The sequence below is a fragment of the Oreochromis niloticus genome, linkage group LG17 (assembly GCF_001858045.2).
Source record: "Oreochromis niloticus isolate F11D_XX linkage group LG17, O_niloticus_UMD_NMBU, whole genome shotgun sequence".
Taxonomy (NCBI): Eukaryota; Metazoa; Chordata; class Actinopteri; order Cichliformes; family Cichlidae; genus Oreochromis; species Oreochromis niloticus.
The window spans coordinates 29,038,760-29,110,848 of record NC_031981.2 but is presented as its reverse complement, the minus strand read 5'-3'; positions in this window follow the sequence as shown (position 1 = coordinate 29,110,848).

The following is a 72,089-nucleotide window of genomic DNA, read 5'->3' as shown; positions in this document are numbered from 1 at the left end:
TAATGATTTTATAATAAATTAAATTAGCTAAAATTTTGATGCCTGTTATAAATTGTTATGTTCATGTTGGTACATTCTAGATTTTTATGCAATACTACCACTACTACTAATAATGGTAATAATGGTGGTTTGCCCCAAGGTGACACTGGTACCATTAGGTACACCATCTCCAAATGTTTCACATTAACAAAGTTGAAAGCTAGCAGGTGAATACAGAACTGCATGTAGCTGCTTGAGAGCAAGATATAGTCCCGAAGACCAAAACATAGAAAAAAGAGACAGAGGGCTGAGTAAATGCTACCGTTGGTCTCTGCCTGCTGCATGTGTAAATATGCAACTTCCTGCTATCATGCGCCTCTTTTAAAGATAGTAATACATCAGTCTTGTACGTACAAATTCTTTTGTTATACCAAAGCAATCAGATAATCACTGATTCCACTCAAAGTCCAGTCCAGTGTATTAATGCAAATTATGTCTTCTGACTAAAATTAAGAACAACTAACATGACGTACTCTGGGATTTAGTGAAATAAAAGCCTTCGCCCTAAGTAGATAACCTTGGTGTAATTAAGTGAACCAGGACGCTTCTGTGAAATGTATTTCAGTTACATTAAACTCCAGTTTTTATTTAAACCTTTCACTTACTGGTGACGTCTTTCTTGCCCAAAGAACACAAACAACTGTTTTGACTATGTATGAGCTGCTGAAGGACAGGTCTCTCATGCTTGCTCACAGGGCACATATTGAACAATGGGAATATAACAGTTGTGCATGGAGAGAACATCTGCTTAGAATTTATTCATCAAGGTCTGTCCTAAATAACCCACCTTTGCTTATGAGAAGCAGGTAATTGAACTGTACATACCCATATTCATTTGCATAAACCATTAACGTAAGACGCCAGTAATTTGGTAGATGAAGGCCACGGGAGGCCCACATCCAGCCTAATAACACCCTTGGATCACAACAAGCTATTTAAAACTACATACACAGGTAATTTAACTTTGGTATCCAGTGTGAAAAAGTCTTGAGCCACACCTCATGTCTTTTTATTTTGTTGGGAAATGGGTGCAAAGATTTATTGAAGCATGTACAAGAAAATGTAGTTTATACAACAAAAAACTGAGTTTCTGGATCAAAATCTGACGGCACTTTTCTGCATTAATAATTCTTTGAATTTTCAAAGAGTCCCAACCCCACTGGCTAAAATGTAGCCCCAAATCAAGACAGAGCCTCAAGTGTGTTTACAGGATGGACACACTCAGTGTTATACCTCTCCCCTGACCCTTTCTGTACATACTGACTGAGTTTAACCAAAAATTTCAAATTAGCATTCATCACCGACTTGTTGCTGCTGATTTTCTATTCAGTTCTTGTGTAATTTGGTATGCCCCAGCCTTTCCTCCCTGTTTCACTTCCTGAAGATGGATTCTTGACAGCCACAAATCCATTGAGACTATTTCCAAGGAGGCTTCAGTGAACAGTAGATGGATTAACTGAAAGGCCAGATGCATCCCTCAAATGTCCTGTGTCAGGTGTTTGCTGGATTTTTACTGTTTTGTAAGGACATGACTTTCAGATACTGTTCACCTGCTGTAGATACTTTTGTAAGCCTGCCACTTTTTCTTTTGTCATCCACTTTTCCAGTTTCCTGAAATTTTTAGAGATACAATTTAAAATCGGTTCTTTTGTCTGCTGCTATGTGTAGACATAACCCTGTCAGGTGCCTTTTTTACGCTTGAATGATTCATAGGTCAAGAACTATTGCTCAAGATCATAGAAACAACAGGAACGTCTGGCTCCATGGAAGCAAAATATAAAGGAACCTTTTTGCACAGTCCTGTTGTTGGCATCATTTACACCCAAATCCCCAACACAATCGGGGGGACCAGAAAAACTCATTTTCAGATAGATTTACAAATAAATACACATACAAAACACTGTGTTTATTTTAAGAATGCCAATAAGTACAATAGGAATAGACATGAAGATGTAGGAAATGCTGCTGTATTATAACTAAGAGAAATGTCTTCAGAATGAGGAGGCTATAACTCTACCAATATTTTAAACAAAACTGTTGCATGAAGCTGTCGCAGCTTATGCTGCAGTATAAATAACACAGACAAATGATGTTTCTGGGAACAGCTAATGGCATCATGCTCATCAGTAGTGCACAGTATAACCACGTGTAATAATTGCCTGATGTGACTGTAAATAACTGTGAAAGGCCAGAATACATCACTGGCTGGAGGTTGTATTTCCTGGAGTGTTATTATGTTAGGGCATGAAGTTCTGTTTTAGTAAGTTAACAGTGAGTTTCCAAGTTTGTGGCAGCAGTTTGGAAAAGTGGATTTTGTGTTTTAACAAGACATCACTCCCGAGCTCCAGTCTGTCTTCATGAAGAAGCTGCCAATCCGGCGTAGTGTCGAAGAACTTGACTACACTGCTAAGAGTCTCGACCTCACTCTATTCAACACCTTTGGGATAAACAGGGATGCTGGCTGCGAGCCAGGCCTTAACATGACTGTCTGGCCTCGCTAATGCTCTTTTGACTGAATAGCAGAAAATCCTTGGAGTCGACGAAGACGTTTTCATCAACGCTGGGCGAAAAGTCCTCTCAGGAATGCTGTTATGGCAGAATAATGTTGTAACGCGAGCTGTTTAACAATGAAACGTAGGACGAATGCTCAGGTGTGTGCATAGCTTTGCACGGTATCTGCCTTTTGTCAAAGTTTGCGCTCAGATGAAGTCAGGGAGATGGAAAAATGGAGGCAGAGGCTGGGGAAATGAATTCAAAATCTGCATAAGTGAACAATTTAATTGTAATTAACTTCTCTTAGAACATAAATGGTCTGGGATTTTAATTTCTAATCAATTTAATCTCCCTCTGCATCTGTCTCGCACTTGTTGTCCCTCTGATTACAGATGGAGAGCAACACAGAGAGTTGATTAGCCTTCCTCACCCCTGTTTGGCTGTGTCACCCCTATTCTCTAATTACATTACGTTTGACAGAATGCTCACAGGGCACGGCCTATCCAGAGCACGGTTGGAAATCCACGTGGCTTTGGGTGTGATGTAAAAAAGTCAAGACAGTGACAAAAACAGGAAGCAACACACAGATAGGAAAAAATATAATTTCTCTGTTTCTGTGTCTGGAGGGGGGAATCTTGTTGCCGCAGGCCGTGAAAGTGCATCTCAGGAGCCCTCACAGCCTACAAAGGTTTATTTATTTTTTTTGCCTATTTTAATGCAATTCTGCTGTCAAGCGATAAATAATACCCATGCGGAGCATTAAAAGATGGTATAACAGAACTATAGCAGCTGCTGTGAGGATCAGGAGTGAAATCCTGAGTTGCAGGTAGGGTAAATAAAGCTCTCTGCTGGTGTTGACGCTTTTATATCTTTTTTTTTTATGCTTCCTATGGCGTTTTGTAGATGGTACAATACAGCTCCACTGTGGGGAGCTGTGTCTCTGCGTCTGCTCTGTCTCGCTCTGGCTTCCTTTCTGTCTTTCCCTCTGCCTGTCTGTCTCTCTGCCTGTCTGTCTCTCTGCCTGTCTGTCTCTCTGCCTGTCTGTCTCTCTGGCACATGGCGTCATATGCAGTGGCTGTGGGCCGTTGTTCCTCATGTTAAAAGCTCAGCTGGGAAGTCTGAATCCCTCAGACTAATGCTCTGTGGCCTCAGCGTTTCACAGCTCTGTAGCTTGGAGTGACCATTTAGGCGAGGGAAGCGTGCACGTGTGTGTGGCACATGTGTCTGTTTGGGTGTTTTGCTTATTGCATGTGCTAATTCTTTAATTTACATTCATCATGCAGAGAGATGAGACAGCTGTCAAAGTGAGTCTAAAATGCACATGTGTGTGTGCATGGCGGTAGTTAGGCTGTGTGTGGTGGGAGTAATCTCTCTGTTGGTCTTCATGCATATGCAATTATCCTCTTCTCTGTAGGCAGAGCTTGCATTAGTATGAAAAAGGTGCTTAACTCCAAATTAGTGACTGCATGGCAGGTAGCTTTTATGGGCAAGGAGTGTTTTTGTCTTGTTTACGAAGATGAATGGCCAAATACAAATACATACCAACTATTAATGGAATCTCATTTGCAGGCACACCTCTCTGCGGGACAGCTGAAATGAGTTATTCTTTTTCTTAACATTTTTGCAGTTGCCTGTGATTTATTATCCTTCTCCTCACATTGTCAAACAAACTCACCTGACTTCTTTAACAACATGTTTCCTTATAACAGCTATCTTTATAACACTTCGGCATCATTATTCAATCTGATAATAGGAAGACATGCCCAGGAGGTGAACGAATTAAACGATCACGGCACAGGATTTCATCTAACAAGGTTTCAGTATTCTAGCGATTTAGCAGACAGGGAGAGGCGAATATAACCTGAGTGAGTCTGAAGGTCTTGGCATGTTAGTCCTTAGGGGTGAGACAAACCTTTGGGGTCCCACACCTAACTCTAGCTGTACTGCCACATGGGGGGGCAGTGTCAAAAATATGTGCAACAAACTTCTTCTAATATGGGCTCCATTTGTTGGTGTTTGTGTTGATGTAGGTCCCTGAGCTAATCACCTGCCTTGGAGAACACCAAGGGGAAATATGATGGGGAAATAATGCCTTTGTAGACGAGTAAAACCAAGTGTTAAAAAAATCATCTCAGCTTTTTTATCTTTGATTTTTTGTGGAGGGTTTTTTTTTTTTTTAACCAATCAGCACTTCACCTACACTGAGCATAAACGCCACTGAGCGAAACGCTATTGTCTTTTTGGAGAACTGCATGCAGGTTTCCCTAGCTGCTGCACTGGTTTCTTCCTTTAGTCCTTCTCTTTGTGGCAAATGAGCTTTGTAACTTGGGGCAGGGGGGGAAGCTCCACAAAAACATGCTGCTAAAGTCCCCATATGTGCAACAGATCTGACTGCCTCTGATGCAATGGCATAGATCAAGGGTGCTGAGCATGCAGCCAGCTAGCTAAAGGGTCAAATCTGTCCCACTGGATGGATTTGTAAAGTGTGACAATCAAAACAAAGTTATTATTAATTACCATAAACTCCAATATATATTTCATTTTCCAATGAATGGAAAATGGAAGACATGCTGATAACAGTATTACAACACAGACTGAAAATGTATTTAAAAAAATGAAAATGTATTTTTAGACCTCACTAAGATGTATAAATAAAAAAATAAAATAATATTTTTGCTTAGTTCAGCTGGATTCAAACGGCAATGAATAATCACCTCGGTAAGTAAGAGACACATTCTACAGCTGGCAGTTCAATATTCAGGCCACAGAAATGTTCTTTCACAGTAACGTGTGCAGGATGTCACCACTTGTCAATCATTTCTTTGCAGTTGCTCCAAGTTTCTTACCGCTTAGTTTAACATGCCAGTCCTAAAGCCAGGTATGTTCATGCTGTGTCACTATGGCAACTTCTCTTTGCAGCACTCAGTGAAGCGCATCAAACAACATTGACTTTGATGGTCTTAATCAACACACCAAGTTTGTCCATATTATTTTCCAAACACCTCATTGTTTGAGCACCTCTAGCACTGAAATCCAGTTCCTCTGTAGTTTCTCCGGGATTACGCGACTCACTCGGGGTAGTAGATCTGGAGTCTTGCAAAGCAGTCCGGCCCATTCCAGATCAAATTCGCCTCAGTTTATGGTCTCGATTGCCTGATTTAACTCTTATTTATTACAACATTACGCCAATTTTTAAATGATGGTCCTGTTTAGAACAAAACACAAGTTAAATCAAGTTGTACTTCAGAGCTTACCTACTTTTGCATTTAAGAGCTGCTACTGTATGAATGTGCGGTGTCCTCATTTTCCAACATAACCCTTGCTCTGGTTTCATTCACACCATTTTAGGTGTGCAGAGAATTGAAACAGGGTTCCTGTTACATAAAAATGTACCGTCTTGAACCTGCCTCTGAAAACAATAGTAGCAAAGAAACACCACAATAATTTGAATCTTTGAAGCAGCTCCATCAGATGCAGATGCAGATGCATATTTTGGGGGGGGCGTGTCGGCAGATAGCTCACTTCCTGGTCCATCCATCCATTCTTCACAAAAACTGATCAATGTGTATCCATCTTTGAAAAAAAGCTATATCACTGTCAGAGTGTCAGACTGTTTCGAGATTGCTTTTTTTGGCAATGCAGTGCTCATTTTACTCTCTACAATCCTGCTCAAACGTGGTTGACTAATAAAATCCTGAATATAACAGACAGACAAGTGCAACCTAGAAAGCTTCCAGCACCAAACACTGCATTACTTTGCCTACATACTCTGCATGTTCAAGCAGATATCTATCTACAGAGATCCAAAGCAAATGATTACTTACTTCTCAAATATAATCAAGTGTCTAAGTACTGAATTAATCCCACTGAACATATTACTTTGAAGTTAATATTTTTTAATTCACAAGGTTCAATTTAAGATTTGACATGTGAAATCGATGGCTGGACAATGTTTCAGAACATGTTGGGAAGAAAATCCAAATAGAAAGAAAATTCGATCTTGTCTGTTTTCTTGATGTGTTTCTGAGGTTACTCATCTTGAATGTCGACTGAACCTAGCACAACAAAGACATAATTTGGTCCATTTAAGTCCCTTATACGCTGGATACACTTTGAAGAATAGGAAAAGAAATTTCTGGAATTACAAACTTGTATTAGTGGGCAATTTCAAAGAGAATTCAAAACACACATGTTCAGGTAAATGATTTTCAGAAATGCAATACGTTCAACATTATTTATGATTACATTTTAAAATTCAGTTTCCAATAAAATCTTTACAGCTTTTCTTTACTTTTGAAAACCTCAAAATCATCTGAGTAATACTCATACCAGTACCCTGGCATTCAAAAAGAGTCATTAGTGTGGCGCTGTTTGCAGGCAGAACAGCACAGAGTTTAACTCAAACGTGATGGAAACAAATAGCCACTCTACTGCACACTGGTTTTGTCCAAAATACAGCAGCAGCAGGTACAGTCATACTTTAAGCTTTCACTCACCAAATGTTCACACACACATCACACATTCACACAGTACAATATTTCTCTCCAGCGCACCCCTCATTACGTCTTCTCGGTAACTAATGATCCTCACTTTCTATACCCAACAAAGAGAAATGCCATTCTCCAGTCTTACAGGCTACAAGACAAGACAAAAGCAGCAACTTTGTTGTACACTTTCCTCCACCAAGAAGAAAAAAAAAGAACAGAAAGAAAAACTGGGCCAACAGCAATTAAATAGCCAAATTTCAGGGTTTGTTAAAGCTGAAAAAGTATGTTCATGGGGGAACGAAAAGAGGCAGGCCCCTTGTTCTTCAGTCAACAAAGACTCCCCACCCTCCTTTGCATTTTTTTTGCATCTCTCCAGCCTGAAGATGCAGATCAAGACTAGGTAATTATCCTCTGATTGAGTATTCATAAACGCTTATGCTATTGTTTTGTCTTTAATGATGCAAATTACGACTAATTACCTCACGTTAATGGATACCGAGAGTCTTAACAAGCTGTGGAATAGTGCAATTAAGCAACTGTTTATCTAACAGTACCATGTGTAAATATTAGTTGTAGGTGTGTATGTATAGTTAAAGTGAATGAGGCCATCTTTTTTCTTGCTCATCATCTTCATGAGTTTGATGGATGTGTAAGGAGGGGGGGGCTGACTCTGCATTAAGAAAACTAATTCCATTAGTAGGAACATGAATAATAGCACAGCCTAAAGAGAAACCCCCACAAATCCTTTAAAAGGTTTTATATAGTTGATAAGTAAAGATTTTTTTTTTATTCTTTTATAAAAGCCATACTGAAAGTATATTAAGTGTGTTGTCAAAACAATTATTTCCTAATTTTTTCTTAGTAGAGGTCAGTTGCCTGAATTAGTCTGTTCCCTTCTTTTTCTTGCTTTTTTCCCCTGTCAAAAAGCCTCTCATGGACTCCAGGGAATCATGTCGCAATTTGCTGCTGGCACTTTCATCATTAAAACTTTTGTACCAGCCTACAAGCCTACAACTCTCCTCTGATAAGATTTTCTTGAGCGTGTGAATAGAAAATGAGTTCAGTTACAGATGAGCAAGGAGAAAAGACAAGGCAGGGCTATTATTCTGAAGGCTGCAGCCTTACACCAAGTTTTAAAAAAACATGTTAAAAAATCTCCCTGAACGGTAAGAAATGAGATGAAGAGCTGTTTTAGCCTTTAGTGCTGCTAAATGAATTAATTGCAACTGCAATTAGCCATTAATGCTGCGTTCGGATTGTGGAGTCTCTGCCACAAGTTGATTTAAAGTGGTCGCATCTCTCATTTCCTGCTACAGTATATTTCAAAATGGAGTCGAAAGCAGCCAATCACAAGGCTAAAGCGGTGTAGCAAAATAGCAGAGCAGCAGAAATCAATGGCAATAAACTTCCCGCCTACTCTTTTTTATATGAAATAAAGAGCAATTAATTTTCTTAATTTTTTCCTTTTTATTTCTTATTATCTTTAGTCAAACATCCATTAGACAAACTGTGTCAGCGCATGTTTAAAGAATGTGTGGGCATTAATACAATCATCATTGTTTTCTGATGCTAGTTGTAGGCTTTATCTGTTTATTCTCCCCACACAGCTGTTCAAATACTCTAGCCTCAAATAGCTAAGTAGGTGTAAGCAATTGTTTTAACCAACTGGCCCGTTTACAAATAAATACACAGAAAGTAAAATCACTCGCTAAATCCTTTTTCCCTGGGTGAACTGATTTTTTTTCCCTTCTTACATCATTTGTACAACCAATATAGAAATGGGGAAAAAATGTCCTCAAAACAATGTGATAAAGTCTTCTTGTGTAATTGAGGTCATTTGGGATGCTGAATAAAGCCCTCAGATTGAAATTCTGTGCAATTAAAAACAGATAAATGTGTGGCCACATATTATGAACAGTTTTGCACATGCTAGGGTTAAATTTGTTGACCTGTTTCTGTTAACAAGGTCAGGCTTGTGTGACATCTATTGCTATTCAAGTTACTGCCTTTTTTATTCATTCCGTTGCTAGCTCAGGACGTTTCAGGTAGAATGCAACAAACTGATGTTCTTGTTGCAATCGTCAACCGCGTACATGCATTTATATCGTCTCACTTTTTTTTTGGCTTCCTGTCTTCAGAAGCATGTGGTGAACAGGATGTTACAGGCATGGCCCTTTAAGAGTGAAGTCTATTGGTAAATGTATTGCGGACTGTGGAAAAAGGATGTATGGGACTGCACCTGGGTGTTTGTGTATGTGAGTGAGGGAGCGAGTCGGAAAAGGGGAATTACGAGCGGATACCAAAAAAAACCAGACTGGAAAGGCATAAAAAAGAAATATAATAACTCCCACGGCAGCCAGGGGTGTGTCAGCGAAGCCCGTGTGAGTAAAGTGTCAGAAGCCCACAGTACACGATGTTTGTGCGTCTGAAGAAAATAAAGTTCCGGTGAAGAAGTTTCCACTGCCTCCTTCTGGCTCTTCAATTGCAAAGTTGGCCCACACAGTAAGGTAGTTACCGGCTACGAGCCAGTCACGGGATCTATAGAGATTAGCCAATAGCCAGAGGTCTCCTTACTACGATTCGGGGCCGTATAGTAAGGAGACCTAGTTTGCTGTGTCTTTTCGCTGGATACTGTTCGGTGCATATTGGGCACATAAAAATGTAGGTGAAATCTATTTTTTAACTGAATTTAGATAATCTTGTTTTTTTTTTGTATAATAGGAAACAAATTGACCTAAAAATATACGTTTTTCTATATTTGGTTCTGGCTCTAAACTGTGACTTCATGTGTAATGGGGGAAATTAATTTGATAAATAAAATAAAAGTGTACTTAAAGTGACTTTGAATATTATTGTTGACCTGAAACAATATCAATGTACTTTCAAAGGGGACCGAAATATTCAGAACTCACAAATACGATGAATGCATATCACATGATAATCTACAAACTTTACTATTATGTAACATCCAATATCACATCGCCATGCCATAGCAGCCAAGAACACAAACTGCGGTTCATATCTTTAAAAGATATTTGTCTGCCCTCAGAGATTTGCTGTTCCACTTATACCACAGTAGCTAACACTTTAATATCCCTATAAGGTCATTGAGGGAACTTTTGCATTATTTTGCAGCATCACCAAATTTATAGGACTTTTGCATTAGCGTGATGAGGTGCCTTCATTTATCAGGCATTTCATTCACTGTATTAGCCAAAAACAGACACTTTACACTTTCGTGGAGTCATTTTATCTTTAACAGTAACTCATTTTAAAGAAAAAATTGTACATCAACTGTGACAGCATGAAATGAAAAATAACATGATAGTGAAGTTTAATGTCCACACACACACACACACACACAAAATTCATAATCATAAGGCACATCTACTTGCCTCTTCATTTTCATTAGACCCAATAAATATGATATTTTTTAAAAAAAATCACCATATTTTTAAATTCCTAAATGGTAAAGGGTTATTATAAAGAAGACAAACAGGAGAGACACTTTCTCTGGATGAAGAAGTGGATCAATGAACTCACCGCACACTAGGACAGCTGACTGTGAGTGCAGAATATCCTCACATTTCCATTTGTTTTGCAATTTCCGAGTAGAACTTGCTGCACAAGCTGATGTATGACCTCTTTTTAGTTCCAAAGAGAGATGAAGGGGTACTTCCCAAAGTCTGATCTGCATAGGCCCATTCGCTTAGTGTCCTCCTCAATCATGCTGGTTACCACGATTGCTGCAGAAGCATTAAACCACTGTGAACCGAATAATTAAATTAAGCTTGCACTGCAATAACTTATCGGTGATATGGGTGTTATATAGTATACGTTTTCATTACTAAATTGAATGAATTAGTCTAACTTATAGTTGATAGATATAGAACTATATCAGTAGATTTCTGAGGGGGCACAGCGACTTCATTGGGTGGGTCTGGACCCCTGAGGCCCATCCATAACGCCGACGCTGTAAAGATGCATTCTCCAAAGTGCCTCTCTTCTTTTCCCCGGAATCACCACTGAACAATTCACATCAACAAATGACCAGCAAGGAAGCAATCTAACTGAAGTAGCTGTTATGTTGGGCTTCAAAGAGTATGGAAAATACAGCAAGCTAGCTGAAAATATCTAACACCAACCATAACAAATACATGTTTTTCTAAAACATAAAAGGCCATCTGGCTAAAGGGATATTTACCTTATCAATTGAAAAGATGGTTAACTACAGCAGGGTGTTAGATTAATGAAGGGATTGTTTGGACTCTAATCCGGCCTTGAGCAGTCTTTCTTCCGGCTAATGCTAGCAGGGCTGCTATTATAAATGAATTACTAATTCAGGTTGTAAATTCACCCTAAACTATCAGGGATGATATAATTCAGCTGGTCTTTTCTATGCTACTTTATCAGTTAGCATTACAAATTACCTCTAATTGGGCAGAGTAGCTAGTTTACAGCTAACTGGCTGACCTTTGCTTGATTGCACACACAGTATATAAGATACAGTGGACGTAGCTACCATGATGTTACCCAGTTAGTTAGTTTATTATCAAAAACTACTGATATTTTTTGCAGACCTGCGACTTACTGACATTAACTTGTCAGCCATTTTGGATGTGTAACTATCCTGAAAGATTATTAAAAACCTACTGTAACAGCAGTCTGGCGAGGAAGTAGCGGCTATCAGGTCCAGTGGGCATGTGGTGTGGAGGTTAACCGGATAACACAAAGCCAGTCAGTTAAATCAAACAACAGACCTTTATTTGATGTTAGCAACATGAGACCATACAAGCCAGGTCTCCACGGCTCTACTCTGTCCGTACATACATGTGTGGGGATCGGTAGATGCTGGCGCCAGCCCGTTGCAATGATATGGTTTCTCTTTGAACAGATTGCTTGGCTGCAATGGGTGATAGGAGACTCCCCCAACTGCTACAATAATAGGGCAACCCCCCCCCCAGTGGTGCTATAACACAATAAGGGTTGTTACACTACTTATTAGTATTTTGTGTCAAGATGGGTAACAAAGCCTAGCCACTGGACTCTGCCTGGAACTATAGTCACTGGATCAAGTGGGCCTGCTCAGGTATTTGCCTGTTTTTCTATTACATTTCGATATTGACATGTCTCTGTGCATTATCCCTTACACTGTCAACCAGTCAGCGTAGTTCATTGTGAATAATGTTGGTGATACTGTGACAATGTTGAGATTAAGTATGTTCATGTAGGATTTCTTACGTTAGAATCCTCACTTCAGTTCACGAGTGATGCTTAAGGTTAGGAGGATGAGGATGAGATGGAGATGAGAATAGAAACAAACCTTTCAGCCTTTCATGTATTTTGAAACTGGATTTTTTTGGAGGCCTGGAATTTAAACGTGTCTGTCTCTAAAGCACTTAAGGTCAACTTCTGTTGCTAAAATGTGTTATAGGCTATAAATAAAATAGACATGACAGTTAACAAAAAAAAGATTCAGACATTTGTCATAGTGCATGTTTGAGGTTTTTTCATGTCCAAAAACATTTTTTGAAGACAATACAGTGAGCTACATGCTGAAGTTAGAGGATAGAAACAAGGTATAGATCCTGTCAGGCTAGTATCTATCCAACATCAATACCAGAATTAGTATCGATATTTGAATCGATCTGCCCGCCTCTACTAGACTGCATGAATGTAGCATTGACTGCTTCACCACAAGTGAATGTTCTTGTCATTATACATACATTGGTCTCCCAGTTGTAAAGCACACAATACAGAGATACTATAATCATTTCAAACATGCAAGTGTCCTAACAGTATAAAGCACCTTCAGGCGACTGTTGTTGTGAATTGGCACCATATAAATAAAATAGGATGGACTTATTAATGCAACATAATACCATGCAGAACAGTCTGTACCTCCCACCGCTGTTTTTTTATGGAAATCCCAAGCAACTCTGCAGCTCACCAATAACAGTCGTTGTTACTTTAAAATGAAAACTGTGTGGCCAAAAAATGTAGTACAACCATCTGTGTTCCCTGTAACTGTTTTTCCCTTTTCTAACTGTTATTTCAGTATTAAATGCTCATGGATTCTCTGTCTTATACTGCTGCATATCCTTTCAAAGTATCCTGTTTCTGTAACAATATGAATATTCATTACGTGGTTGCGCTGTGCCTTTGTGGGCATGTTTATTAGCTGTCTTTTAAACTTTTTGCATTCCCTTTGGAAGCCAGCATTTGTGAGTGCACAGCAGTGTGCTCACAACTGCTCGCACCCTGAATCCTGACAATTTGTTTTCCTTGAGGGACTGTAATAACTTCAAAAAGAGAACATTTGCCCCTTGCACGTGTAAGCAGATGCGAAATAGCATGTACAACTTAAAAAAAAGAGAAACACACGTAAGTTTTTGTGAAAAAAAAACAAAAAAGCAACAAAAAAAAGCACAGAAAAGCAAAATGATGACTCTGTTTTTAATGTATCTACAATGGGAAGTCCTGTATTTTTGTATCTGCTGGTTGATTCATGGAGCAACAGAGGGATGCCTGCCTGTGAATAAGTCAGGAGCTCTTCCCTCTTACGTTTGTGCAGCTATTCCTTTTTCTTTGTACCCACAGAGAAAGCTCTTTAGTGGCAGCAGTTGTCTCAGAGGATAAAAACATGATGGTGAGCAGTCCCTTCCATGTCTCTCGGTGCTCCACTCAGGCTAAATTACATGTCATTGCAGCCCAGTTTCATCACAGCCACTTGTTTTGTCTTCTTTTTTTGATTTGTTTATTTGCCAGGGTCTCAAAGTCTTGTAGAAAACAACATGAATTTTTGCACAGGGGCTGTATTGCCTCTAATGCTTGATCAATATTTCAAGGCTGCAGCTTTTTTGATTTTATTTTATTTCCTTTTTGCCCTTTGTGCTTCTGAAGACCCTCCTTTTCAAGGGTATAGTATCCTTCTGGTACTATTTATAGCCAATCCGCACTCATACACACACAGTCAGAAGGAGAAGCAAACGTGTGTGTATGTTGTGCACGAGTGTGTGGTTCGGGGGCCAATTTGATATTGGTAGGTCATTTAATAGCAAAAAAAAAGGTAGTGAGAAATGAATACTTTAGTTCTCCATGAATCTTTACCCTCTGCGAATTGTAGATACAGCTCTCTCATGTTGAGCGCCTGGCTGTCCTTATTATCTCCCCAGAATGCCATCCTGCAGGTTGTCCCTTATTTGCACTGCATTGTTTGGTGCCTTTTCTAAAAAAGCCGCCTGCTCTAGCTGAAGAATGTGACACATGGCGCCTAATGGCATGCATCAATGACACGCCAGCAGGAGAGCGAGAGGCTTCCTTCCTTCCTGCCAAGCTCTGCGATCAACTTGGAGTCTCACCCCAAACGACAGAGCAGAATAAGTCCTCAGATAGGGATTAGTATGAGAGCAAACCGCAACGGGACAAATCACAAATAAACAAATGCTTTCTGTTGGATTTGGTTTGGACTGCATTGGACACGCAAGCTAATAACACATGCAAATACCAATGCGAGCATGAATGATCCTTTTTTTTTACACTTAGGTGAGCACACGCCCACCCACACCCACAGAGACACAGTCGCACACCCTGCTCTCCACACGTATCTTAGTAGTGGAGTCACTGAAGCGGAAACTCATGTTTATGAATGTGCGAGGTTTTTGGATTGCAGTTGTTTTGTTTGTGAAATTGCTAAATTGGCCAACCTTTAGTTTCAGGTTTTAGTAGACCTGCGGGCTGTATAATAACACAGGAACGGCTCAACATTTTTCTCTACATAATCATTACGAAAAACAGTGCGAGCTTGATTGACAGAGCTTGTTAGAGGGCTCTTATTTTTCCAATCAGCAAAGTAATTATAAAGAGAGCCTCTTGGGTTCCCCCCATGTAATCTGGTCACAGTGGCTAGATCACCCCCTGATAGGAGAATGATTGCTGAATCCCCCTCAGATGTGTTGCCTATGAGCCTGCTAACGCTCGTCCCGCTGTCTCCATTAATGAAAATATCCCTAATATTACCAAAACGTGTTCCTCCAGTCATTTAAATGTACGCCACAAAATATTAGCTGTGCAGCAAACCAACTAACAAGCTACAGCAGGCGGGAATGATGTAAACACCTTATGGAAAATGTTAAACCCTCCGGTAATTTCTTATAATCATATTTATAAGCAGTGTTTACATGGGAAGGTCACATTAGGGCGAAAAGCAATTATTCTAAGAGCATTTGCCAGGTAGAAAAGACATGCGTGGCTGATAGCAGTTGGATATGTGTTTTCAGAGAAGCGAAATAATTGGCGTGTTACATAAAGTTGACCCCACGTTTTAGCAGCATCTGCAGAGGGGAGTCAGATAAAGATCGTTATTATTCCAGACTTTTAATGCAGCTCGGTGTTAGGCTAGTCCACACCAAAAATGGTATCTTGGGGCTATAGAGTGTTTTGTTTAATCTCCATCTAATCACATGGTATCTGAAAGCCTTCAACACCTTTTGAAATCTGCAACTAAATCTATTCGTTTCTATTTGTCAACATAAAAAGAGGCGTTAACCCTTTAAACCCTAACCCGTCGCTGGTGACAATTAGGGTTTAAAGCGGGGGTGTCCAGCTCCAGGCCTCGAGTGCTGGTGTCCTGCAGGTTTTAGACATCCCCCTGGGTCAACACACCGGGATCAAATGATTAGTTCATTACCAGGAGATCTTCAAGACATGTTGAGGAGATAATTTAGCCATTTAAATTAGCTGTGTTGGATCAAGGACACATCTAAAACCTGCAGGACACTGGCCCTTGAAGCCTGAAGTTTCCCACCCCTTGCTTAAAGGGTAAATTAGGTTAGGGTTTAAAGGGTTCAAATAATCTATTTAATCTATTTAAAAAAATCTATTTAATATCTATATATATCCAACTGATGAGCTCTATTATGTTAGCCAGTATGGTTACTACTAATATTTTTTGTTAAGTCCTGTTTTGCCGATTGCCATCTTGTTTTTTTGAAGCCATACTGCTTGGTAAAACTGTAGTGACTTGTCAGTCACAAGAAGCCCTACCTGCTTTACTCTAAATGGGGACCTTAATTTCAAAATGGACATCATGTCTAGTTAACCAAGATTTCTATTTAATTTTTCAAGATATTGAAGTTTCTCAAGTGATGTGAGAAATGTTCACATTCCTCGAAATTTGTCTGCCATATTGGTGTAACAACTGGTTGCTAGGTAAAAATGTGTATTCCTTGACTAGCTAGCAGTAGTTCCTGGAAGTTGCTGTATGTTATTGGGCAAAATCAGCTGTGAAGTAGCTGCTGGACCAAAAATCTCCTAATAATTAGTTTTTTCCTCTCTGGTCTGTAGGTTTTTAAGAGGGGCTTTAGAAGTCACTTTCCCTGTGACTGCCATCAACCTCCAGCAACTCCTCCCAACTGGTCGGTGATACTCATTTTTCTTTTGTTGCCAGATGGTTGTGAACTAGCCTTTAACCCTGTTTGACTGGGTCTTTATTGACTTGATCCTGTCAAGTCGCATGTCCAAAATGGCAGGCAAGTCAACATCATGTGGTTAGTGCTCACGTGACGTGTCTGCAAAACCTCAATGCTTATTGGCTAATGATTTGTGATTGACAAGTTGTTAGTCAATGAGCAATCGGTTTCACAGTCATATCACTCAAAACATTTGGTTTCAAAACATCAAGATGGTGATAACAAAACTGCTCTTCCAGCAGGTGACATTACGGTGACTACTTCCATCTTTTATACTTTCTGTGGAAGTAGGGTCATTTTCTCATAGATTATTACAACCAGAAGAATCCTCTGCTGGCCATTAGAAAGAATACAGACTTGGACCATTTCCACATTGGATTTATCTATCAGATCCTACGTACTTACTTTATATAAGATAAGAGATAAGATAAAATAAGAAGGTTATGTGAACGTTATGAATGCATGATAGAAAAATAGAAACAGGAGCAGAAACAGGTCCAGGTTTCTGCAAATTGCACACCATTTGCTGAATGGTCTTGATGGCTCTCAAATGGAAGTAGTAAGTGTCCTCATAACATTACCAAATGTTGTAAAATGAATTCTGGGCAGTAGAAGGTAGTGCATATAATGAATAAGGAGTCTTTCATTTACAGGAACTGCTTTAGAAATTGCACCTAATTTAGGTATTTTATGCACACAAAGAAAACTAGTCCAAGGGTTACCAAATTTGTCACAAGCACTTCTGAAGTTCACCAGTGAACATATTATATAAGTTTTAATACATAACCAAATGCAAAAATTTCAGGATGGTTTAATGAGAACATTTAATGAGAAGCCATGTGCCAACTATTTCTTTTATTTCACGTCAGAAGTGTGAAAATGATCCCAGCATTTTCTGTGGCCCAGTAGAGAATACAGTATACTCAAAACTGTTTCCACAAGCATGCACGGACGATGCATATCAACATATTGGTGGCGATATAGTGTGAAACATGGAAGATAGCTTACTAAGTGGCAGTGAGATTGGTGTGGTGGAGAAAAAGCTGAGCTGTGAGAAGGCAAATTGTCACATTTTTAATGGCAATGCTGACCAAAGCAAAGTGATAGCATGGCCAGTTATCGGGTTTGAGCTTTGCAACCTTTTAAGATGCTAAAAACGTTCCGGGTGCAGCAAATTCTTCAGCTTGAGCATAATGCATCGAGGAAACCTGCCTTATTTCTTTTAAAACCAGCTGTCAAAAGGTGCTAGAGTTGGATCTCACTGTGTTTTTGAAGATGCAGGTGTCTGACAGCACAGAAGTCAGATGTATTTTTAATTGGATGTAACAGGCGTATGGCAGTTCAGCTTCTCACTCTGGATGCGACCAAATGGATGAATATTGCTTTTTGTTCTGAAGCTGCTCAGTATTCTGAGAGAGACTTGCTCTTAAAGCATATTAAAAGGCTATAGTGTCACCTCCATGCTTGCCTTCTCATCACTGATGGGGTACTGATGATGCGTTGCGAGTGTAAGCCCCCTCTAAGCCGCAGTGATTGGACCCATCAAGAGCGCAGGAATACACGGGGTGATAGCTGTAATACTAATCTCTGTCACCACCTTTTTAATGACACCACTCACTTAGCCACAGGTGTATTGAGAAAGCCACGTCTCTGCTCTGATAATGGGGGGAAAAAAAGAGAAATAAATTCGGTTACCCCAGTCTTTCAATTTGGACATAATTCCACAAAGCACACTGACACAATTCACTCGATGTTTCGCTGTTGACCCGGAAAGGAGCCGAGGCAGACAAATGAGGCCACGGTAATCCATTCTGCCCACCGAGTTCAGAGGGGAAAAAAAGAAAAAGAAGAACAACGGCGAGGCCTTGTGATATTAATGCACGCGGCGACAGAGAGACCACAGCGATAAACATTGAAATTCTCTGAGATACATCAAAGCCGCTGCATAATGAACCCGTGTATCTTTAGGGCATGGAGACATACAGTATACGCTATGCCTGTAATGTGATATTTGCCCATTTCAGAGTGAGCCTTGAAATCATATTTCATCCACGACACCTCCAGCATTCTGTCCGAGCACAGCTGATTCCCACGGGCCCGGCTTGGCGCAGCGGCAGTTCTCGTCAAGAGCCGGGGACAGCGCAGGTCGGACTGCTCGACAACACAAACACGCCCACCCCCAGCGCATGATACCCTGCCGCTGACGCTGTACTTCATCCACTTAGGGCAATCAACTGATCCCTTCAGGTTGTATGAAAATTAAAGAGGTTCAGAGGTTGTTGTGGCAATTACTGGGGACTTACAGTTGCTTTTTCATTGCAGCTTCCAAGCCACGAAATGGATTATAAACATGCTGGCCTTTCTCCACACTCACCGGCCTGTGCTAAATTATGTCCCGAGGAAGTGTTTTAATAACAGTTTTTTACAGAGTTTACACCACACTGCATAAGAAGCAGTGAAATGAATAAGTACCCCGCCACCTGGGTTCTGGGTCATTCTGGTTAATAGGGTGTGATATAGTCACTGTATGACTGCAATAGCGGCTTCTGGTGTGAGGAGAGCCAGGTTACTGATTACCCCTCCAAACATTTCAGGCTCTTTCATTCTTCTAGTAAAAAAAAGAAAGAAAAAGACTGAGGAACATGGTGCAAATAATAAGCTACTAAGCATATTCATTTTGAAAATGTATTTGCATATCACAATTATGATAATATGAATTCATAATAATCCCACTTAACTGTCATTACATATTATTTAAGCTATTATGAAATGTTGATAATAAAATTTGAATTCTTCCACCTCAATATCATTTCTGTCATATAATCTGTTGACTTTCACCAAACAAACAATGCAACGCTATACTGCACTAATTCTGCTAAACTGAAAAATAACCCCACCCCCCAACTGGTGTTTTGTTTATATTAATTTTACTTTCTATCTGTATAGTGGGTAACACATTTGCCTTACACTTAAAAAAAAATCCCTGGTGGAGACTGGGAAGAGATACAAAGATGCCAGCCTCAGGGAGGTCACAAGCTCATCTATTCTTTTTTTTCTGCCACTCCCAAGCCCAGGGAACATTCCATCAGGAAGGGAATTTGGCATAAAAACTGTAACCCCTGGGAAATAAGGGAGCAGCCGAAAGTACCTCGCTCTCTAAATAAATTTAAAAGAAATTGAATTTTGTGTTACACAAGTGATAAAAAAAAAAGAAACCAACTGGGAAGAAAATTGCAGTTCCTCTAGTGGCCACTAGAGGCTGGTTCCAAAGATAAGTCAATCCTGCAGAACACTATACTAAAATATAAAATTTTGTAACCTTATAGTCGTGTTTACAGGCTGGTATAAAAACAGTTTTGGTTTCCGGTGGGCGGTTTTGTCTTCTGTAAAGCATTTGTTTGGCATTGATAAGGCTTAAAGTTAGGGGCTTTGATTGGCCTATGCAGGGCAGCTGCAGACGAGAATTGCTTTAATACTTCACCTCCAGGATGTTGAGTCACTGAAATGGACTTCTTGACTCCTATTTGCTCCTTTCGAAGCGTTCTAATTGAAATGAACAAACACATGTTATGACATGCTGTGTAACAGACTGTCCAAACGCTTGTGGATTAGTTTTTATGAGGGAAATTTCTAATTTTGAAAAGTAAAATTTTATTATTCTATTAGATAGAATTAGCAGGTATTTGTGTCTCTGCCATACAAAGAAACTCAGTAATGTTACCTGATAAATTAGCACTGCACACAAGGAGCTAAAGCCATCAGCAGAATGTGAAGATTTGACAGCATGTGTAAACATTTTTATAGGTTGTTTAAGTCATCAAAGTCTACCTAAGGCTGAATTGTAGCTTAAAACCAATTTGTACTGTAAGATAGAAAGTCAGGCTTTATTTAACCAGCCAACTCACTAAAGTCACTGTCAAAAACCATAGATGGTATAAAACACAAGTCAAAAACTGTTTTCCATCCAAAGGCCACCAGGGGTCATTGACTGTGTTTCCAAGATGTGTTTCCAAAAGGAATTCTGTAAGGAAACAGCTTTCTGTGTTGACATCTGTTTATGGGCTCAGTCACTTATTTTAGGTTAAAAAATGAAGCCTGTTTATTAAATCTTGTTTCAAAGTGGAGCAGTATCTTTGGTATGATCCCACACACTACCACATCCACTCTAAGCTAGTTAGCTAAAAGTGCATATGGTTTCACAGAACCACAAATCTTCTATTTCTTCTGTTTTAGTTAAATTCTACTCAAGGTAATGGAAAAAATATATATTTAAATATGATCACTTCTAACTACACAAAAAAACAAGCAAATGTTGCAGCAGCCCTAAAGCTGACGGCTTAAAATCTGGAGCAGTCTGTAGTGCTACCAACCTAAAACATGTTCATGTGGAGCTCTTTGACACCTCTGAAGCTTCACGTCTCTTCAGTTTACTTTCATTTGGTAGTTAAATGACTTTTGGAATATATTTAAAAATGTAACACCTTCAGCTTCAACACTACTGAACTACAGTTTACATTCAGCAGTGCTGTTAATGTGACAAATCCTTGCAAATATAACAGAATTATTGTCACCTTGGAGCAAGTGAGCAAGTTGAAAGGTAACACCTATTTCATGAACGTGTATGTGTTAATGGGACTGAATTAACTTTATGTTTCTGTCACATTACCCATGTTTCTTTGAGTATATTAAATGTATCTCTTTCTATTTTAAGAAACAGTCAACTGAACACTGCTGTCTTTTGTCTCGATTAGGTTATTGTACACAAAAAGCAGGAACGGCACGGTGGGAGGGCTAGCATGGACTTAACAGTAATTCATTGCATGTTTTCTTCTCAAAATGATAACCATCAAGTATCTTCCTGTGATGCATAAACTCCCCGCTGCTCCTATGGCGTTATTTTGGTTTTGAGTATTATATTATAGTGACTGCCAACAGCCAGGAATAATAAAATCAATTTGTCTCGCTCACCGGGGAGGACAGAGGAGCTGTTGGGCGTTTCTCTCTCTCTCTCTCTCTCTCTCTCTTTGTTTTTGTTCTTTTTCAAACTTAAAGTGTTGAAACTTTGGGATTTCTAATCAATTTTCAGCCATGTCAACACTCTACCGCAAATCGTCATAACATCTCAGCTGGATCCTTTGCTTTCAGGAGGGAATGTTTGGCAAGTTATCATAACGATTTCCACATCTGAAAACTGAGAATAATGAGAGAATAATTACTTTCCTCTGATAAGTCCTCCTTATGTCGGACTTGCTTGTCTGTGCTTGTTTAACAATCTCAAATAGACACGTCTCCACTTTACATCCATTAATTTTTCCACACTACTGGTGGTAAACCAGCGGTGAAAACTCTTTAATATGTGTTATCAGGATGACAGTTACAGTTTGCAAGTTTTCAAGTGACTCTACAGGAGGTACACTAGATTTCCTGACTGCCTCTATTATGAGGAGCAGAAATGTAGAAGCTTCAATAATTACTTTTGTACATTTTAAAGCATGAATAGGGATGTTTGTTTTGATCTCTTATTAATCAGCCCTGGGGAACTTTTGCTGATTGAATTTATGAATGCATTTCTGTCATTTCATATTATATCTGTCAGTGTAAACGGTGTGTGAAAAGTCATACTGGGACCATTACATGCACCTGTATGGGCAGCCCTTAGAAAATAATGTATAAGATTATTGTTGCAAGGCTTTGCAATATTATTGTTCGCGCATAGAGAGAGATAAAAACTAATTAGCCCATTTAAAACTGATACAACATGAATATCCCTATAAAACTAGTGGAGTGGACTCCAACAGATTAGGAATTTGACTCCATCCTCAACACAGGTCTGTTCTCCTGCCTCCCTCCCCTCACCCTTAACACTTAACAGATGGCTGGTCCTCCCTGAGCCTGGTGCTGTGGAGGTTTCTTCGTGTTAAAATTGAGTTTTTCCTTCCCACTGTTGCCAAGTGCTTATATACTGCCTTGAGGTGACTGCTAATAGTATCTGATGCTATAAAAAACAAAGATAAATCCAACTGAAGTGAATTCAACACCTGCTTTTTGGCTATTGCCATGTTGACTTTTATTCGAGTAGCCATTGTATACATAGGTGGAGTGCTAAATTCTCAGCTAATACTAGCTGACTTGTTTACGAAACAGCTTGCATAAAGTGTAAGGGTGCAATGCAAAGACACACATGTCGGTTAATTAGTAGTGACTTATGGACTAATAAGATTAGAATTTCAATCATCAAAACTGAATCACAAACGTCTTGGATTTGTCTTGTCACAACAATATTAGTCAGATAATGAAATAAACTCCATAGCATTTTCAAGCATGTGCTGAAAAGTTTCTATTTAATGTTGTAAGGTTGAACATTTTTACTTGAGAGCCACTTAAAACCAGCCTCAACAGACACCTAGAAGAACTGCAGTTTTTGGAATTTGCCTACATTTCAGGTCTTAAGGTTGCACAACTCCAAATAGCACTCATGGGACACAAAAAGTTGATGGACATGAGTAATTATAGAAATGTTTACAAATGTAGAAATATAGGAGAATGATAGCGCCATGCTTCATGTTTTGTTTTGTGTAGGCACCACTAGGGTGTTTGGTTTCAGGCCACTGGTTCAGTAAGGTGAACTGGTGGCCCAAACTTGGAATTTTGGATTTCCAAATCAACTACAGCTGTGTTTAAGAGTAATTAGTGATGGGTCATGGCCCTTTTCAAAAAGCTGTCTTTGGAGAATATAGGGAAAACTTTAGCACACTGCAGACTGAAAGAAAACTAAAGAGGTTCTCAAAGAATATCTCCAGAGAAGTTTGAATAAAACACAACAGGAGTGTTCTTGTTGTGAGGTTAATGTGACTGACCACCTGTAGAAGTGACAGAAACCAAAACATGAAGGACTGCGCTGAGAGACGCTTAAAAGAAGCGTCCAATTCATCGGTGTTGTGAGGGAGAAAAAGATGCAAGCGGCAAGATGCAGGCGTTTTCTTCAGTTGCAGTCTGTTTGACCTCTCCGGGCTTCCATACATTGATCCCAAAGTGCTGTAGTTTTTACCTCTGCTCTTGGCAAGAGTCTTTTCTTCTTTATCCTACTTCTTTCTGTTCAAGCTTTCCTTTTCTTCTGACCTTCCATTTGACTGGCCAGCTTGTCTAAATATCATCATGTGGTGCACTGGGACTATTTGTATTACTGAGAGATGCACATAGGTGTGCACACACTTGCACCTGTGTATGTCTGAATGTGCCGAACCTCACCCTGGGAATACTGCCGTGAGAGTGAGAGTCATGCCTGATGCATGGACTCATCTTGCTTTGTTAGCTTTTGTCAAACAGACTGTTCAGGGCCGGCCAAAATAACTCTTAGTTTACCAGAAAACAGCCGTGGGTGCTACCAAAAGCCACACCAAGTGTGAAGATTTAATGTGATTTTTGTTCATTTTTTCTCATTTTAAAGGCAAATGCAAATGTTTTTCCGGTCACTTGTCAGCAGTGACATTAACTGAAAAGACACTTATGTCTCATCAGGCTTTAAAGTCTCTTAACTGCTTTTAATGTCTTAAAGTAAATACAAAGTTTGACATTTATGGAGTCCCAAAAGTGTTTTGTACAAGTAAAGCAAATGACGCTGAGAAAGAAATGAGTAAACTGGATGTTCATTAGTTTGGTGAACTGATATCCACGGAAGCTGCCGCTTTACTGTCTCACCGGATCAGTAATTAGAGTGACTGAGTGGTCGTTAAGGGGTCAGGTACAAACCAGTTTTTATGATGCTATAACTGTAAATATTCCTCATCTTCTCTGAGACGTATTTAGAGGATTGGAACAGCCTCATTTATGGTTAACCTTGACCAGTTTGCAGGTTTTGATTGGAGGACAGAGGAGTGAGGTAGCGATGAAGCATAATTAGCACAATGCATTGTACCCCATGCTGTTATAAGCCAACCACTGTTGCTGTGCTTTTTCTTTTCTTTCTTTTTTTCTTTTTAATCATCATCTTTCCATAAGACCAACAGAGCACATTTGACAGCAGTCTAATGGCATTTATTTCAAACACTGGGGGAATTCTGTAGAATCCTTTTTGACCCTGTATGTTGAAAAGTGCTAATGAGATAACCAGTGCTTTAAAATGTGACATCTACGTGTCCTGACTACTGTCAGTTTGTAATGAGTTTGGAGTAAGGATCTGTTGACCACCTGGCTATGTACATTTGCTGATCTAGACAACTGGTGCAGATTATTTTGAACCAAATAAATAACCAACAGAAAGTCTTATGAATTAAGTCAGCATAAGTCCTTCCCTCCTCTGGTACCAGCATTAAATTATATCGAAAGGGTTTTTAACCTTAACCCTGGAAAAACTCACCTGACAAGGTGCCAAAAAATGGCAGGAAAAAAAATGTAGTGAAATACAAAAAATATAAACGGACCAATTAATCACAGACAAAAAAAATAAAGTCATAAGGAAATTTGCAACAAAAGAAATGGCGGCAATTAATAAAGAGATAAATAATCACCAATATTAATGAAATACACAGAAAAAAAGTGCAGCAGGGAAAATTAATGAACAAAAGCAAAACAAGTTTTTAATTTAGGTTTGGAAAAGCTTATTTATTAGCTGAAACCATGACAAGAATAATAAATATACAGCACTCGAGCCATTTAACGGGATCCTTTTTTTATTTTATTTTGTGTTTTTTTGAAGCCAAACAAACTCGTGCACTTAGGTGACCTCTAAAATGTTGATCTCACTTAGAGCTGATGCATTTTAATGAGGGCCAGTGCCACCATTTCCTACTTGTGCACTCCAAAAGCCACAACTTAATCACTGATTATTAGCACATAAGCCGCATTTTATTAGCGCATTTGATGAAGCTGTAGCCAGTGCAACGACTGTACCCTGCAGCTTTCATATTCTTTCACAAATATTTGACTATTTTTCTGTTTGCCAAGAGCTTTTCAGCAAGCCAGGGCCCAGAGCAAGCCTTTTGACATTTGCCAGGATTGCCAGATGGCCTGTGCATGTGTATGTGGGCATGTGGCGTTCGGCTGTGCATGTGCGTACACTGCCTGTCACATATACTCCCATTAATAACATATTATTAGGGAGATATTTTTTCAGATGGCATGAAATGCGTTGCATAGCATTAGCGCTGATGGCATTTAACGTGTGCTGATGTCATCTTTAAAGCAAAGATGATTCACCAATGCAAAGACATGCTGTTTTTATTCGGTACAATAAAATATTAATATGCAAGCCTGCGAGGTGAGGAGGCATCTAATATGTTATCAAATGGATTTCTGAGTTGCAAAAAAAAGAAACGCATTACCTTTGCCTGAATATGTCTGTTTTCTCAATAAAAGAGCTGTCTTCACACCATCAGAGGATCTTTTATGATACTCAAGGAGAGCAGACAGTGAAGTATGAAAGCCAGGAAACAAAACAGGAGCCTTTCACAACAATAAAGAAAAAAACCCCAGAAAAATCTTTAAAAAATCTTAAAACAGCATACAGTTCCTAACAAAGTATTGGGGTGCACAGGTTACACTATTTTTTTTTTTTACAATTCTCCAATAGTTTCTTTAGTTTAATTTCAAGAAAAAAAAGAAAAAAGTTTTCCTATATTGCTTTTTTTTGCCCCTCGGAGGCCTGAAACTGCCAGTCAGAAGGAAGATGCTGAAATTGAGGATCGATCCAGTGCAAGTGTGGTGGAGCTACGTGGCAGCTGTGAGATCAACATTGTGGGTTAAGTGGGATTCAGTAAGCTGAAGAAAATAGATTCAATCACAACTAAATCAAGGATAAATGTGTTTATTGATGTTAAACGGAAAAAAAAACAGGATCATGGGTTCCTTATTTAACATTTTACATTTGTTCTCATTAAGTAGTATCCGCTTAAGTCCAACGCTTATAATCACATCTTATAAAGGGTGATAGGAATTGTAGGTCACCTCTCACAGGGGCTCATTTGATTGTTGGGGCTCTATCTCATATTACAAGGTTTTTATCTTACAATACTGAGGCGACTGTTCGGTGAAGTGATGCTATATAACAAAAAAATGAACTGCATTTTTATTCAGTTGAATATGAATAATTATCAGGTCACAGTTTATAGAATCTTCCAATGTACACTCACCAACTACTGCAGTCAAATACTGCAAGGTGTACCTAACATCTCGCAGTACTTGGCTGGACCCCTTTGACATCAGAACCTGCCTTAATTCTTCATGGCACACATTCAACAGGGTGTTGGGAACCTTCCTTGACATCTGGTCACTGTGGAGACAGTTTGAGTACAGTGAGCTCATTGTTATGTTCAAGAAACCAGTTTGATGCATTATCCTATTGGAAATAGCCACCAAAAGTTGGGAACACTGTGGTCATAGCAGCTTCAACTGCTGATATAAGCCAGGATGGGTCCGTGTTTTCACACTGACAAGGCAACTTTGTCCAGTCTTGTTTTGTCCAATTTTGATTTGAACTGTAGCTTCAGTTTCCTGTTGTCACCTGACAGAAGAGGCACCCAGTGTGCAGTCGTCTGCTGCTGTAGCCCATCTACTTAAAAGGTTAGATGGGCTGTTGTGTATTTGGAGATGCTTTTATAATACCTTATAGCGAATGGCTGCCTGAGTTACTCTTACCCTCCTATCAGCTCAAAGAGGTCTGGCCGTTCTCCTCTGACATCTGACATCAACAAGACATTTTTTACTCAATGGGCTCTAGAGATGGCTGAGTGGGAAAATCCCAGCAGCATGCCACATTCAAAGTCACGTAAATCACCTTTCCTCTCCATTCTGATGCTCAGTTTGAACTTCAGCAGCCCATCTTGACCACGTCTGCAATCCTCGTCTGTTATTAGCTGATTAGATAAGTTATCACTTGAACCAATGCACCTAACAAAGTGACCAATGAGTGTATGTAGACATTATTTATGAACCATGATGTTGTGGGTAATAGCTGTCAATGTGAAACACTGAAGTGGAAACATAAAAAACACAAATGAAAGCCATCCCACATGTGAACACGTATTTTGTATTCTTTATACATTGCAGAGCAGATCCCATGGGAATGTTTCTTCTCTGTCTCCATTGTATTTTCCACATTATGAGATTGATGAGAATGTGCACTTCCAGTGACAGGATTTCATTCGATTATATTTGATTCATACCGGTTCCGTGTTTCGTTTTTTTTCCCGTCACATCTCTCCAGGACACTCTGACAGATCTTGTCTCGATAAGTAATTGCCGTTAGAGATTTCCGTCTGACATGTTGCCCGTGTCTTATCAGCAAGCCTTTGATGTGCACTTTATTGAAAATCGCACCAACTGCCGCTGCTGGTTGGATGATGTGTGTTAAAGTGCTCAGAGCGACACAATGGCCAAACAGAGGCCCGGCGTACTGTATTCCTCTGCTAAAATGCACCATTTCCTCCTCTCTCGTGATTCAGCTTCAACTGAAGTCCACACAGCTTTTTTTTTTTTCAATATTAAACACCCACAACAACCATCGCAGCACAATGAAGGCTGCAATTATTCCAAATCAATTGTGTGCCGTTGCATGGCAATACACACGGTCGCCTTTTTGTCCGACAAAAATCCCATTTTATTATCTGTCACCCACATTCGACCCCAATTGTTTTTGCTAACTTAGGCGGTGGACACCCACAGATGTCAGCACAGGGGAGAAGAAACAAAGAGCCAGCATTTTTTTTTTTTTGGGGGGGGGGATGTTTGGCAACAATATTGGCTGCCGAAACAAGCCCCGCCTTCAGATGTACACGCCGCCAACAAGGATGGAAATTGCAGGATGCCAATTGTTTTGTTTTGTTGTTGTTTTTTGTTGTTGTTTTTCCTCTGTGCAGCAAAAATAATTACACATTCATAGAAAACTGATTTAGGATGGTTTTAAGGGGGGAGACGCGGAAAGAGAGGCAGAGCGAGAGAGGAGCTTGGCATGATTGCACATTATTTGGCGTAATTACGCTTTCACTTGAGGATCTGTGTGTTTACTGCACTGCAACATTGTGTTTTTCAGCGGAATTTTGAAAAATGGATTTGTCACCTCTTTGTGAATTAAAAAAACACACGCACACACACACTATTACATTTATTCTTCAATGAAAGGCTCACATTAACACAAATGTAACTGCTAAAAAAAGACAGAACCATTTCTCTGTGTTTTGCTCTTTGTTAACAAGCTGATTTAATGTGTTATTTGTAATGTCAACAACAATGTTTGCTGATTGCTGATTTGGATAGATTGGCTTTTTACAGCAGGCATGGAATTAGCACAATGTTGCAAAACCCTGGGTTAAAGACGGCCCCCTTTGCTTTTTCTTCTATCCTTTCATAGCACAAACGAATCTTGCCCGGCGCTCTTTAAAAGCAACAAAATCCCCCACAGAGCTGCAGGTTTTTTGTAAATCAAATCCTGCCCACTACTAGGGAAGTAGTTCTCTTTTATCATGAGCAAGATGTCAAATCCAATGACCCCTTTTTTTGGCTCTACCAAGAGCCTGTTAAGTCCGCACCTTTCAACTCAGAAAATCACAGTGGGAGAGTGGTCGAGCAGAAAAGGGTCAGAGGAAATGCACGGTGAAAGAGGGAGAGACGTCGCTGGGAGAGAATGGATTGTTTCCTTAGCATTAAAAGCTTAATGGACACTGAAAAAGTAGCTTTGATGCTACATCCGTGAGATGAAGATGAAAAATAGGTCCAGGCAGGGAGAGTGAATTGAAAATTTGCTGTGCTGAGAGGCTGCAGAGGACAAGTTGGACATTAAGAGGACAGCAATTTATGTTTTCTACAAACTACCTGTGACAATTTGTTATATTTCTAAAAGCATGACCTTGAAGGAGTTTCCTTGAGGGACATCTTCAATCAGTTTAAAAAAACAACCCACAACCTAATCATTTCGTATTAATGTGCTCATCCTGTATTCATTGTCCTAATGCATGAGTCAGCTGGAGTAATCTTGAAGAATTCATGAGAAAGATAAAGACCACTCTGAGAACAAAAAGATCGGGTGTTCTTGTAATCTCACATAAAGAGCACTGACAGAAGTCCTCCATTATGCATAATGATGTTTGAAAGGAGCACTGAGATTTATTTAGAAATGTAAAAGAAGGATAGCTGCATGCTTAATTTTGTGTTTTGTGTAGGCTGCAGTAGTGTTTGGTTCAGACCAGTGGTTCAGTAAGGTGAACTAGTGGCCCCAAGCTCGGAATTTTGGATTTCCAAATCAAGCAGACCTGCATTCAGAGTAATTAATGATGGGCTGTAGCCCTTTTCAAAAAGCTGTCTTTGGAGAATACTGGAAATGCTAGATGTTAGCGCACTGTAGATTGAGAGAACTCTTCAAAGAAGTTTGAATAAAACACAACAGGACTGTTTTTGTGGTGAGGTTAATGTGACGGAAACCAAAACCTGTGAAGGATGAACTGAGACACGATTAAAAGACATGGAGGGTTCATTGATGTTGTGAGGGAGGAAAATATGCAGGTAATCTGTGTTTTAATCACATGATTCACATAATACTGTAGATACATGTTTTCCGTTAGCTGTTTACTGTTAGCATGTCACTTCCGCAGCTGGTCCGTCCTGTCATTGTCTCCCCAAAAACCTTTTTTTTTTGTGTGTGCGCTTGCAACACTTTTCAATTTATTGTTGTGTTTTTAGGTTCCAGTGTGTTTTGACCTTTCTGGGCCACCTTATAGGAAAAAAGGGATTTCTGGTAAATATCAATACAGCTTATCTATTTTTGGTGATATTTCACCATCATGAGCATCGTCTTAACCTTTTAAACATACAATGTTGCAGATGTTACACTGACACCGGTTTGAGGTACATCTTCTGAGCTTCATCACAGTTTGTCTTCAAGAATTTTCTGCTATTTCTTTATTGATTAGAATGAAGCTGAATCAAAATAATAGTTTCCTGATCTTACAACCTTACATGTTTTAGTTCTTTTTGTTAACCTGCTGAGCTGACTGCTTTCATGTCATTATCCTGACGTACCATACAAACAAAGGATAACTGTAATACTCTAATGCATTATATTGATGAATGCAGTGATTAGATGTAATTTTAGACAAACAGCTTAATAAAGTGTTGTTTAGCTAAAAAAAACGTTTTATATGTCTTTGTACATGGAAGATATTTTGTGGACATCTGTTCATAACCATATACCTGCAACATTTACTTATACTCTTTCGAATATAATCTGTAAGCAGAGATGGGTAATCTGATTACTTTTTTCAAGTAACTTGACCAACACTGTCTGTAAGTATATTTAAATGAATATCTGAAGTGTAGCACATGTTCATGCAGTTACTCTTAGCTGTAATGTAATTCAGATAAAACTGTAAAAGTTGCCTCTTTGTCTTGCAGTGTCCATCATAACTTAACTCACACCAGAAGTTTGTTTTTCCAGTCTCTAAACTGCTCAAGCAACAAACACAAAATCATCACTTTTAACTCAAACCAGCAATCAGACAGCACGGTGGTGCGGTGGTCAGGACTCCTAGAAGTGTCCTGATTGCCTCGATCTTTCTGTGTTTGTCGGGTCTCCCTGTGGTTGCGTGGGCACTCCCATGTGGAGCTTCGTCCCACAGTCTAAAGACATGCACGTTAGTTTCATTACACATTCAATATTTGCTGTGGATGTGAGTTACATGAAGTGTATATAATAAAGTGCTGCATGAATGAGTGGTTAAAATGTGATTCCTTGTCTGTAGTTCAGTGGTCAGTAAGACTAGAAACAATCAATACAGATGCATGAATATTACAAATCTAATAGCAACACAATTCCAGTTTGCTTTGTATAATTCCTTACTTGAAACAGCTGCTAACAGAAATTGAAGACAAATTCTTATTGGCCCTTGTGGAGACATGAAGATCAGGGAATCTGTTACTCATGTCTCCTGCAGACTCACTGGCAAATAACAAGCCTCATGCAGGGCACACATCGGTCTTGTTAGTTGCCAATTTCAGTGGATGCTGTTAAAGGTCTGATCAGTGGCTGTTTAGTAACTTGACCTTGATGCTTGACCTTGAGTGCAGCAGTCCTGAACTTTGGATGCTTGTAGCTGCACACTCACTTCTACAGTCTGCCAGAGACAGCCATCAGTCTGAAACTAACAGACTGATGCCTGAAAAGTTGATTCAACCCAACCCAGATAAGTGAACTGATGGACCGTTCCATATTGTTTTGACAGTTTATCTGGATAGTTTACCAAAACATAAGTGAGACCAGTGTTAGAAGTTAGGCTACATCCCCAGCTAAACTACATTAAGTGTTGCTGGAAGCGGATGCAATCTCTAGCCAGAGTTTATGGCTGAACCCTGTTAAAGGGGAATAACTTCAGTTAAAATCAAAGACAAATAAGTTTAGAATGTTGGTAAAACCCCCATTGGTGTCTCTCTCTGTTTCACTCTTAGTTTCCTCTGTCATCATTCTCTTTCGTCTCATTGCCTCTGCAATGATGTCTACACTGAGAATCTGCTTCTGTTTGCTATTTAATGGAATACAACTCTAGTTTGGTTAAATACCCAGCTCGCCTGTTCTCATAGGTAACCGAAGACCCATCATTGTTGATGCGTAACTTAGTGCCGAAGCACACAATCAACCCAAGCTAAGCAGTGTCAAAACACTTTCTTTTGATAGTGCAAATGAAAGACTGTGCTTTTCTTTTTTATCTTTTTTGCCCATTAAAAGTCAGTTTATTAAAAAGATTTTTGTTGGATGTAGAGCGGCACTGTCTGTGCTCTTCTTCTGCTTGCTCCAGTACCTCCTCCTGACATCCAAAGAAATCCATGTTAGAATAATTGATTACGTTAAATGGGCCTTAAGTGAAGAGTGAATGGTTGTCTGTGTTTGGGGTACTCTTGTAATGGACTGGCAGCTGATTCCTATCCCACTGCCTCTCACCCAGTGCCAGGTGGGATCGATTTCAAGCCCCTTGCAACCCCACTTAGATAAGTGCAAAAAAAGGAATGGATGAAGTAATAACACTTATTTTGTTAAAAATGAATACAAATACTAAAATGTTTTGCTTTATAACAGAAGAGGGGGAGACAACCCAGTCTCTACACCACCCCGCATCATTAAACAAGCCTCTCTATGTGATGATGTTGGTTCACTGACAGCAGACTTTCACTACAGGCATCATAAAAAGTTATTTGCTGGAGCTGTTTTTAAGATGAGCTTGTCTGTGTTTACGTGGCTTTTCAAACACATAACATATCAAGTTGCCAATATATTTAATTTTTTTCGATATGCGTGACTGTGAGCGGTGCAAAAAATGAATAAATAAAATCTTAATTTGCTGTCCTGGGATTCAATTTCCTCATATACAGCAAACAGCAGGGATGTGAATAATAATGGCACGTATAAGGCCTTCTGCAAAAGTAGCATCCTGATCTGATCATTTCAGCCTGCATTATTCTCTTTGAACACCTCCAGTGAATCTGAGCCTCTGTGTTCAGTGTAACATATTCAGTGAGGCAGATGTGCCGCTCATGACCACCTGCATTTGCTGAGAGTTTCACAAACTATAAACTCCTGATGCAGGTTGAAAAACTTAACTGACCCCGGCTATAAGAATAAATCGCTTGTGCTGATTCTGAACATAGAAGCCCCAGAGGAGTAAATGCTAAATGACGCTTAGTCTCAACAATGCACATATTTGTGCTGACAAAGTAGTGCAGCAGTTTTCTCTGATGAGATGAAAAGATTTCATGCAAAACACATTTTTAATTGAGCAACAACTTTTAGTTTCACAAATGCTTTACTTCCGCTCTGTCTCCCAAGATAGTGTGCAAATGTTTTAAGCCTCCCCTCATTTGGTTATGTTTTGTAAGGAAAGTGGTAAATAGAGGCAGATATCTGTGCAAATATTCATGGAAATACAGTATATAAGGCAAAACTGGATCTAAATAACTTAAAAGTCAACATTTGGTATCAAACAAAATAGGAACTCTTACAAAGATATGGATTAATTTTGCTGCAAATGTTTAAGGTTGACAGGATGATTTATCTGAAAAAAATATTTGATAATGATCTCCGAAACACAGACTTACATCTTGATTTTTTTTAAAAAATATTAAAATATATAATAACAAACAAATCACAGTTGAGTTAAAAGGCTTGGGCAGTGTGTGATATGATCAACAGTCAGTATCTACAGGGAAAATCAAATATTAATGAAAGTTCAACTTTGTTCAGTCAAACAAGAAGCTAATCTGAAGGTGCTAGCTAAGCCTGCACATGTTCCACTTGCCTCTTTTATTAAACTGGACTTTGGACGTCTTCTCTCCACCATCAAGGCTTTCCTTGCTAAATTACTAGAGAAGTTATTAACATCTTTTTTGCAATCTGTCCTCTCTATATCACACATGTTCACCAAAGTGGTTAGCAAAAGGAAACTTAACTATCACTATGATAACTTACAGAAGCTCATCTACTTGCTAATGCTAGCTCTGTTTCCAACAAAGTGCAGATTGCAAAGCAGTGAGAGCAGATCCAGTGACAGCTCACCTTGGATGCTACCATCAAGGCTTCATTCAAACAGGAGAGGTTTATCTACAATGTGCATGTGCAAACAATGAAAGAAAGAAAAAGAAAAAGCTGGTGTTATCATAACCCCCACAATATAGCAAGTGAGGGACAATCCAGGGGTGGATCTAGAAGGGTGGCATGGGGTGGCAAGTGCCACCCTAAAATGATCCCTTGCCATCCAAGTGCCACCCCAGTTTTGCATATGACAGTGTTGTTTATTAAAATAAGATAGCATTAACAGTTTGAGCGTAGTTACAGTCAACAGTGAATATAAATGCTGAATATAAAAAACTGAATATATTGCATAGTGTTCCCCCCCTCCACCATTAACAAATGGTTCAGCCCATAGCGGACCGGCTTTTTTCTTGTTTTCAGTAGCAAGCGAATTTCAGATTTTACACATTTGGTTGGATGTTACACTCTGGAAATGGAAGGAAGGTGAGTGTTATGTTAATTTATATAAGCCATGCTTTTTTCTAAATACTGTCGTCACGTTTTTGTGTGTGTGTGTTTTAAGCGTTTTCTAAGGACAGTGCGAAAACAGTAAAGACAGGAAAAAAAGCCACCTCTTTCCTATCGGTGGAAAAATGTAACATGTCGACCAATTAAAAAAAAAGTCAACACGTGGGATTTGGTTGTTTAGGAAGAGGGGAGAGTTTTGGGAGTGACGGTAACGGCAGCGAGACAGAGCGAGCGAGTGAGAGAGGGAGAGAGAGAGAGAGTTTTTAGATGTGGGAGATTTGTGACGTTTAGTGTGGAGTGTATACTTAGTGTGTTGTGTTGTCTTGTGTAGTTGTTCTGTTGTGTAGTCGTTTTGTTTTGTGTGTCAGTGAGTTTACTAATGAATGTCACAAAGGCACATTTGCAATGTAAACACTGTCAGTAGAAAACCAGCAGAGTGACACACCTCCTGTTGTCAGGCCTGCAGGTTTATCCCTGTGCTGTTCTCCTCTGTGGACAAACTTTTTTTTTACTGGCACATGTCATTTGTGGGGCATCTTATTGCGAAACCTGATTGTTCTCTCATTTTAGTGTTAGTAATATTTTTAAATGGTTGTACAAAATGAAAAACAACGGCAGGTGTATTGGCTGCATTTTTAGATAAATAGTTGTATATGTTCACAAAAGTACAATTTATATTTGCATTTCAAGTTGTAAAAATTTACTCAACATGTCTGTGGGTTTTTTAACAGTAAAAAATACTGTAGCGGGCCAGGGCTGTTCGGGGTTTGTTCTGTTATTACAATTATGTGTTTGTTGTCATGTTGTTATGGTGACGAGTGACGCACTCTCTCGGCGACTGTGTTTCCGGTGAGAGAGTGCCTTTTTTTTGTGTTGTTATGTTGTGGTTGCCGCGCTGAGGAGGGAGATAGCGTCAGTGTTCTGGGCCGGTCGTAAATAAACGGGTGCTCCCAAAGAAACCTTTGTCTCCTCCGTGACTGAGCTCGCCACATTGGTGTCAGAAGTGGGATAGCTCACCCTCGCCGGAATGGAGAGAGACACTCAGAGGCTGGAGCAAGCCGTCGAGGAGAGTATTCGCTGCTTGGGAAGCTGGCGATTGAAGAGAGAGGAAGCGAGCGGCCATGTAAGTCCCCTGACAGGTCCCGATGGCGCGAGCGCACCGCGGCAGCGGCCCATCGCGACAGACGCTGGGACAGTGCTTCATGGGCTGCCTTTGTCGACCGACACGCCGGGCCCCCGACAGCGAGCAGTGATGCCTGCAACGCCAGCTAAGGTACCGAAATACAACGGGCTAACCCCGCTAGAGCCCTACCTCTCACAAGTACGGCTAGCCGCGAGGCATAATGGCTGGAGCGACGAAGAGGCTGCTACACACCTAGCGCTAGCATTGGAAGGAGATGCACTGCAGGTACTCCATGACCTAGCCCCGTCAGAGCAGCATGAGCTCCAGGCCCTCACCATAGCACTCGAGAGGCGATTTGGGCAGCGGCACTCCACTGATCAGAGCAGGGAGCAGCTGACCAACCGGAGCCGTAGGCCGGGGGAGAGCCTGGGCATCTTTGCAGCGGATGTGTTGCTGTATGCTCGTCGTGGCTACCCAGAGTTCCCAGCAGCAGCCCGTGAGGAGCTTAGCCTGCATGCTTTCCTGCGAGGACTTTTTCCAGAGCGACTACGCCAACACGTCTGCCTGGCCATGCCTCAAACTCTCCGTGAGGCGCTCCTTGAGGCTGAAAGGGCCGAGCTGGTGCTCACCTCACCACCTAACCAGCAGGTGCCCCCCCCAAACTACCCTCAAATCAGAGCCGCAGACTACGACAGGGAGGGGGAGGTCCCGGAGGTATGCCAGCTGCAGCCCTCGGTGCCCTGGAGGCGTCCCCGTCGACCGACCGACCGCTGCTACCGGTGCAATGAGCCTGGCCACGTGGCGCGCGACTGCCTGGCGCCTGCCCCAAAGGCCAGAACTATGTGGCCTCAGGGGGATGAGAGGGGGAGTGGTACAGCAAGGGGACCACCACTCCAGCTTCCTGCTCCCCTCCAAGAACGATGCATGGTGGCGGGCCTAGTCGGGCATCTCAAGGGACTCTACCTGAGCTGCTGTGTTGAGGACCAGCCTTGCCAGGCCCTGGTGGACACGGGGTCCACCATTTCCCTAATACGACCTGGTGTGTTTCCTGGAACATCCGGGCCGCTTGTGATGGGTTGGTCACCCACCGACACCCAGCTGATGACAGTGACGGGGGAGAGAACTGACATGCGGGGGAAGAAACCGTTGTGGATCCGAGTGAAGGATCTGGAGCTGGTGCACGACTTCTGGCTTGCTGACATCCAAGACCAGTGCATCATCGGCCTTGATCTGCTGACCCACTGGTGGGGCTGCGTTGACACCGCGAAGCTGGCTATCACTCTTGGTACAGAGACTCTGGCCCTCCAGTGCGGTCAAAAGCAGGGAACCGGAGACTGCAGGCAGACTCGGCTGGTTCAGCACACCACCGACACCGGCTCTGCTCAACCCATCTGTCTGCGCCCATGCCAGCTGCCCCTCTCGCAGGCCCAGGAGGCACGGGGCGTGGCTACTGCTCGGGCCACAGCCGGCGGAGGGGGATGGCTCTCGTTGATCATGCAGCAGCTGAAGCAGGAGCAGGAGGCTGATGCGACGTTGGTTCAGGTGGGGGCCTGGCTGGAGGCAGCACGACGCCCAGGCTGGACAGGGGTGTCAGGACAGGGGCCCGAAGTGAAGGCCTACTACTCCCAGTACAACAACCTGGAGACCCACGACGGCCTCCTGTACCGGAGATGGCGGGCCCCCGGGCAGGGCAGAGATCTCCTGCAGCTGTTGGTGCCTCGGACGCTGCGGTCGCAGGTGCTCGAGCTCGTCCACGGCTCGGTGGGGGCCGGCCACTATGGGAATGCCAAAACTCTCCGCCGTCTCAGGGGACAGTTCTACTGGCCTGGTTGTCGACGGGAAGTGGAACTTCATGTGCACTGCTGTGACACCTGTACGGCACGGAAGGGCCCCACTCAACGCTTCACTGCCCCCCTACAGCAGCATCGGGTGGGGGCCCCGATGGAGAGAGTGGGAGGAGATGTCCTAGGGCCTTTCCCCGTCCCCGAGGCAGAGAACCGGCGCGTGTTGGTGGCCAGGGACTGCTACAGGAGGCTGAGGGAGCGGCGCCAGGCCCAGGTCAGTGCCGGAGTACGACAGAAAAGAGCCTGCTACACCAGGTGCCGAGGGGGAGCTTTCGTGCCTGGCGACAAGGTTTGGGTGTACTGCCCGGTTCGCAAGAGAGGGGTGTCCCCCAGGCTGTGCGGTCACTGGCAAGGGCCGGCGGAGGTCGTGGGGAGGCTAACAGAAGTGGTGTACCGGATCCGCATGCCGGGTCCAGGACGCGTGGCGGTGTTGCACCAGGACAGGCTCTCACCGTACTGCCCGCCCGCTCCCGCAGCCGCCAGGGCAGGGGATGCTGGTGGCACCCCAGGTTCTCATCCAAGTGACTATTCCCCTGCTGGTCCAGATCTGCCTGCGCGCCGAAGGAAGACACATGGACATTTGCAGGACTTTGTGTTGGGTAATGGGGTTGTCGGGGACAACTGACCCCTTAGGTGGGGGCTATGTAGCGGGCCAGGGCTGTTCGGGGCTTAAGACAACCAAGTAACTTTGGTTGTCTTAAGTGCTAACAAATTATCCAAATCTTTTATTATCCAACTTTGATTCCCTCTAGGCTGCTGGGGAACTCCTATGATGGATTGAGTGTTTTAGCCTGGTGCTGCTAAAGGTTTCTTCCTGTTAAAAGGGAGTTTTTCCTTCCCACTACTGCCAAAGAGCTTGCTCATAGGGGGTCATATTATTGTTGGGATATTCTTTTTATTGTTGTTGTATTGGGTCTGTACTTTAGAATATAAACCTTCTTGAGGCAACTGTTGTTGTGATTTGGCGCAATATAAATAAAATTGAATTGAATGGCCTGAGCACCGGTATCGCCTTCAGATCAGGTGGAGTTTGATGATGAAAGTTGGCAAGCACTTTGAAACATTTCCAATGTTATGCCTTCAATATTTAACCTATTTTAAAAGCATTCTTGTATACCGCTTTGCCTTCTAACAAGCACACACATCAAATGCTGCTCATCTCTTTTGCATTAAAACTCTGCTCCTGACAAAAGAAGAACACGCTGCAGTTGAGATCAGAAAGAAAAACCTTAAACTTGGCCCTGGCTTTAAAAGTAGTTTGTGAAACCGTTAGACAAACAGTTAAATTTGGTCTATATAATCACATCTAGTTTATGACAAGAAGGTTCTCTGAAAAGCAAGACTAAACATAATAGAAGGTTAATGTTACTAAAATATGTATGGGATTACACAGTGTGAGATAACATAGAAAATAAGCAGCTGATCCATTTGCATAGAAAACAACAAGTTGCACATGCATTTACCATATTTTGCCTCCACACTTCCACCTAACTGAGATTCCTGCGGCCTGCATAAAACAAGCAGTGAAATGTGCGGTTAATTAACTGTTATTGCTGAGAACATTAGACAAGTTGACATACATTTCACTTTTATTTTTTTCTTGGATTTCTTTTTTTAGTTAAGACAGAGAATTATGCTTAAGGATTCTACAGACTCTCAAAGGATGTTCTATTCATCCTTGCTCATCCTCCCCAGTTTATACACCAGCTGCCACTGAACACAGCTACTATCAAACAGACACACTAGGCATCCAAAATGACTGCAGATGAAGTCTACCATCCGCACTGCACAGTCCCAGCAAGACAATTAGGTTAGGTATCTACAAATGCAAGAGGAGTCACACTGAAATGTACAGCTTCAAAAACGTGAGTGTGTACCTGAAAGACGCAGAATTGAACATTGCTAAGCAGTGTGTCACTGATGATTAATCTACTGTTGACTGTTTTTTCCTTTAAATCTGGTGCATTATTCATCACAAGCACATTGAATACTGTTTTGCTGTTTCTATTGTGCAGGAAATGCAGAATCAAGTCATTAGAGAGATTGAAAAATAGAAATTAACAGCAGCCCATGTGGGCAAGAGACACTCTAAATGCACCGCTTTATTCCGGCATGCCAAAGCACACAGATGAAATGGTGCATATTTCTGTGTTTTATCTGGATATATATCAGGGCAAGAGGAGAGGATAGAAACTGATGTAAACAATGCAGGATACAAAACACACACTTTGAAAAAGAAAGTTGCACCCAAGGACAAAGGATTTGCTGTGAAAAGTCAACAAAATCATATCTGTTTACAGCAAAAAAGTCATAGTGTCCCTGGAAATAACGCCGAGAAACGGTTCACATTTGCTCAAAGGGTTGCCATGGTTACCAGGGGAAAAAAGAGTTACCTAATGTTCAATCAATGACATTACTGTTTATGTCTGACTGTACATGATTTTTAAAAAAAAGGAAGCTTAATAAGCAATCATAATAAAAACAATCAGCACTGGACTGCACTGTTTCAGGTTATACACAGCCTGGCGGTGTTTGTTTCAAACAGTCATTCTAAATCCTGTGACACTTGAAGGCCAAACTTATTATGAAGGAATTGTTTGCTGCTGGAAATGTTCCCTGTCACATGTCGAGTGGGATTTGGCTGGATGGGTTATTTCAGTTCAGGTGCAAATAATCAGGGACTGAAACATGGAGACGCCTGCGACAGGTGTCAATCTGAAGTATATATGTGACACTGAAGTGTGAACATCATGCTTTATTTGCAACTTAGTCAGAAAGAAAGCATCTGTTAAGATTGCTGCTTTTTCAACAAAAAAACCCTAAGAATTTAAAAGCTGCAATCGCTATTTTTAGCGCTCGATGTCTGTTACCCGTCGCCCACATCATCCCCTAGGCGGAAAGACTCCTCAGTTCTATGTGTGGGGGTTCTAATCTAAAGTGATCACGGTTCATTGGGGAGATTGGGTCATTCATTTAGCACTTACGCACTTAACAGCAACCTACAAATTATTCACACATCAACAGGATGCAGATTAGTAATAACAACATTTAAGTTGCGGCTCTGTGTTGGTGCAATCTTTTCTTCTCTGCCACCTTTCAAGTTTTTGGTTTTATATCTGTGGATTCTCAGAACATGAATGCACCATTATTGTGTGCTGAAATGTATCCACAACTTGGAAAATGTTCACACATCAGAGCATCTAAAATGAATTGATTTGCAGCATTTCTTAAACTGCAGGCATGGTTGAGGGTGCCAGATGGGCTGACCTCAGTCTAGTGAAATTTTCCAACACAACCAGCTCAAAGAGTTTGCAGAACATGGCGTGAAAACAAGAAAATATCTAATAACTCGCTGTTGTCTGGGTGAACATGCCTTGTTGATGTCAGAGGTCAAAGGAGAACGGGCAGACTGCTTTAAGCTGATAGGAAGGCCAAAGTAAGTCATAGAACCACTTGTTACACCCAAGAGATGCACACTGATCGTAAAGGAGATGGGCTAAAGCAGTAGAAGACCACAACGGGTGCTACTGCTGTCAGCTAAGAACAGGAATCTAAGGCTCCAATTCACTCAGGTTCTCCAAAAACTGGACAGCTGGGAGGGAGGGCACTTTAACAGGTGACACATAGGCCATAAGGCTATAGCAGAGGCCTGTGTTGGAAAGTGCAACAGGCCATTTACTTCTTTTCCTCCCTCCTGCTCTGTCTCCCTGTCAAATTGCAACTGTCCTGTCATGATAAAGACAAAAATAGCCCTCAAAAAACTTTAAAGATTGGAAAAAGTTGCCTTGTTTGACAAGTCTTGAGTCTGCTGTGACATTCAGATGGTAGGGTCAGTATTTGGGACCAAACAGCATGAAAGCGTGGATCTTTCCTACCTTATGTCAGGTACCTTACCTTATGTCAAAGGTTCAGGCTGCTGCTGCTGGGGTAACAATGTGAGGGGTATTGTCTTGACAGATTTTTTTGGCCCTTAGGACCGACTGAGCATCATCTAAACTCCTACTTGAGTATTGCTGCTGACCATGTCCATCCCTTTATGGCCACAGTGTGATATTACATGTTATCCTGCTGGAAGCAGCCACCAAATGATGCGTACAAAGTTCAAATCTCATCAAACTGGCTTCTTGAACATGACATTGAGTTCAATACAGTCAATAGAGCTCAATCCAATAGAGCACCTTTTGGTGGTCGAGGGGGGGGATTTCAAATTATGGATGTGCTGCTGATAAATCTGGAGCGGCTGTGTGATGCTATCATGTCGATATGGACCACAATGTCTGAGGAATGTTTCCAGCACCTTGTTGAATCCAACAGTAGGGAGTTATGCCTAGTAAAGTGGCAGTGAGTGTGTCTACTGATCGCTTTCACAAGTTAAAAATTTATACTTGCTTTGTATCATCCTGATGGAGAAAACTAAAAGGTATTCAGATTTTTACCCTTTTATCGTAGAAAAATAAGACACAGGTTAAACAGGCAAGAAAACCTCATCAGTTATTAAACCCAATTTTGTCATATAGCTTGCAATATAATTGTCTAACTTTTTTTTGTTTGGCCTGATGATGCTCTAGTTCCTCTGCGCTGATCTAATCCTGACAGCTTTCAGCTCTACAGGTGCCACTTGTATCGGAGCTGATCTGGTCGTGACTGGCCTCTCATCTGATCTAATTTGACCTTGCACTGCTTTGTCTCGCTCAAGAAGACCACAGTGGTCACAGTGGCTTGGTTTTAATCTTTCCATGTCCTTCTAAAGGCTTTGATATCAACAGCAGACAGCCTCAGATTTTCACTCAGGCACATCTATTTTTACAGCAGACAAGAATGGGAGTAAAGTTGTCCAGATGTGCAAAACTGATAGAAACTCTTCACACAGACTTGTGCTGTAATTGCTGTCGAAGGTAGCTTTACTAAATATTAACTGAAAGGATGAGAGTATTTAAGCGCTGGGTTTTATGCTTATTTGTGCAGAATTTCACCTGAAGTTTAATGTTTAGGTAATTATACTTGATCTGGGAGAAGAAAGTTTTAAGCTGAACAAAAACAAAAGTATACAGCATATACATTTTTTTAATCCTTTAATTTAATTTAATTCACTTCAATGAAATTGAAATGAAAATTGGACAAAATTTCTGCACGCCTCCACAGTGGAATTCAAATCAAACATTGTGCTTCACGTGCAGACTTTCCATTTTCTTTTTACAAAAGTACTGCATTGGTTGTTGAGGAACTACAGTGATATTTTCAGAGGCTTCTAATTAACTGGACAATGGACTGACAATATATATATTATAGTTCTCTATAATGTCAAAAAATACCCTATGACAATACAGATAACAAGCAATTTGACATGAACAAAGACTTGGCAAAAGAAGAAGAAACCACCCAGCATAACCAGACTGAGAAGCTGCCCATCTGGCCATCCTTTTATTGTAATGGCTAAATGGAGTGAAGAGGGGGAGGAGAAGAAAACTGGTATACTTACTTGCTCAACACTGCATTTTTAACAAATAACAAATTAAACATTCTTTTGTCTTCCTGACAGTAAACATTTGTGTTCTCTAGGGCTGTCCCTAGTACAACCAGCAATATTTGTATTAAAGTCAGGACCACTATAATTAAAAAAATTAATTTGTTGCAGTTCTCCAGCAGCAAGACGACATACAGAAGAGAGCAGATACTGATGGCAAGTATGCCACTGATGTAGCCAAACACTGCGTGAGGATTGTGAACAGCTTTCAGACGCAACTATAGACAGGCTAACTCAATAGCATGAGCTGACTGAGATTTGTCAGGATTGTAGACTGAGCTCGATTTCATGTGAAAATATCACTATGCTCAGTTTGTAATTCATCATGTCATTACACAGGTGACTGTCTGATCAGCTATGAAGTTATTAACAACACATTTTGTGCTGAACCTTTACGACCACACTATTTTATCTCACCTTTACCTTTTCACTTCTTTCCCCCTTCTTTATAGCTCGGGAAGACCAACAATTTCGAGGGTGGAACTCACCTGCATCAACAAGAATGGCTGAACCTCAGCACAGAAAGAGGAAGCTCTGATTACAAAACACACAGGGGAGGGGGTTATTATTTTCTGTCTTGGACACCGTTAGGCCTCTCTATCATTACCAAACAAGAAGTTTGCTGCTGCAATACTGTTTAATATGCAATTTATAAAACCGTTATATTACACTGTTACATAACCAATTCTACGTGGTTGCACAGGAGTGGAAACTGTCAAGTCTCAATGTTTACAAGCTAAAGACTTACGATGTGCTTAAATCAGTAGTGCACAATGGAAGTCAACAGCAGCATATCTTACCAACATGAGATATTAAATACTTTTGCTCCAACTGGCCATTACCTTTGAGGCCTATAAGAGAGAAGTATGGCCAAAAGTATTTTTTTATCCAGAATTACAAATTATGTACAATAGGTGCAGTATCATTAGAGTTCCATACAAAATTGAGGACAATGACGCAGTCCCACTATAGTAAAAAAAAATAAGATTGTGACCTCCTTGCAACTCAGAAAAGTCTGACATGTCTGGTGGTCTGACATGTCTCATTAAAACAACTCCATCAGCTCAGCTGGTTGCCAACAGGTTGTATTATGGTTACAGCCCTGTATAAAAGGAAGGCTTCTAAGTGCCTGTTTCAGATCTGTGAGGTTCTGGCTGGATTCTGAATGCAAGTAGTTTTTGAGAATTTCTGTAAACAGCAATGGCTTTGGAACAGACAACAACAAAGTTTGAGTTGATTACGATACAAACAGATCGAATATAATTACCACCTTGACCCCCTTTCAATCGCAGTCTGATAGCAGACTGAGTCTTCTTACTGTTTTGTTGCTGTCTTGATACAATAAATTCACTTTGGGTTCAGCAGCTGACTGTGTGTGAGTGTTCACAGAGCTGATCCCTGTCTTCTAAGCAACCATTTTAAAGACTACGAGAGTGAAAGTTCACTCCACACAGTTGCAACATTTTTGGTCATGCCATGGTCTCCAACCATCATTTTTTTAGTGTGACTGTACTGCTTTTATGTTACATATCATATAGCAGAGGTGTCAAACTCCAGTCCTCAAGGGCCAGCCTCCTGCTTGTTTTTTAGATATCCCTGCCCTACCTGCTGCTGATTACCTGGATCAGGTATGCTTTGCCAATAAGAAGCTACAAGGGCAGGCTAGTTGGAAAACAAGCAGGACAGCAGCCCTCCAGGACTGGAGTTCGACACCTGTGTCATATAGTAAGTAACAATTAGACTTCTGAATAACAGGCCGAAATATTCATTACTCTTTATTTTATTCAAGTAACATCCCTGCTGTCAGTCACACCACATTGTATTCTTTCGGTAACTAAGAATATGGTGGAAAAACTTTTCTATCCATTTGTGTTGAACATTGTCTTTAAACACTTTTCTGCATTTAATTATTAGTTATTATTAATCTCTGGCTCTCGTCCACACCTGTCTTCCTCCCATCACCCCCAAACGGTCATGGCAGATGGCCACACCTCCCTAAACCTGGAGGTTTCTTCCCATTGAAAGGAAGTTTTTCCTTCCCACTGTTGTCAGTGCTTGCTGACATGGGGTATATGTTGGAGTTTTCTCTGTTTACTTTGTATTATTGTAGGGTCTTTACCTTACAATATAAAGGGCTTTGAAGCAACTGTTTTTGTAAATTTTGTGCTATATAAATAAAATTGAACTGCTTGCTTGTGTGCATGTGTCCTTTTTTAAACTTCAAGCAATCCCTTTCCATTAGCGAGCCAGAGAAGTGTCCTGCCATTTCTGACCTGGTAGCAAACAATGCAAAATGTAGAAGCTCGAAAAGGGCTGCTAACAATCTTGGCAATGGAGTCATTTGTTTATGGTAATGATTATAATGTCTCAAAGTTAATGAGGCAATGACTTATTGATGGGTAGCATGGTGGCTTAGTCATTAGTTGCTTCACATCAAGAACTCACAGGTTACTAACCTGACTGCAACCTCTCTGTGTCGAGTTCTTTATTCACACATTCAGGTCTGGTGGAGTCGAACTTCAAAATAGCCCATTGGGATGAAAGCAATGAATGTCACAGCAATTCAGGCGTTTTTACTGGCATTTGCCCAATGCTTGCTGGGGTAAGCTGAAGGCCATGCCTCCACATGACCCTGTCACAAAGAGCGGAGGAATGACATGGCAGAATTGCCTCACAAAAGAAGTTGCAAATGCAGGATACTACAGAACTACTCAGCAGTATATCACTGTAAAAGGCTGCTGAATGAACTTTTATAGCTATATAAAACAATCATTAACTGCCTCTGAAATGCTACCTTGTGCAAAAGTCTCTTATAACTGTGTCATTTGACTTTTAGCTATGATGAAAAAGTCAAGGACTTTTGCAAAACTTTGATCAAAGTCCTTCAAGCGGTAAGTCTTTCTGATTGCTACTGCATATTGATAACCTGGAACCTTCTTTGAGATCCATATCTGCCTCTTATAACGTTTCTGCCTTAACCTGAGTGTCACACCTTAAAGTAGTTTGTCAGTTCATAGTAAAAGAAACACTTTCCACTGTGGAGAAAGGGCCGTCATTTTTCTTTGACCAATGAAAATGGCTGGTGTAATTACTGGGAGACAGACATGATAACTTCTGCCACCCCCCCCCACCCCACCCCCTCCCCCTCCCAGCGAGCGATCAGAAAGAGGAAACAATTATAGACCATATTTACCAGAGAATTATTTGACTAGTGCAACAGTTCCTACAGGTATTTCAGTGTCTTTCAATCACAAAGGGATTTGTCATTCTTTCACTGACAATATGCTTTACAACAACAGCCTTTCCCTTTTTACAACAACTCTATTGAATAGGTATCTGGCATTCCCTGAATAGCCATCATGCAAACAGACCTGAAATCTTTTTTGTGTGCGTGTGTACCTAAGAAAGACCAGACAAATGTTTTGTTGAAAAAAAAAAGAAGCACGAATCACATCAGACACAGCAATGCAGACTGAGAATGACAAAGAGGGAAACACAAACGGAGAGAGAAAAGAAAGCGAGTGAGAGAAGGACAGAGAAACAGACATACAATAGATAGAAGCACACAAAGGTGGAGACATCTGTAGCAGCACAGAAGAAAAAGGTGCTTTGGTACAACAGGTGAGGCTCAGAATACTGTTGCATTGTCTTCTTGGCTTCTGCTTTCATCAAATGAATTTGTGCTTGTTGTGTTGGTTGACAGTGTTGGATAATTTATTTTAGAGTGTGCTGTGATTCTCACCCAGATGAGCTAAAGACTTGTGAGATTTTCTCTCGTTCTATGAATTGCTCATAAACCTAGACCCTTTAATCAATTTATACTAAACAGTTGCATAGAAACATGAGAGTGGGGCCACTTAGATAAAAGTGGGCTCACAAAAACACACACACTCACCGGCCTCTTCATTACGTCTTTCCCTTCAGAACCTTCCACAGAGATTTTGGGACATATTAACATGAAAGCATCACACAGCTGCAGATTCATTCGATACACATTCATAATGTGACTTTTCCATTCCATCATTCCTAAAGGCTTTTCTCAAGCTCCTATTGGCTTGAGTTTGGTGATTGGGAAGGTCACTAGGTACTGTGAGCTCAGTTGAATGGGATGAACGTGGTCAGCAGCAATACTCAGGCAACTCAACGCAACATCTTCCGAATCTTCTATTGGTTTAGTGAGCCTGTATGAATTGTAGCATTAATTTCCTGTTCTTAGATGACAAAAGTGGCACCTGGTGTGGTCTTCCGCTGCTGTGGCACGTTCAATGTGTCCGGTGTTCGGAGATGCTCTTCTGCCTCCTCATCAGCTCAAAGCAGCCTGGCCATTCCTCCTCTCAGACCTCATATCAACAAGTCATTTTCACCCATCTGTAAATTAAAGAGTTGGTTGTGTGACTAAATCTCAGTAAGTTTCAAAGCCATTCAAAGCTCACTGAAATCATCTTTCTTTACATGAAATATTTGTTCAGCTGCTTAGTACTTACAGTTTTGTAACAATAGTTTTAAGCAGTAACATTAAAGGAATCTCAACAGCAAATAATGTGTAACAGCAAAATGACGAGTAGACGTGCCAAAGCCTGCAGTTAGTGGAGAAGCCAGTCGAGTGCATCAATACCCATAGACTCCCATGTTATCCTTCAGCTAACACGGCTAATTTGAGCCATGAAGAACTGGGCCTCAGCACTATACCTCTGTATTGTTGATGCCTTGTAGATCATTTTTAAAGGAATTGTCTGACAAATAATATGGCTTACTGTGTGCCAAGATATTTGTGAGTCAGTTTTGGTGAGTATATTTCTAGTATTTAATTAGTCTGTTACTTAGCAGATATATGTTTCTATGTATTGTGCCATTACACTGTATTAATGTAACCTGCTAAGCAAGCTTGCTTCATGTCCAGCTACTCTCAAGGCTTCAAAATGCTGCATCCAGAAACTAATAGAGGATGTCTCAATGGCTACACCCATCTTTAATATACAGTGTGTGGTCATAGTCGACCTGTAGCATGTTTTTTACCCATTTCCTCTTTAAGTCAAATCAGTTCTTTGGCTTCTGCATTTCTCAGGTCTCAGTCCCACGGCTGGCACCAAAGTATCACTCACTCTTTTTTCTTCTTCTTCTTTCTCTTCTTTTTTTGAAACTTAAACCATTACTAGTTTCTTGTAGGCATTTACATACAGTCTCACTTTCCTCCATTAGTCTCCCTACTGCATGCCATTACATGCCTCACTGGCTCCCACCGGCCATGGTCGATGAGAAAAGCAGCTTTCAGGTCTCATGTCTGAGGAAACCAGTGGTCTAACAATAAAATCTGTTCAGACAAGGAAATGAACACGAGTGGACGAGTGAACAAGTCTGCTGGAATAAACGTTTTCCAGCGTCATACCTTTGCTTCCAATGTCCCAGTGCAGGATGTCTAAAATCCTAGGTGTTTGGGTGAAACAAGCTACACACTCCGTGAATTTTTGATTTATTTAAAAAAAAAAAAGAAGCTGAGACAAATAATTTTTTCTTACACTTACAGGCCCTTGTCAGGATCAGCCCAAGCTGCACAAAGGAAAAAAGAAAAAAACCCCAAACAAACCTGGTCACATTTGAACAGCTACAACTTTAAATATGTGCAATTGCATGAGTGTAAAGCGAGCTGTCAAGAAGCAAGCAAGCATGCACAGACATCTTTCACTGGGGTACACTTTTTAAAAGTTCCCATGTTTTGGCAGCATTGTTAATTTTTGAAGAGCCATTCCGATAAGGGATCTTTGACTTCAGTTTGGAATTGCAGGCGATAAGGAGAAAGAGAAACCGGCTGACAGAGTAGGAGGAGGAGAAGGAGTAGGAGGGGGACAGCGTGAGCAAGTGAGAAGAAGACTGAGAGACTACAGCTGCCTGCAGACAAACCCAGTGGCTGTAATAGTGTCTGCTGCTAGAGTGATAAGTCAGACAGGCCCCAAGTCTCCTGATCCACTGCCAACCTTGGCCATTTGTCAGCGCTGACTTGAAACTCCCGGTGGCCATTGCACTCTGCTGTTTGCAGCGGCGGGATCACACTTGACAGGTGAAATCATTACGGACAGTCCTGCTGCTGTTAATGGCCAGCTGGTTCTGCCATGTGTGGGTGTCTGTACATCTGCAAGAGAGGATGTGAAATACATGCAAATATGTGGAAAGATATGCCGAATATTACTCACAGGCTTTTATGTTGGCTTCTTAAATGGTAAAAAAATAAATTAAAAAACAGTTTTTTCTCTTGCTCTTTGTGTATGTGTCCATCTGTACCTGTAGATGAGCGCTAATGTGTTTCTGCATGGATGTAGATGAAAGGCATGGAAAGAGAGGGGTGGAACAGCTTTAAAAATGGTCAAAGTTGAAGCCTATTTTGAAAAAGCTCTATATCTTGTGGTATTTAGAGACTTTTTAGTCCATGTATAACAAGGCAGAGAATATATTAAAGCCATGGTGGTGAACTGATAAGTCTCTGGAACCATTTTATCCTTCTTAATGTCCTGGTAATAACCTTTGTTCGTCTTATAGCCATGCCAAAAGAAGGCACTTTTAAGAGCAGTTAAAATGTCAAGCTATATTCCACAGATCTTCTTCTGATCCCTTTAATTAAGCTGTCTTCTGGTTAATGATGGACTGTTCTGCAGGGTGTCATATTGTAGGAAGTTCACCTTGTGTGCTGGCTGTCAACTCTCAAAGTTTGGTTTCACAGGATTCAGACTGAAGGCCTTATTTCTGTTTTAGTGCTCACCAGTCTTAGACATTACCAGGTAGCCATGGAAACACAAGCCTCAATCCAATCAAAGCTGAACAAATGCATGAGGTGTTCCTTTAACTATGACAAAATGAAGACTTTAAGTCAATTGAGGGGGAAGAATGGCAGTTATGACTGTAGATTTAAAACAAAAAAAGATGATAGTAATAAAGAAACAGCTTTGCTTAAATTAAATGATGTTGGAAATTATCAGATTTAACATGTCCTTGTACACATTCTTTTTCTTGTGCAGTTAAAAGGGCAATCAAGTAGACATCAAGTAGTATGTGTCAAGTTTTCTGCTGTAGAAGAAGCCCTTAATTTTAGGAAAAGTTTAGGCTCAAAGAAACTGGGTTATATTTTAAAAAAGATCATGATTTTGGTTCAACTTCAAAAACTGCCTCTTCTTAAAAGCTCATTTTTCTTGCTTGCAACATCAAACAGTGAGGTCCATAGGTTGTTTTTTTTTTTTGGAAAATTACGCTTTTGTTATAATTTTGCACACAACAACATTGGATTTTAAATCAAGTCAAGATGTGTTTAAAGTGCAAACTTTCAGCTTTGATTCAAGAGTTTAACAAAATTATTGCATTACTTGTTTAGCAATTACAGCTGTCCATCATCTACCTACAAGTAAGCATGCTCTGTTGAGTTGAGATCAGGGGACTGACTTGGCCATTGAAGAATATCCCATTTCTTTCCCTTGAGAAACTGTTGAGTTGCTCTTGCAGTCTTCTTTGGATCATTGTGTATTTCCATTGTGAAGCTCAGTCTGATCAGTTTTTTAGCTGTAGTTGGCATTTAAGATTATCGCCTTGCAAGCTTCAGATTTCATCCTGCTACTTCTATGAGCAGTCACATCATCAGTAAAGAGTAGTGGCCTAGTTCATTTGGCAGCCATACTTTTGTTAAACCCATCAAATTAAAGCTAAAACTCTGTATTTCAATCCCATCTTTGTTGTTGGACTTAAAATGATCTGTTGTGGTGTACAGAAGCAAAATTTTAAAAAATTGTGTCACTGTCTAAAAATTTATTGACCTAACTGTCCATGATGTAGGCATGAAACAGTTCAATTACAGTTGAGTTGAATCACTGTTAATGGCAGAAATCTTTTGTCTATATTTGAATGTTTGCATGATTTCGTATGTCGAATAACTTAACTATGCTAAAGTAAAGTAGGTTTTTAAAAGTTAAAATTGCTCAATGCAGTCTTCTCATGAAGCCACAGGGGCTAAGAAACGTGATAAAACACAAAAACAATGAAATCTATCTTTCTTATCATACAATTAGATCCAGTCTTAATTGGGGTTCTGCTCTGATCAGCAAACTGGGGAGGAGGACATTGCTAAAATACTGTTTATTAGAGATAAAAGATAACAAATAATCAAAACTAAAACTCTGAAGGAAAAGTTATCCACTGCTCAGCAATAATCATCTCTGTAATTAGCTCTGCAGCAAAACTAGCTTGGCTGGTGTCAAGCTATAGGCTTCTACCTGGCAGCGGTAGTGACCCTGTAATTGCACTGACAACAGCTGTGAGCGTGTGGCAGCCACAGAGCACAAAGCTAATTGGTTTTTGCCTTACCATTATCTTTTAAATACCAATCCAGATTGCACTCCTGTTAAGCTGGCATCCAATACAGCTCTCCTTCAGTGCTGTTAACCTCTGGAGAATAAAGTGTCAAACCCAACAGGCACTGGACAATGTGAAGTCTCCATCTTGAGCACATTACACACTTTATTGTAGCAAGTTTCACCAGCAAGTCACTTCACGCGAACAGGACAACTTTCTTCTCTGCTTGAGCAAACATCGCGGACATGATTTACTGACTGATATGTATCCATAGCTACATCTTCATGTTGCCCATTAGTGTCCATGATAACTTCAAAATTTTGATAGTAATATAAGTAATATAAGATATTTTCACAAGATTCAAGCCTTTTTTGCACCCTTTCCTTCTTTTTTCCTCTAAGTACCAGTGTGTGGGATTTAGGGTGCTAATTAGCTGTGCAGTATGTAAGTATATTTTAATTAGTATTGTTGCATTTCCAGACGGAGTGCGACCTTGTACTCAAAGAACATATTTTTGAAATGTCAAGCAGAGGACCTAAGGCCTTATACACATTTATACTAAAGTGACAGCCACTGAAGGGTGAAGGGAAGGCTATTTAGTTGATGGCAATCAGCAACTTCACAACTAGATGCCACTAAATCGTTCACTCTGTTACTTTAGCTTCTCACTTTAAGCTGTTTTTGATGTGATACAAATTGCTGCCAATTGCACAACACATACTTGTACTTGATAAGTTCCTTTATGGAATGTGGACAAAAAATTATGCAGCTGTAAAACAATTTTTAAGCTAAAGATGTTGAGTTTTTTAATATACAATGCAGTGCCATCGTTCAGTAGAGTCTGTCAGCTTCTGAAATGTGTGGGGTCAGGCTGGGTTATTGTCTTCATTCAGTATTGCCTCTAGATGTTTGTGTCAGTTAGCTTTATTTCCATGCTAATACTGTGTCTTCACACCTGAACACAAAAAATACATTGTGATGTACAGTGACAACAGACTTCCACCAATTAGAATAGACTGTCAGAATTTTCATGCTATTGTTAAGGAGGTTTCTTTCAGAGTTAAAAAGGTGATGATTCTTGGAAGAAAGCTCACTGATCAAAGCAAAAAGTCCACACCAACGTCTACCTATAGGTCGGTACGAGTAAATGGATTCCATGTATTTTGTGCTTCCCTCACTGACAGTTCAAAGTGCTTTCTACTGCACTCTAGGTGGACCCATTGACAGTCATTATTACAGAGCCACCCCACCCAACCACCACTACCACACACACACAAACACAACAGGGCTAGAGTTTTTGGGCTTCGGTAACTTGCCTGAGGACATTTCAACAGGCAGACTGGATGCCTTACCAACCTGTCTGATTAGTGTAAAACTAACTCTACTTCCTGAGCCAGCCACCTTGCCATTCTGGCATCACTGAAAGATGTGAGTGATCCACCTACTTACCTACAGGCCTATCTGACAACAGCCAGAGGAAGCCGTTTAAGAGCTGTCCCACAGACTTCAGGTTACTGCTTTTCCCCTATGCTAGGTGCTGCCCAACTTGACCTGACTACAGGCATATTAGACCACATACCTCTGGCTTCCACACAGGCAGTAGAGCTTTCAAAAACTTTAAAGTCATGGCTTTAAAGCAGACTAATGGCTGAAGTAACAATGGAAAGAGAGGAGCTCTTGTGGTCTGTTTTCTTTTTTTCCCCCTCGGAGTGGAGTTTAGCTTTCAAACAGTGCTAGCAGCCTGTATTAACAGACCACAGCACAGCAAGATGCACTCGTGAACATTGATCTGATGTTAGTACATTACAAAGACAGGCTGATACAAAGCTGAAAGATAGTGTTTCTGTTGGATTACTGCGAATAACTTCAGTTATATATACACAATACGTGATTTTACACAATTTAATTTCTACTCAGGTAACTCTGCGAGTTACTAAAAGAGTAATATAATGTAGATTTGCGTTAAGAAATATCCTCCTTGAATCAAACTTGCTGTGAATCATTAAAAAGACATTAGATAGCATTTTAGTTAAACTTTTTATTATGGAACCTAATGTGTTTGTTCTTTGTATAAATAGAAAAAAAAAAAAAACGAAATTTAGGTCGATTGGCTAAAATCTGAATTTGATTGCTACCAACATCCTCCCACCAGGTCTGGAATTTTCCTGTGCTCAGTCAGATTTGATTTATAACAAATTATCAGGAAACAAGCTCAGAAACATTTAGCAGTTAGTGCTAGGTACCCAGCACTTGAAGGCTTTGGAGAGCTTTGGGATTTAAGGAGGTTCAAAACAGACAGCTTTCTACCAACGTGCCAGTTATCTAATTTAGAATTTTATATGATCCTAACTAGGGCTGCCACGATTAGTCGACTAGTCACGATTACGTCGACTATTAAAATCGTCGACGACTAATTTAATAGTTGACGCGTCGTTTGAAGCTTTGTAAGATCCCAAAAGACGCAGGAATAAGTAGTAGTATTTAAGAGTGTAATAACGGACTGAAACAGAAGATGGCAGCACTGCATGTACAAGGATGCCAGCTGCCGTTAACCCCGAAGAAGAAGAAACTGTGTCCCAGAATTCATAGCGCGGCCCAGCGCAGTTGTCAACAATGGCGGCAGCTAGTTAGTTTTAATATTACTCTTATTATTCTTTCTGGGTCACAAAATAAACGTTTAACATATTTTCAGGTGTACATTTTACGTCCAATGGATGCATGATCTGATTAGTCGACTAATCGCAAAAATAATCGGTGACTAGTCGACTATCAAAATAATCGTTTGTGGCAGCCCTAGTCCTAACATAACAGTGAACTGTTTTATCGAAGGTTATAAGGAAAGCGTTTTGGATTTTGTACAGTAACAGTGCTGTTAGCGTTAGCTGCGATGCTAACTAAGATAAGATAAGATAAGATAAGATAAGATAAGATAACCTTTATTAGTCCCACACGTGGGAAATTTGTTTTGTCACAGCAGGAAGTGGACAGTGCAAAAGTTATGAAGCAAAAATTAGAATAAAATAAAATAAGAATAAATACAGTACACAACTGTACAGAATAGAATAAAATAAAATACTATATACAGTAGAATAAAATAGAATAAAATATACAATAAGATAAAAATAGAATACAAATGCTATATACAACTGAGTAAAAATACAACGATGCCAGAAAAGATTATTGCACATTAGTGTTATTGCACATGTGTGGATGTGTGTGTTTGATCAGCTGCAAAAGTCTTTGTTGTGGAGTCTTACAGCAGTGGGGAGGAAAGACCTGCGAAATCTCTCCGTCCCACACCGTGGGTGCCGCAGTCTCCCACTGAAGGAGCTGCTCAGTGCTGTCACAGTCTCATGCATGGGGTGGGAGATGTTGTCCAACAGGGATGACAGCTTAGCCACCATTCTCCTGTCACTCACCACCTCCACTGGGTCCAGAGGGCATCCTAGAACAGAGCTGGCCCTTCGGATCAGCCTGTTCAGTCTCTTCCTGTCCCCAGCAGAGATGTTGCCGCCCCAGCAGACCACACCATAAAAGATGGCTGAGGCCACCACAGAGTCATAGAAGGTCTTCAGGAGTGGGCCCTCTACTCCAAACGACCTGAGTCTCCGCAGCAGGTACAGCCTGCTCTGCCCTTTCCTGTAGAGGGCGTCTGAATTATGAGTCCAGTCCAGTTTGCTGTTCAGATGAACACCAAGGTACCTGTAGCTGTCCACAGCCTCAATGTCCATACCTTGAATGTTCAGTGGTTGCAGTGGAGGATGTTTGTGCCTGCGGAAGTCTACCACCAGCTTCTTGGTTTTACTGGCATTGATCTGGAGGTGTTCGTTATGGCCAAACTGTGATTTGCACAGAAGTCCAATAACAAAACACCACTCGGGTTCAGATCAGGGAGGCCGTTCCTCCCAATCACGCCCCTCCAGGTCTCGCTGTCGTTACCCACGTGAGCATTGAAGTCTCCCAGCAGGACAACAGAGTCTCCAGGTGGGGCACCTTCCAGCACCCCCCCAGGGACTCTAAGAAGGCTGGGTACTCTGAACTGCCACTCGGCGCATAAGCGCAGATGACAGTCAGGACCCGTTCCCCGACCCTGAGGCGCAGGGAACAAACCCTCTCATCCACCGGGAAAAACCCCAACGTACCGGCAGCAAGCCGGGGGATATTAGAATACCCACCCCAGCCCGCCGCCTCTCACCAGGGGCAACTCCAGACTGAGACAGAGTCCAGCCCCTCTCCAGGAGACTAGTTCCAGAGCCCAAGCCATGCGTAGAGGTGAGCCCGACTATATCTACCAGGATGCTCTAGGCTGCAGGTCGATGATCGATTTTGTAATCGTATCACCAGACCTGCGACCATATGTTCTGGACACTCGGGTAAAGAGAGGGGCTGAGCTGTCAACTGATCACCACCTGGTGGTGAGTTGGATCAGGTGGCGGGGAGGACGCTGGACAGACCCGGTGCACCTAAACGCGTAGTGAGGGTGTGCTGGGAACGTCTAGCAGAGGCCCCAGTCCGCGAGATCTTCAACGCACACCTCCGGCAGAGCTTCAACAACATTCCGAGGGAGACTGGGGACATTGAGTCCGAATGGACCATATTCAGCGTCTCCATTGCCGAAGCTGCTGCATTGAGCTGCGGCCGCAAGGTGGTTGGTGCCTGCCGTGGTGGTAATCCCCGAACCAAATGGTGGACACCAGAGGTGAAGGGAGCCACCAGGCTGAAGAAGGAGTCCTATTGGGCTTGGTTAGCCTGTGGGACTCCAGAGGCAGCTGACAGGTACCGACAGGCCAAGCGGAAAGCGGCTCGGGCAGTGGCTGAAGCAAAAACTCGGGTGTGGGAGGAGTTCGGAGAGGCCATGGAAAAAGACTTTCGGACTGCCTCGAAGAGATTCTGGCAAACCGTCAGGCGTCTCAGGAGGGGAAAGCGGTGCTCTACCTGCACTGTGTATAGTGCTGGCGGTGCGCTGCTGACGTCGACTGAGAAAATTGTCAGACGGTGGAAGGAATACTTCGAGGACCTCCTTAATCCCACTGACACGTCTTCCGAGGAGGAAGCAGAGTCTGGGGATGAGGGGAATGACCCGCCAATTTCTGGGGTCGAGGTCACTGAGGCAGTTAAACAACTCCTCGGTGGCAGAGCCCCTGGTGTTGATGAGGTCCGCCCCGAGTTCCTGAAGGCTCTGGACGTTGTAGGGCTGTCCTGGTTGACACGCCTCTACAATGTTGCGTGGAGATCAGGGGCAGTACCCCTGGACTGGCAGACCGGGGTGGTGGTCCCCATCTTTAAGAAGGGAGACCGGAGGGTGTGTTCCAACTACAGGGGGATCACACTCCTCAGCCTCCCTGGGAAAGTCTATGCCAGGGTGCTGGAAAGGAGAGTTCGTTCGTTAGTCGAACCTCGGATACAGGAGGAACAATGCGGTTTTCGTCCTGGTCGCGGAACACTGGACCAGCTCTTTATCCTCTCAAGGATACTTGAGGGTGCATGGGAGTTTGCCCAACCAGTCTACATGTGTTTTGTGGACTTGGAGAAGGCATTCGACCGTGTCCCTCGGGGTGTCCTGTGGGAGGTGTTGCGGGAGTATGGGGTGTCTGGCCCATTGCTACGGGCCATTCGATCCCTATACAACCGTTGTAAGAGTTTGGTTCGCATTGCTGGCAATAAGTCGGACTCGTTTCCGGTGGGTGATGGGCTCCGCCAGGGCTGCCCTTTATCACCGATTCTGTTCATAATTTTTATGGACAGGATTTCTAGGCGCAGCCAAGTGGCGGAGGGCTTTCACTTCGGTGGCCTCAGAATCTCATCTCTGCTTTTTGCGGATGATGTGGTTCTGTTGGCTTCATCGGGTGAGGGCCTCCAGCTCGCACTGGAACGGTTCGCAGCCGAGTGTGAAGCAGCGGGAATGAGGATCAGCACCTCCAAATCTGAGGCCACGGTTCTCAGCCGGAAAAGGGTGGAGTGCCCACTTCGGGTCGGGGATGAGTTCCTGCCCCAAGTGGAGGAGTTTAAGTATCTCGGGGTCTTGTTCGCGAGTGATGGGAGAAGGGAGCCGGAGATCGACAGACGGATTGGTGCTGCGGCTGCAGTGATGCGGACGCTGCACCGGTCCGTCGTGGTGAAGAGGGAGCTGAGTGTAAAAGCGAAGCTCTCAATTTACCGGTCGATCTACGTCCCGACCCTCACCTATGGCCACGAGCTGTGGGTAGTGACCGAAAGAACGAGATCGCGGATACAAGCGGCAGAAATGAGCTTCCTCCGAAGGGTGGCTGGCCTCTCCCTTAGAGATAGGGTGAGAAGTTCGGCCATCCGGGAGGGGCTCAGAGTAGAGCCGCTGCTCCTCCACATCGAAAGGAGCCAGTTGAGGTGGTTCGGGCATCTGACAAGGATGCCCCCTGGGCGCCTCCTGGGTGAGGTGTTCCGGGCATGTCCCACCGGGAGGAGGCCCCGGGGCAGACCCAGGACAGCTGGCCTGGGAACGCCTTGGTGTTCCCCCGGATGAGCTGGAGGAGGTGGCTGGGGAGAGGGAGGTCTGGGCTTCTCTGCTTAGGCTGCTGCCCCCGCGACCCGATCTCGGATAAAGCGGATGAGGATGAGGATGAGGATCTGGAGGTAGTTCAGCTGGCACCAGTCCACAAAGTCTTGAGTCAGTCCTCTGTACTCCTTGTCGTCCCCATCAGTGATGAGGCCGACTATTGCAGAGTCATCAGAGAACTTCTGCAGGAAGCACTGGGTGGAGTTGTGGGAGAAGTCTGCAGTGTAGATGGTGAAGAGGAACGGAGCCAGAACCGTTCCCTGTGGGGCCCCCGTACTGCAGACGACCCTGTCCGACACACAGCCCTGAGTCCTCACATACTGTGGTCGGTCGGTGAGGTAGTCCAAAATCCAGGTAGTGAGGTGATGGTCCACTCCAGAGTTCTCCAGCTTGTCCTTCAGAACCGAGGGAAGAATAGTGTTGAAGGCACTGGAGAAATCAAAGAACATGATTCTCACAGTGCTCCCAGCGGTCTCCAGGTGAGCGAGGGAACGATGTAGGAGGTGAATGATGGCATCATCCGCTCCAATGCCAGGCTGGTAGGCAAACTGAAGTGGGTCCAGTGATGAGCTCACAAGGCGCCGAAGCTGAGCCAGGACCAACCGCTCCAGGGTCTTCATCAGGTGGGATGTCAGAGCCACCGGCCTGTAGCTGTTGAGGTCCTTGGGGCGTGAAGTCTTTGGCACTGGTACAACACAGGAGGTTTTCCAGAGCTGTGGGACTCTCCCCAGCCTCAGGCTCAGGTTGAAGAGGTGCTCCATTACCCCACACAGTTGGTCCGCGCAGGACCTGACGACCCTCGAGCTGATGCCATCTGGACCCGCTGCCTTCTTGGCTTTAATCCTCCTCAGTTCCCTCCTAACCTGGGTGGTTGAGAGAGACAGGCTGGAGCCTTGTGTTGAGTGTGTATTGGATGCTGTTGTTGGGGGTGGGGAGGGGTGAGCAGGGTGAATAGAGGAGGTGTGAAGTGTCTGAGGTGTCAGAGGTGGAACAGCAGCAGTGGGGGTGGGTGAGTCTGCAGCCGATGTTGGAGACTGCCTCATGGCTGAATCAAATCTGTTGAAGAAATGATTCAGTTCATTTGCCCACCTCACATCCCTCCCAGGCAGAGAGTTCTGATGTTTGTGGCCTGAGATGGTTCTGAGGCCTCTCCAGACTTCACCAACGTTATTTTGCTGAAGCTGGTTCTCCATCTTCTGCCTGTAGCTGTCCTTCCCATTCCTTATCAGTCCCCTCAGCTCTCTCTGCACCCTTTTCAACTCCTCTTTGTCTTTGGATTTGAAGGCCCTCCTCTTTTGCTTGAGGACAGCTTTAATTTCTGGGGTAATCCAAGGTTTGTTGTTGGAGAAACACCGTACAGTCCTGGTAGGTACGGTGTTGTTCACACAGAAATTAATATAGTCAGTAATGCATGTAGTAAGGCTGTCGATGTCCTCTCCGTGGTCGTCACAGATCACCTCCCACACAGTCGATTCAAAACAATCCTTAAGAGCCTCCTCGCTCTCCTCCGACCATCTCTGTACTGTGCGGGTGGCTGGTGGCTCCCTGCGCACTAAGGGCTCATACACAGGGACAAGGTGGACCAGGTTATGATCAGATCTGCCCAGGGGAGGGAGAGGTGATGAACTGTATGCCTCTTCTGCATTGGCATACAGTAAGTCCAGTGTTTTATTGTCTCTGGTTGGGCAGGTCACATACTGGGTGAAGGTGGGCAGTGTGGAGTCCAGTGAGGCATGATTGAAGTCCCCTGATATTATGAGAAGGGCTCTCGGAGATTGTGTTTGCAGTCTGCTGACCACAGAGTGGAGAGAGTCACATGCTGCATCCGCGTTGGCCGAGGGGGGGGCATACGCTGTTATCGCGATAACATGCGAGAATTCCCGGGGCAGATAGTACGGACGCATGCTAATGGCTAACAGCTCAATGTCTCTGCTGCAGAGTTGTTCTTTCACAGTGATGTGCCCAGGGTTACACCATCTGTCATTCACAAACACTGCCAGTCCCCCTCCTTTCCTCTTACCGCTCACTCTCGTCCTGTCCGCTCACAGCAGCTGGAATCCCGGTAGTGTCACGCTTGTGTCCGGAGTTAGCGGTGTTAGCCACGACTCTGTTAGCATCATGATGCTACATTGCCGGTACTCCCTCTGTGACCAGGTTAGCGACGTGAGCTCATCCATCTTATTGGGCAAAGATCTTACATTTCCAATAATTACAGAAGGAAGAGATGGTCGATAACGTCTCCTTCTCGGGCGACAGCGCTCCTTCCCAGCACGACACCCCCATCTTTTCCTCCTCAGCTCGCTGGGAATGTCGGGTCTGTCCGCCGGCAGTACCGCTGCAGGACGTAGCGCTAACAGCTGATCCTTACTGTAAACAAAGGATCCCTGCTCCGGGTCCCCAGACACGGGTGAAAAAAGTAGAAAAAAACTAAGAAAAACGACCAGAACTAGCACAAAACGGTAGAACATGGTTGCAGAGACTAATTACTAATACGTTAGTTATAAAAAATTACGAGAAGAAAAAGATAAGAAAGAAAGAAACTCAGAATGAGCAGAGCTGCTGTAACAGGCTGCCGCACACGGGGGGGCTTTACTTCCGGCGCCCCCCATGGCTTAAAAATGGTTTTTAATATAAAAAATAAAAAAGAAACAGAATCACAAAAAAACTGGGAGCTGGAAGAGAATAAAAAGCATTTGCCTGTAAACATTAGGCATGAATACTGATTTCCACCCTTCTGTTTGTTAAAAAAAAGGAATGTTGGAATATAGTTTATAAACAAAAGGCAGCACAGTGGCACGGTGGTTAGCACTGTTGCCCCATAGCAAGAAGGTCCTGAGTTCAATTCTATGATTAGGTGTGTGGAGCATGTTCTCCCCGTGTTTGCGTGGGTTCCCTCCGGGTACTCTGGCTTCCTCCCACCGTCGAAAGACTGTGGGGATAGGTTAATTGATTAGTCTAAATTGCCTATAGGTGTGAATGCGGGAGTGAATGTAAGCGCAAAAGGTTGTCTGTCTCTGTGTGTTAGCCCTGCGACAGACTGGCGACTAGTCCAGGGTGTACCCTGCTTCTTGCCCTATGACAGCTGGAATAGGCTCCAGCACCCCCTGCGACCATGAAAAGGATAAGCAGAAGCGAATGGATGGATGAATAAACAAAAGGAAAAAAGAGTAGACATAGCAATGAAAGACTGAATTTTTAAAGATGCCTCTTGTTAGCAATTATATAGTGTTTATCCTTCCTGAGCTGTGTTACTGTTGTTTGCTAGCTTACTAGGAAAGTGATGCAACACTCACATCTGTGCATTGGTGCCTGTTGTGATAACATTTAGAACTACTAGAGGGTCAAAAGTTATTTATTGTAGATTTAAGGTAAATGGTATTCATCTTACACTGTGTTTGAGTACATACAGATACTCAAAACAGCTGTGTGTACTCAAATACGCTTTAATTAATTACTACATATTAATTACTTAATACACATATTACCAGAATAATGTCAAGGGAGTAAAATACAATAATACAGCCACTCTTTTTCTTAACCTGCCATCCTGCTGTGGAAGGGCCTATCATAACTGTCGTGGGGTGAGTTGTCGGGTACACCCAGGACAGGTTGCTAGTCCATGGCTAACAATATAATATAATATAATAAGACAACAAGCAGAGAAAATAATCAGATTTAATCACACCTAACTATAGGGACAGGTGTATATTTACTTCTTCACCTAAAGGTCACCTGTGGTTGAGAGGTTTGTCATTGATATTACAGACGCAAAGAAAGGATAGTAGTGCTTGCTTTTACTCATCATTCAAACATGCTTTTTTTATTCTTACTAAAGAATTTTTACTTTCACTTCTACTCCTTGTACTTAGTATTATAACATAACAGCACTGTGATGGCATGCCACACATGTTACCTGGGGTTTGGCTTCTCCTCCTGTCTGGCAAAAGGTGTGACAAAGGGCTGGGAGAGCTGAAGTATCATTGACAGCCTAATTGGACAGAACCACATGCTTCAATGCCTGGGGGGTGTTTCATGTTTGTTTAATTGTTTTGTATTAGTTGGTTATATGGCAGCCATTTTGTTTTCCCCCATGTGTGTCATTTGGTTTAGCTAAACCAGTATTTAAGTTCCCCCGTGTGTCATTTCAGGAGGTCAGTTTATCTTATGTTTGTTTGAGGTTTTGTTAATTATTATCTTGAGTTTAGTCTAAGTGGAGGAGTTTAAGTATCTCGGGGTCTTGTTCGCGAGTGATGGGAGAAGGGAGCCGGAGATCGACAGACGGATTGGTGCTGCGGCTGCAGTGATGCGGACGCTGCACCGGTCCGTCGTGGTGAAGAGGGAGCTGAGTGTAAAAGCGAAGCTCTCAATTTACCGGTCGATCTACGTCCCGACCCTCACCTATGGCCACGAGCTGTGGGTAGTGACCGAAAGAACGAGATCGCGGATACAAGCGGCAGAAATGAGCTTCCTCCGAAGGGTGGCTGGCCTCTCCCTTAGAGATAGGGTGAGAAGTTCGGCCATCCGGGAGGGGCTCAGAGTAGAGCCGCTGCTCCTCCACATCGAAAGGAGCCAGTTGAGGTGGTTCGGGCATCTGACAAGGATGCCCCCTGGGCGCCTCCTGGGTGAGGTGTTCCGGGCATTTCCCACCGGGAGAGGGGCCTGGGGCAGACCCAGGACGCGCTGGAGAGATTATATCTCTCGGCTGGCCTGGGAACGCCTTGGTGTTCCCCCGGATGAGCTGGAGGAGGTGGCTGGGGAGAGGGAGGTCTGGGCTTCTCTGCTTAGGCTGCTGCCCCCGCGACCCGACTTCGGATAAAGCGGATGAGGATGGATGGGATGGAGTTTAGTCTATTCAGTTGACCTCTTTTTATTGGTCTGCCTGTTTAAGTTTTGGCTTTGTTAAATATATTTTCATATTTTTTGGGTCAATAAAACCCCCATTTTGAATTAAAACACCTGTGTCTGCTAAGGTTTGTCACTGCCATAGTAGATATGATATTTATATAAACCCATTTAGAGTGAGGTTCATGTAAATTTACCATTCTCTATTTGTTTATCTTCCGACAGCGTAAGATTTCAAGTGTGCTCCAAAGCTTCCTTTGCCTGTTAGATGTGGGAATGCTGCAGACCATCAGAGAGTGCACGGTACATCAAGCCCGCAGAAAAGAGCCGGACTGGAATTTGTCAGTTCATGAACTGATGGCATTCATTTCAATCCTGTTTGTAAGAGCAATCATGTGTCCTGTTGGTGCCATTGTGGATTGCTTGTCAGAAAGATTTCTGGTGCCAGTAATCAAAGAGACAATGCCCCGAGATAGATTCATTTCAATTATGCAACACCTTCGATTTGATGACAGGGACACGCGGGCAGAACTGGTGAAAACAGACAAATTTGCGGCGATCTCCGACATCTGGACACGCTTCAACGAGAACTGTGCTAAGAGTTTCACTCCAGGAGAACACATGACCATAGATGAACAGCTGTTCCCTACCAAGGTTCGTTGTCCATTCACACAGTATATTGCAACCAAGCAGCACAAGGAAATATTAGCACAGAGGCAGGCTGCTGAAGCTGCTGCAGCTGCTGTGCCAGGGACTGTAAAGACAACGCAGTGCCAGGTGCAAGAGAGCTGCAACAGGAATCGCAGCAGGTTTACCTGTGCAACATGTCAGAAATTCACCTGTGCCAAATGCAGGGATGATGGACACTGGGTCTGCAAACGCTGTAAACTTTGAAACACTTTGAAATAAAACAGACTTGTGTACCCATATATTGTGAATGTGTGTCTGTTGTATGTAGGTTGTAACACAGAGGTTTGGCCTGCCTTGGATATGAGTAAACAAATACCAATGCTGCACAAACGCACACACGCACTCACGCACACACACACACACACAGCAAATCTGCAATTATTTGTCCCGCAAGTGGAAAATCTGCATTGTCATTGCAAAAAAGTGGACAGTGCAAGACAAAAGCAGCTAAATAAAAACTGTACAAAGAGCATGATATAAAAAGTGCACTATACAAACAATCTGGAAACATAAATATGGACGCGTGTATTCAAAAATATTGGTGTGTGTATACACACACACACACACACATATATATATACCTATCTGTCTGTCTGTCTGTCTGTCTGTGTGTGTGTGTGTGTGTGTGTGTGTGTGTGTGTGTGTGTGTGTGCGTGTGTGTATATATACATATATATATATGTGTGTAGATATAGATGCGTGTGTGTATAACTACACTTTATGCATATTATGTAAGGTGTGGCTATATAAATATATGTACAACTCTATGTATATATGTTTATGGACAGGCATGCAATGTAATGACAAGGATTGAAAAGAACTAATATTGCATATGAGAGATATTGCACATAGAAACTACCATGGTGTATGGTACGCTGCAGGTAAGGAAGGAAAGTAGCCTTGCAGGGAAGGAAAGACCTGAATCTCTCATGGTTGGGGTTTGGGGGAGGGTGTGTTTGCACAACAAAAGCAGGAGAACAATGGAGCTGAAGACCTGTGAAAATCTCAGCGGGGTGCCAAGAGGTGTTAGGGTCGGGGGAATTTACGCAAATTTGCGCAGGTATTAGTAAATCTAGTAGTAGGGACTTGCACCAGGGAAAAAAAGGCTCAGTAATTCTAGTGGTATGCTTTACTGCTTGGTCCCTGACAAGCACATTTAGCCAAGTAGAAGTTAATTTTGTCTCTTTTGCCTCTTTGCGGTGAAAGTGGTTACAGTGGCTTCAGTCTTCATTTTCCTATTTATGTGCTAAGACTGCAGTCACTCAGCCACAGCTGGGCTATACACGTAATAAGAGCTACTCGACTCTTCTAAAAATAAGTAACAGATTTATTTATTTTCTCCCATTGTTAAGAACAGCTGCTATAGTGCATCACTGCTACAGCCGTCTCTTTTTAGGTTTTGTCAGTTTCTATGTGTTGCTATTGTTTCAGTCCAGCAATAAGAATATTTTTGGACCATATAACAGTTTTACCTCACTTGTAGTCATTTGGCACCTATGGGAAGACACACAGCTCTGTCATCTTCGATGTAGTGTGTCCTGCAATTTCTTCAAAGGTTGCATAAAGCTTCTTAAATCTGCTGAACTCGAAGTGTTTGCTGAGTACTTATTATTGCAGTCCTGCTACCTGACCCGCTGGCTAAAAAATGGATGGGAAATCAAACCTTAGCTGAACTAAAACCAATAGTCAAACTTTTGTTGAATAATGTGATGTGCGGTCTGTGTAAAGTGGTTCGGCATTGCTCACAGCCAAGTGACTTCTAATGCACTAAAGCATAAAACACTGTCCCCGGGTACAATTTAAATCTCATCAATAACACAAAGCAGTGCAGGCACATTGCCTAAAAGCCAATAAAGGGTGCCAGCGCACCACAGCATTGAATGAATGAATGTGAGGCCCTCACTGTTTTCCTCTGGTTTCTGGGTCAGGAGATGGGAGCAATGAGGTGCAAGGCTAATGGATGGACTCTTCACAGCAGAATGGAGATGGAGAAGCTTGAGGAGTTTAGTGTGACTCTATTGGCGATTAGAGAGGACAAAGCTGTGGCGACGGAAATGGCTCGCCACAGATATGAAGAGGAATTGGATGTGTCAGTATGTTTTACAGTAATGATGAAAACCATGCGAAAGTGTAAAAGGCAAGAGGGAAAGGAGAGGGGAGGAGAACTGGTATGGGGAGGAGGTGTGGCAGCGAGATTAAACGAAATAATCAATCAGCCTCTTCTTCCTCTTCTGGTCAATGTGCGAAGCTACTCAGTGACTTGGAAAATTCCTCCTCTTAAAGGGGTTTTGTTTATACACATCAGTGCTCGTTCTCAATAAAATGGAACTATTTTATTTTTTTTCCAACAAATCTGGTGAATGAAAATGCCAGGGGCAAAATGCAGATTGCATTGGTTTATTAGGTCATGCTGTTTAATTGCAGACATTTTACAACTGGAAATTGAACGGCTTTAGAAAAAGCTTTTTTCTTTGCATTTGTTTTGAGATTTTACAGCAGTGGGTGATTTAAAACAATTAAACCTTTAATTAACATTTAATGTATATATCATGATGTTTTCATGATGCTTTAGGATACTTTGAAGAGTGGACAGATAAAAGATTTCACATTTACCTTCCCCTGACCAATAAAACCAGTGGTTTGCATTGTGATATGTTTATATTTTTGATAACTAATGTTATATGTGTGTGTGTGTGTGTGTGTGTGTGTGTGTGTGTCTGTGTGTGTCTGTGTGTGCACAGCCATGTAAAATAAAAGCTTTCATAGGACTCTATACAACCATGTCAAAGAATAAATACACCCTTATGCTCCCATTGGAGTTAAGAGGGTAATCAAAAAGTACTTGAGTACCTAATCATTGGGAAGTGTGACCATATAAATAAAAGCAGGCTCTTTGACAGTTTGCTGGTCTGGAGTATTCAATACATTGCTAGAATTTTCCAAAGAGTGGACATCCCAACAAATTCACCCCAAGGTCAGACCGTGAAATGTTTGGAGAAATTACACTAAACCAACCATGATAAATCTTAAAGTTCAGGAGAGTACAATTTAAAAAAACAAAAGACTAATTCAGGACTGTTCAGAGAAAGCCTCTTCTCCCTAAAAAGAATACGGCAGCAAGGCTTAGGTTCCATCTCAGCAAATCACAGGGCTTCTGGAAGGTCCTTTGGACAGAAAAGACCGAAGTTAAGCTGTCTGGCTTAACGGACAGCCAGAATGCACAGGGCCACTTTTGGAAAAAAGCCAACATTTTGAAAATTATCCCAAGCACAGGAGCAAAAATCTACAAAAGAAATACTGGGGGGAAAAAAAGACTCAAGGTGTTGCAATGACCCAGTCAAAGTCCAGGACTCAAAATCAAATGCCTGCAACTGAAGTAAAGTTGAAAAGGAGAGTGGACCAAAATTCCTCCATAACGATGTGATCGACTGGAAAGTCAAATCAATTACTTAAAGTTTTTGCACCTGAAGGCAGTTTTACAATCTACTTCATTGGGTGTATTCAGGTGTAGGCTTTGTTCACAGGACTGCACTTTTTGTGTTCATATCTACACACTACTATCTATTGTATTGCTTATCCGAGTCAGGTTCGCAGTTGTGCAGGAGTTGGGGTCAAAGGCCAAAACCCAAGGTACACTGTGGACAGGTTTTCAATTTATCAAAGGCTCAACACAGAGAGACGACCAACCATTCACACTTGTACTTATAGCAAAGCATAATATAAAGTCACAAATTAACATGGTAATATGGTGGTTTGGTGGTTAGTGCAGTCACCTCACACATGGTCCTGGGTTCAAATCTGTGGTTGGGGTCTTCAGACCAGTTTTTTTTAATCGTGCTGATATGGTAAGAAAAATCATGATAAGTAATTCATGCTATGCCTTTACCTGAATACCGTCATCACGTTTAGTGCAGGAAGAAACAAAAGAAAAGTTTGTAAACCACTCGCATGCATGAAGTACTTCCTGGCAAACAAACAAACAAACAAAAAACAAAAAGCAGGACTCCCCCTTTTCCTATTACAAAATTATATGTCAACAAGTGGCATTTGGTTGCTTAGAAAGAGGGGGGGCGATGGTGGTGAAAGAGAGCTAGCTTTGAGATTTGAGACATATGTAACCTAAAGCAATTAGGAATTAGGAAAACACAGAGAAAGCACCACACACACAAACTGTATTCATTTGGCTGAAGGTCACACGTGTGCGTCGTTCACGTTTGTGGCTTTTACTTTTAGCTTTAGTATGAGATATTTGTTTTTATTTAGCTACATATTTCAAACACATTTTGTGCAGTGCAACGGGCCAATATAAATCTCTGAATTAACTTCAGGTCAAGGTGAACTCAGTGTTTTGCCCTATCCTTTCAGTGTTCAGGTGTTCAGTTTCAGATGGTTTATCATAGTGCATCTTTTTGAAAAAAAACCCCACATTCTTCTTCCTACTCGTATGTATATATTTTAATTTATGTGACTTTAAAAACAAATTTATGAAAAAACTTTCAAAAATGTTGGGCAGGCAGGAAGGTCCACAGTTGGGGGATCCTGGGATGATGATCTCAAGTTCTGGCTTGTAATTTTGTAATTCTATAGTAGTTAAACAATATTGTTGAGAGCCATGAACTACTTTCAGTGTGATCAGTTAAATAATGAAATTAATGCCAAAACTGACTACTAACCAGAGAAGGTGCACTAAAACAGGGCTAATGTGCTCCACTGCTCAGTCTAGCTGTTTTTTAAACTTGCTACACAAATGCAGTTGTTTTTTTGGACTAAACTACAGCAGTCAGGATAAAATACATGCATGTATAATCTCCTCAAAGCCAGTGCTGATAGTAAAGAAATGTTCTGTCAATGGCTCTCTAACCGGAGGAACCATGATGGCATAACACTCGTACCTATATGTTGAAAAACTGATCATTTTCCTTCAGTGGTCTCTCTCTGAAAACGCTACGTCCAGATGAACAGAATCAACCTTTTGGGATTTACTTACCTAGATGATTGAGCATGCATCAAGATATTTTCCTACAGTGTGCACAGAGGTCAAAGGCCAGAGCTTTAGGGATCGGCAGACGCGCTGGCGTGTCAAAATCACATGACCAATTTAAGACGGCACAGCAACAAGATGTAGCAACCCAGAGTCTCCATTTTAACTTGGGTCGAAAGTGCGGACTTCAATCTATATACCATTTTTTAAATTGTGTTGATAGGCCATGTAAAACCAGAGTTTTGATAAAAAAAATACATGCAATGTTTTTTTCTGAACAAAAGAGTGGTGTTTACAGCGGGAAGAAACGGTAAAAGCTGCGTTTTCTAAGGACAGTGCTAGCAAACACTCTCCGCTTGCGAGTGAAAAAAGAAAAAGAAAAAAACGCCCCTTACTTATTGGTTTTAAAATGCACTGTGTCAACGAAACAAAAAATGATATGGCAACATGTGGCAATTAGATGTTTAGGAAGAGGGGGAAGTTTTAGGAGTGACACCAGCGAGAGAAAGCGGGCGAGCGGAAGAAAGAGAGAGAGAGCGAGTTTTCGCATGTGAGACATTTGTGACTTTTAGCGTGTTTGGAGGCTATAGTTAGTGTGTAGTGTAGTAATTGGTTTGTTTTGTGTGTCAGTTATACTAGTGAATGTCACAGTTTCTCCAAAAAAACCACCAAAGGCAGGTTCCAGTGTAAACGCTGTCTCCACATGGAAAACAGGACTGATACACCTCCTGTTGTCAGACCTGCAGATTTTATCCCTGTGTTGTTCTCCTCTGTCTTATAGTCTTAGAGTGGCACAAATCATTTCTGTGCATTCTTATATGATGCAGCACACCTGATTGTTCTGTAAATAGTTTTAAATGGTTATTTAAATTTTTAGGTAAATAGTACCATATAACTTTGTTTGGAAAACTTGTGCATAATTTTTAGAAATGTACAATTTCTATTGTACATTTCATTTCAAGTTATGAAATTGATTCGTTAAACATGTTTGTGGTTTTTACAGTAAAAACTTTTTTCTACTCGGATTTGAAGTTTTTTGTCTGAATTTAGAGTAATTATGCTAATACAGTATGTCAAAATGAAAAAATAACTCCAATTTCAGATATTTGAGGTTGTGCTGAATATAATGATACCAAACAAAGCAAGATAAACAGTTTTTGAATGTGGAATATAGAGGTAAAATCAAAAGTAGTCAAAAAAAAGCCCAATTATACCCTGGACTCCAGAGGGTTAAACTCTGTAAGCCAAACCTCTTCTGGATTTGAAATGATGCGACATTTTCAGTATCTGCAGTGTTAGCTTTCCAAATAAGAAATGACCAAACTCACTGTAGTCTGATCATTTATTAGGAAATTATGTTTAATTACACTGTATCCAGAATTAAATTGGAGTGTTATTCTTGGTCTCCTAATGTAGATTGTAATTAACTAATTTTAAACACTTTACTGCAACACTGCTACATCCTCTCTGTTATTGGCAGTAATTAAAATCCACCTTTGGGGGATCAATTGTCAGAAATTACCATTGTTTTGTTTGGTTTTATAAAACTTGTGAAGTCCTGACTATGCTCACTTTGTGGAAAAGGCCCCTACAGAAAACACAGTCAGTGTTTACTCCCTGTGGCTCAGTTTTTATCTCCCCCGCAGTGCTGCCACTGCCCAGCTAAAACAGCAACAGCAGCTTAAGTATCAGTGTTTCTTTGTATCTACTGACTGCAGCTTAAACAAGCACGCTCTGACTCTGCTGTTGGTTTAAATAATGCGGTCTCACATTATATACCTTCATCATCCGTTTAATAAATCCACAACAAGGTGCTGCATTTTTTTTCTTTTGCAGGACTGCCACTTTTCACATAAGCTGTGCAGAATATAAATCATACAATGATATTATATATATATAAACACCCAGCACACCCCTACGGGCGGTTTATCCTTCAAGCTCGGGTCCTCTACCAGAGGCCTGGGAGCTTGAGGGTCCTGCGCAGTATCTTAGCTGTTCCCAGGACTGCGCTCTTCTGGACAGAGATCTCCGATGTTGTTCCCGGGATCTGCTGGAGCCACTCGCCTAGCTTGGGAGTCACTGCACCTAGTGCTCCGATTACCACGGGGACCACCGTTACCTTCACCCTCCACATCCTCTCGAGCTCTTCTCTGAGCCCTTGGTATTTCTCCAGCTTCTCGTGTTCCTTCTTCCTGATATTGCTGTCATTCGGAACTGCTACATCGATCACTACGGCCGTCTTCTATATATATATATATATATATATATATATATATATATAACATTAAATACCATGACTATAAAAATGACATTAAAATGAATCTGTTTCAGGAGTTAGGCTACATTTTTTTCTTATGACAGTGAATTGAGTTGAAAATGAAATAATTTGCAATCATACATGGAACAATCCCCACACTTCTTTTACACGCACACATTCAGATTTCCTGGGAGAATGACAACAGGTTAAATATGTTCAGTGTTACAGTGTTGTTAAAAGCACATTTAACTCTGAAGCAGAGCAAAGTACCGCACAAATATCCGTAAGTTACTTGACGAATCAGTCCAGGCAGGTTTAGTGAAAAGAGAAAGAGAAAATTTAACCTTCAGTGATAAAACAATTAAACTGCATATAAAGCTTTTCCCCCCAAAACAAAATGAAAAACACAATTTAAAATATGGCAAACAACAAGAAAATGAAAGACACTTCAAAATGATAAACTTCTTATCGATTTTCCTATTTTGCTACTTTAAATCTCTAATATCTCAAACCACAGGTGTAGGCTTTGTTCCACCCATTAGGAAAGGGACCTGTTCAACACTAGCATTTCAAGCACTGTTGTGTTGCTTTGTGGCTTAGAGCCCATGGATGAAATGGTAGAATGCTAAATTTAACACAATCAGCTAATGCTAGCTAGCTTGGTTACCAAGCTGAATTCATAAGCTACAGACTGTATAAAACATGGCCGTGCCTTCTGAGTCAAAACATTAAGCCAGTGTAGAAGTTCCTTAGTTCTATCTGAAGGCCATCAGGTAGTGATAGCTGTGGTTACAAAAAGACCTCTGGTCCTATAGGAACCAATGTGAAAGCTTGTTATCTTGGACTTTGAAAACACTTTTACCACCACATTCAGATTTTTGAAACCAAAAATGGTGACAGTGAAAATGTAAATACTATACATTGAGACCAAAACTATTAAAGCATTTTGCTCCAGACAGTAAATATGCGTTTTAATGATGTGAAGCTGGCCATTTTAAACATGGGAGTCCGTAGGAAACCAGTTTCAAACAGCAAGGATATCCAGTTTTTCACCACTTCTGTCAGTGCGCCCCAGGGTAGCTGAGGCTACAATGTAGCTTGCCATAACCAGTGTGTGAATGTGTGTGTGAATGGGTGAATGACTGAATGTAGTGTAAAGCGCTTTGGGGTCCTTAGGGACTAAGTAAAGTGCTATACAAATACAGGCCATTTACCATTTTACCATTTACTTCTGAATTAGCTTCCTTTTTCAGTTCTGTGTAATTTAACTTAGAAATGTCTTTATTTGTGTGAAGGAAAGATATTTTTGTAATTCAGTGAGCTGTCTGGCATTCTGTACCGCTTTCAAAAAATTATTCCAAAGTTATCTCAAAATAACTTGTACTACAAATACTGATAAGGAATTTATGCTACACATTCTTTTTGCTCAAACCTAATTCCCTGTGACAGCTGTACTGTTGAAGGTGTAC